The 57,503-nt window shown below is 41.5% G+C and overlaps 1 protein-coding gene across 3 annotated transcripts; it reads right to left on the bottom strand.

The window, feature by feature from the left end:
- Positions 1-20,044: 20,044 nt before the first annotated feature.
- Positions 20,045-50,759, bottom strand: LOC125376794 (deoxynucleoside triphosphate triphosphohydrolase SAMHD1-like). Of its 3 annotated transcripts, XM_048388745.1 has the most exons (19): positions 50,611-50,744; positions 39,267-39,365; positions 35,989-36,115; positions 35,160-35,178; positions 34,153-34,171; positions 32,336-32,496; positions 32,060-32,169; positions 31,834-31,904; positions 31,103-31,240; positions 30,538-30,597; positions 30,155-30,331; positions 28,483-28,574; positions 28,261-28,317; positions 27,182-27,303; positions 25,477-25,577; positions 25,119-25,199; positions 24,321-24,425; positions 21,238-21,360; positions 20,045-21,073 (listed from the first exon to the last, which is right to left on the bottom strand). In XM_048388745.1, exons 3-19 carry the CDS (start codon positions 36,101-36,103, stop codon positions 21,059-21,061), a joined length of 1,566 nt encoding a protein of 521 aa, XP_048244702.1. In that variant the 5' UTR covers positions 36,104-36,115; positions 39,267-39,365; positions 50,611-50,744; the 3' UTR covers positions 20,045-21,058. The 3 variants fall into 3 exon arrangements, with proteins under 3 accessions (XP_048244702.1, XP_048244701.1, XP_048244703.1); XM_048388744.1 differs by lacking the exon at positions 39,267-39,365 and having other exon boundaries at positions 50,611-50,759; XM_048388746.1 differs by lacking the exons at positions 39,267-39,365; positions 50,611-50,744 and adding an exon at positions 44,010-44,095.
- Between the last annotated feature and the right edge of the window lie 6,744 nt (positions 50,760-57,503).

The raw sequence follows: 57,503 nt of genomic DNA, 5'->3' as shown, positions 1-57,503 counted from the left end.
TTAAAAGAACGTCGTGCCTTGGCATTTGTAATTTTAACCCTATCCAAATTATGGACTGTAGGATGTCGGCGAAAATATTTTTCTGCTTTCTTCCTACACTTTCTGGCCTGTTTGCAGTCATTAGTAAACCATGGTTTACGAATATGGGGATTCGCAGAGGACCTAGGAATGGTTTGGTCAGCAATGTCATTCAGTAAATCCGAAAACAACTGTATCGGATCTGGAATATTCTGGAAAATATCATGTCTTATTTTGTCAGTACACAGTACCTCATATAAGGACCAATTAGCCTTGGTAAAGTTCCACCTGCATGATGGTGGTTCATCAGTAGGATTAACAGTTTTAAGTATAGTGGGAAAATGATCACTCCCGCAGAGGTCATCATGGACTGACCATGCAAATTCATTATACAAGTTTGAGTCTGTGAGTGACAGATCGAGGGCAGAATACGAACCAGTGTCTGGATGTAAATATGTGGCAGAATCATCATTAAATATACACAGGTTGTTGTCAGAAATAAATTCCTCAATTTTTCCTTTAGAACTTGTATTTGCACTTCCCCAAAGCGGGTTGTGTCCGTTAAGATCACCCATGATGATGCAGGGCTTTGGGAGCTGGTCATACAGACTTTGAAGATCAGACTGTCGAAGATCAGAAGAAGGAGGTATATACAAAGAGCACAGCGTAAAAGCAATGTGCAGAGTCAGACGAACAGCAACAGTTTGAAGATTGGTATTAAGAGGGACAGGACTATGTATTATCCCCTGTCGCACAAAGATAGTAGAGCCTCCCATTGCTTTATCTCCTGGAGGAGAAAATGAATGATAGTCATTGTACTGTCGTAAGGTGAACTGATCCGTAGTTTTCAGGTATGTTTCCTGAAGACACAATGCTGACGGTTGAAAATCCTGTATTAATAATTGTATCTCATTAAAATTATGCCTAAGTCCTCTGCAATTCCACTGTATTATATTGGACAATTGAGTCATGGTGGCTCAATTGGAGATCGCTTGCGTGAATGTGAGGAGGAACTACTTCTCCGCCTGTCCGGTGAGGACAGAGTAACCTCCATATCCAGAGGCCCAAATGAGTTCTGTAAATGAACCTCTGAAGGTGAAGGGACGATCGGTGCTTGTTTTCTATTCAATTTCTTTTTCCCTTTTTTCGACTGATTAACAGGTTCTTTCATAGACGTTTAAGAATGTTTCTCAGGCTGAATCTCAGTTTTAGATCCTGAACTAGAGTGAGTGGCAGGAATATGTTCAGTGAGTTGAATAGTAGCAACAGGTTTTTCTGGCACGAAATAGAGGATGTTGCTACAGAGCGAGAGACTGCAGCAGAGTAGGAAATGGTAGATGGAGTCGTGGTCTGATCTTTAAATAGTTTTTTGGCATCCAGGTAGGATTTGTTTCTTTCACATTTGAGTTTCATTATTTTAGATTCCATTTGCCACACAGGGCAAGATTTTGACGAACCAACATGTGGGCCAGAACAGTTTGCACACTTCAAATCATGATCACAGTCAGAGCTCTCATGGCTGTCACCACAGCGATGACATACCGCAGAGTTACGACAGGATTTGGAACCGTGACCGAAATGTTGGCACTTGTAGCAGCGGAGTGGATTGGGGATATACACATCCACTCCGATGTGGAAATAACCTGCTTTAATTGACTGTGGAAGGGATGTACGGGCAAACGTTATGAGATAAGTATTAGTGTTTGTGATGACACCGTCTTTCTTCATTATAAAACGTTTAACTTCAGTGACGGACTGGTCTCCCAACTCTGTAACGATTTCTTCTTCAGACATGTCGGACAGACAACGAGCCCTGTCACGAACAATGCCTCGACAAGAATTTAATGTTCTGTGCACAGACACAGCAACCTCAATATTGGCAAAGGTAGAGATAGATAAAAGATTGAGAGATTGCTGTCTCCGTGCACACTCCACCAGAAGCGAACCACTACGGAGACGGGTGACGTTCTTGACCTCACCGCAAATCCCAGACACAGCCTTAGATATGGCAAAAGGATTCAATTTGATGGGTAGTTTGTCAGCAGCCTACAATAACCAAGAATCGAGCCCAGGAATCAATATTTTGAGAAACATTTCCAGTTGTAATTTCAATTTCCTCTAGACGTCTCTTTTTTTCATTTCGAGAAGAACCAGATTGTTGTTGAGCCATGATGAAAAGAATATAATTCAGCACCCCTGTTCCCCACCCGCCATCGAGTGTCAACAAGGACAGTGTTATATTGCACTGGATATCCAGGATGCAAACACCAGGGATACAGGGATGTTATACTCCAGCAAATATGACTTGAATAGCTATATTTATCTACCAGATGTAGTGCCAGGCAGGTTCAGTCCATGACAAGAAACTGGAGACATACAGAATACAGAGGTCAACATCACCAGATTGGCCCATGAGCCACCGCCTTCTGGCGTAAGACTCTAGGCAATTTACTCAATCAAAAATTAAGTATTCACACAAGTTATGCACGGCCAAGACCAAAATAAACAGTAAAAGACAACACAGATGTGCATATACAATATTACGCACAGGGCCTGGCATGACCAGCCGATTGATAAGACCGGGCCCATCTTACCACCCGTCTAGGCGAAGTAAGGGTCGAAGTAGTGTGTTGGGCAAAGGAACACAGTTCCACGAACCAGTGCCCTCAACTACCAGACTCCCGTCCTCCGCCGACACAGGGACGCAACCCACGGCAAACGGGCTGCCCACTTTGGTCGCCTCTTACGACCAGCAATGGGGTGCTGTGGAAATATTCTGCCCCGGTTCCACAAGGGGGAAGAGCTATTAGCACTACCCAGCACTCACCACGAGGAGGTTGCTCTTCACGAGTGCCTCTCAAAGCTTGAAATACATTCTCTTTGCAGATTTCTGTCGTGTTATCTGCAAGAAAACATTGCCGCACATCCTTTGAATATCGTAGTAACCGCAACTACTGCAGCATAATTGTACATAATTATTCAGATATGCCTAGCGACAATGATTGTAAAAAAAGTACTACTCTACAAATATAACCCTGCTCGGTGATGCGGCCGTAAAATCGTCTGTTTCCATCACAGGGAGTTTATTGTGATTTAATACCTCTGATTGAAACCGAAAATCGAGTATTTTCACATGCCTGGTTTGTTTGTTTGTTTGTTTGTTGTTTAACGCCACACTCAGCAATATTCCCTGCTATATGACGGCGGTCTGTAAATAATCGAGTCTGGACCAGACAATACAGTGATTTACATCATGAACATCGATGCACGCAATTGGGATACTATGAAATGCATCAGCCAAGTCAGCGAACCTGACCCCCCGATCCCGTTAGTCGCCTCTTACTGCAAGCATAGTCGCCTGCTACGGCAAGAATGGGTTGCTAAGACCTATTCTCCCCCGGATCTTCACATGCCTGGTATAATTCCACTTTCATTTGTAATATTCGTTATGAAGATGTTAATATTTTTGTACTTGGTGAGGCGTGTCAAATGGCCTTATGTCTTAAATGCAGTGAAAATATTCAACTTACGAGTTAACCAGTTACGACTTGCATTCCATTATTGAATCATCTACCTCACTTTCTTTATGCATTGTTCCACACAAGTACATTGACATGAGACAAATTATAACTAGACGTTTACAATCTTTATTTCATGTCACTACGTGTTGATAGAATATCTTTGGCTGCTCTGTTTATATACTTTCGAGTAGCTGTCCATCTCTCAGAAATATTTTAGTTTTACCTTCGCAATTGCATCTCTTGGCAGTTCTTGTTTTAACCGAGCCCGGCCTGGGACATGGTCTTAACAAGTGACCAAAGGATTCCGGTTGATTGCAAGAATGGCATACCTTGTCATAGTGCTTCTTGTGACTGAGTCTGAGGTATGGAATACTACAAGGGACATTGTCGCCCTTGCAAAAACGAGCAAAAACTGTCAAAATTAACCAAATCATTCAGACAGACTGTCTTCGGTAATTTAGGCATCAAGGCCCATAGTACAATGCAGATTGGATATTAACATTTGTCACGTGATGTACATGATTAGATTTTAAATCTAGTTACACATTCCTCATTTTAAAGGCATGTTTTAAGTATACGGAAACAGCATGGATCATATCAGGATTTTCAGAGTTTAGCAGATTAATCATTAACTGCCGGTCTTTAAAAATACATTGCAACATGGGGAGAAAATAATACCTTAAATGGGAATACGTTTCACATATAAGTAAGACATGGTATTCATCTTCTACTTCTCCGGATGAACAGTTTGTACAAATAGAGCTCACAATATCACCGTATTTGGACCTGCGACATACATTTACATTAAAATTGTGCAATGAAATTATAAGTTTACAATAAGCTCTTATTCAACCTTTATCATTTAAACATGTTAAATATCTTTCAGTTTGTAACAATGATTTTACTGTGCTGTAATTGTTAAGATAAAGTTAAATACTTTGGTGCCACTGTTGACAAAATATATCCTTTAGTCTTTGCTTAAATGAATATAAAAATAACTGTGGATCTCCCACGTCTTGGGAAATCCATACATATGAAAAGCCACCAACAAATAATAGATTTCTCACAACTGAAACCCAATTATTTTTACCATTATCATCACGTACCTTTAACATTTTGTAACACTGATATGGGTATCTATCAAGCATCATTCTAAGTAACTTAATCCAATACTTAATTACCCTTAATTGGCTGGCTACAAAATATTACTACGGCCTGTTTCACCAAGGATTGCCTTGTTTGAGGCAAACTTACCAACACCGAGAAAACATTTGAAATATGATTTGGTTGGTTGGTTTGTTGTTTAACGCCGCACCCAGCTATATGACGGCGGTCTGTAAATAATCGAGTCTGGAGTTGCTGAAGACCTATTCTACCCTGGAATCTCCATGGGTCTTTGAAATATGAAGTGTGAACTTTTTTTCAATTGCAGCGTAATACTTAGCACCCCATATTTCAGAACCATACAAAAGAACAAAAAGACACACAACTATATTTCCTGAATATATCATAAAGAGGCATAATGGCTTTCGACGCCTGAACAGCTAATACCACCTTTTCTAAAAACTACAGTATTGGTTTATTCAGATTTACTTCAAGACTCCATTTTGAACAGTAACACATTTAACTATTTTTACACGCCATTTACAGAATAGGAAAAAATGACAACGTCATCAGCAAAGAGAAGGGGCATAATGTCCATTATTTCTTGTGTTACAAATATCCCATGTTGGCAACTATTTTGCAGCTCTATAGCAAGTTCATTTATGAAAAATATGAACAACGGACTTAAGACACAACCTTGTAGTACTACGGAGGATGTTTAAAGCAGTCCGTACGTTCAATATTGATCTATATACATGCCCTGACCTATGCATACATGTTTTTTAAAAGTACAGACATTTTACCATGACATCCTTTAGTAATAAGTAAGTACGTCAATGTTTTCCTATTAACAAAGTCAAAAGCTTTTTAAAATCAATAAATACACAATCAAAGCGACCTCTGGTTTTGCACAAATATTTATAACAAAGAGCCTGTAAAACAAACAAATTATCAACAGTAGAGTAGTTAGTTCGAACCCTGCTTGAGACTCGGACAGTAAATCATTTACTTCCATCCATATTCTCAATCGTTTTTCTATGATTGACGTGAAGATTTTTTTATTACTTGGTTCACAAACTGACCAAGATTTATATGATTATATAATCATACTTATATTCCAAGATTCTGGAAACACACCCATGACTAAAATATTATTGAACAATAACTTCAAGTGTGGTGCAAAGAGATCTGATGGTAGTTTAAAGAACTCAGGGGGTATCCAATCTTAACCCGCGGATTTGCCCGTACTCAAATTATTGATAGCGTCCGGGACCTCTCTTTCAGTGATCTCACCTGACAGGAGTTCATCTGTGGCAGGCTCAAGTCTTTATACATATGTACATGACTTTTAGTTCAGATTTATTGGTTAGTGGTCAGGTTATATGGCCTTGTTAGCATTTTAACTAAATAGTTTATTACGATATTTACATTATAAGAATATATTATTTGTTATAATATTAGTTATGTTTTATACCATTGTATTTTATACCTTAAACATTCATTCCATAGCTCTGCAACATTAAGTAAGCTTACTCTCAGCCTAACTTCCACTAATTGTCACACTGCATGCTTTTGACTTTCAGCACTCTTTGCCCCAGCGCCCCCCGGCCCAGTCAATTGTCTTGTTGATAGGCCAAGCTGTCCACAGCTACAGCGATGTTTAGATGTTGGATTTTACAAAATCAGTTGCTACTTTTATCTCACTGGAAAGATCATCCACTTGGCGAGATTCATTGCCCTATTGAGTCCGTTTCTCATCATGTGAGGATTTGCATATGTGAAGGCATTCATACTTAAGGTTAGTTGATAGTTATTTATTTTATGATGTTGTATGTATGGATGGTATCTAACTATTGCGATTAGAAATAATATATATTGTAGAATACATTGTTAATGTGATTTATTAGAAACATAATATATCTTGTATATATTTATAGTTCTTGGTGAATTCATAGTTCAATGAGTTATTATCATCTGTATAAGATAGTATTATAACTCAAAACCTAAATATGTATAAACAGTAATGAAAAGTAAATGTATGTCTGTATGATTGTTTGATATGTCTTGTTAAGTGCAGATGTATGAGTGTTGTGTGTCTGATATGAGTGGCTGTTGTACTATATATTTTTATGCATTATCTTACCATAGGATATCACTTGTATATAGTATTCTGCATATGCATTTCTTTATTATGCAGATTTGTCAGTGGCACCGTTCGCCGTGTAATCATTGTTGCCGGTATTACCAGTACAGGTTTCACCTATCTTGTATGTAATGTCATCTCAGATATTGTATAAATATTCTATATCCCATGATTATGTAATGTCATCTCATATATTGTATAAATATTCTATATTCCATGATTATGTAAAGTCATCTCAGATGTTGTATAAATATTCTATATTCTATGATTATGTAATGTCATCTCAGATATTGTATAAATATTCTTTATTCCATGATTATGTAATGTCATCTCAGATATTGTATAAATATTCTATATTCCATGATTATGTAATGTCATCTCAGATATTGTATAAATATTCGATATTCGTTGAGTATGTAATGCCATCTCAGATATTGTATAAATATTCTATATTTCATGATTTGTAATTCTTACCAAAGTTACATACAGTATGTTCATTATCGCTTTATTGTCATTTTAATATATGGTGTATCTGTCTATTGATGTATTGTACGGATACGTGTGATGTATTGTACAGTAACTATAACAGATTGTATATATTTATTAGATTCTATGTTGCATTTGACTATGTTGTACTTTCATTGTTTCAGGCTGAAGTAAGTACGTACGTCATGCGTACCTACCATATGATTAAACGTCATCAGCCTCACCCCCAAAAGCTGTTTGTGATTATTTGGACTAGTGGTACTCCACTACAGCCAACAAAAGCAAGGTTACAGTAAGTCATTACGGTGATCACATGTATGAGACAAAATCAAACTCAATATTATCAGTACCCTGTAAAAGATTAAGAAGATCTCTAAAGTAAATCAGCCAGGCACTTTGAGATATATAACTTCTCAGTGGACGTCTCTGTATGGCCTTTTTCACTGTCTTCCAAAGTTGTTTACAATCACTGTGTTTAGCAGCGATATTGATTTCTTCATTTAGATGTAAGTCGAAGTCAAGTTTCTTTTTGTTGCAAAATTTCTTAAAAACATCTTTGGCCGATATGTACTGCTTTAAGTTTGAATCACCCTTACGACTTCTAAATATATTCAAAAGTCTGTATTTCTTGGACTTTAAATACACGCACTCCTTATCAAACCACGGAGGCTGATATCTTTGTCTACCTGAAGATCCTATAGAAACATCACCAGCTGACTTTGCACAGTAGAGTATGATATATCTGAGCTTACATACTGCAGCATTTACATTTTGATCTACCAACAATAAATATTCTTCAAACATCACGTTACAAATATCTTCGCTGAGATACTTAACATAAGATGAAAACTGTTCTGGAGACAATTTATATTTGGGAACATAGGATAAATGAACAGAAGCAGTTCTTTCCTTGTAGACTCCACTAGTAACAATATCCTTGAAACTATATACTGCAGGTAACTGATCAGACTCTGTGCCTGGTGAAACTGACATATCTAATACATTTGGAAATAACTCAGTAGATACAATAAAATAATCTACAACACTGCAACCTGTGTGGGTATCAAAATCACAGAATAGTTTGTTTAAAACGGTCTTAGCATTAATACACATGGTTTCTAACAAACATAATATATCTACATTTTCACAGAATGACATAAAGTCAGCTGACTCTTCTTCTTTGGACTTAAGTCCACGAATGTACCTTCTTCCAGGAAGCGCTGCCTTGTCAAACCCACCCAGAACTATTCGGAGAATGTGAAGACTCCCCAACACTGCAGCCTTCTGCATTACCCAGATTGTCAGAAGGGCTGTATTCCTGGTAGCAATTTTGAGTCGGACAACTTCGTATTTGGAATGCAAGCGTGACATTTCGAAAGTGAGGTCTGCATATTTGCCATGTTTTTCCTCAATCTTGTCAATCACATTACTGTCAAAAAGGACAGAATATTCAATGACATAAATGATTTCATTGGATTTATAAAAAAGGACAAGATCAGATTTGTTGGCCTGGATATGTCTTAGGCTGTATACGGGGCTATTCCAAAGGATTTTGTATTTATCATTTTCCACGACGCCCTTTACATATTCCGGGTCGTACCATGGTTGGGCCTTTGTGTCAAAACCACAAGCATGGCGAAGACGGTAATAAAATGATCGAGCCACTCCATCATGTCGCTTAAGATACTGTGTCTGTGCCAAAGCTGGGCATCCTCTCACAATGTGTTAGACAGTCTTATTAAATTCATTACATAATCTACATTTCATATTATTATTATTATTATTATTATTATTATTATTATTATTCACAATATCCCTGTTATGAGTGTTTGGAAAAATTACACTGGGTGCTGTACATGACAAAGAAGTCATATCGTCTATTCCGGTGTGCGGATTCACTGGTAGAGGATTGTCACCTGCAGCAATGATGCTGATGGCACTGATGGCGTTGTTTACACTACCACTAGTAGTAAGTAAGGCATTTGGGCCTCTGCCACATCCCTACTTGGACTTATGTTGATAAGACGTACTGTCCCTCTGTTCAGATGTTCCAGCTGATTTAGAACTCAAGTTCCGACGTTTCCCAACCTGCTGTATATCTGAAGCCTCCTCATCCCACGTGTGCACAGTGCCGTCAATTATCAGTTTGTCATAGCTGAGATAAGATATATTGTTGTCCTCGCGTGCCTTTATCATCAAGGGAGGCAATCGACAAAGTGTCTTTCTCTCAGTGAAGTCTTCAGTGACACCAAAGTCTTTATAATAAAACCTTTCGGATATCTGCGCCCCATTGCCCTTGCCATATGGGGCCTCTGGAGACTTTGATTTTGATTTTGATCTCGGGAATAGGCTGCATCTTCGCCAGTGTGTCTGCTTTTTCATTTCTATGAATATCCATGTGAGACGGGATCCAACACAGCTCCACATGTAGGCCTTGGTCCAATAGTTTCGTACAGAATATTATAGACTGAGTTTGGTCTCGAGTTTGAGTTGATAAATGTGTATGGATCCCGTAACCAACAGTGGTGTTGACCAGATTCTTGTATCCATCCGTGTATAAATGGGTCGAGCGGTCCCGGGCAGTTTTTAATTTTAGGGATAGCTACTGATTGTAATAGGGTTGTTTTTAGTGACCGATGATGACTATTTTCCCACACAATTTATAGCTAATCCTAAATAAACATCATGTAAGTTGTATCGGCCCGATTTATCTTCTCCTTTCCAGAAATCATCTTTGATGTTTATAATCTCGTTATGCTAACAACAGCTCATTTGCGAGATGAACTGAATGTCAACTCATTGTGGATCAGGGATTAACATGGCAATATGTGTCGGGTGGGGATTACCACTTCTAATTGTCTGTTAATTACTCCATTGGGTGTTGACTGCTTAGTCAATAATGCGTTTACAACCACACCGACTACTATTCTACTTATCAAGTCAAATGTAAGATGCAAGGCCCAATGAAATGTATCTAAACAACAGGGTCGGACTGATCATTTATAAAATAATGATAATTATATACTGAATGTCCTGGGACAAAAGGAAAGAACATAAGACTTTTTTTTCCACTTAAAAGGTTTCTATTGAGCAAGAATTCAATGTAGTTATATACTCTAAAAAGGAAACGTATAGGTGGTATGGGGAGAGTCAATTTAAATCACTTTTCGGGAAATAGTGTTAGATTATGACATTTATTATATATTTACTTGAACCACTATGACTGCTATATTTATTTGAACTGGGTCAATGTTTTTGCTGGTGGGCCGAAGTCAGCGAGCTTCATCATAAGCTGCGTAGCTGAGTCAGCTAAAACAGAGACATTAAAACTGACACCACTGTGTTGCAAATAATACTCACAAGTTGCAGAATACCTGTACTTGTACACAACAGGTGTAATATTCAAACTTAACATATCGTTTTTAGTTTCAACAAAATCGGTAAATACTCTGGTCCATCTATCATCTGATTGTCTAGTGTGTTTCCAGGGCGTCTAGACATGGCAGGAGTATTGCTGTGCCGCGTCAGGCAATAAACACTTACTTTATAATGCAAATTGTGCGAGTGACGGGTGCTATCAGTAGGGCAGACTTTTAAGACGTAGCATTTTTGTCATTTTAATCTTAGGCTTAACTGGAAAACTATCGTCAGTGACTGAAGGGATGATATAAATCCTGCCGGGGTCCATACAGTAAGCAAAGGCACTGTAAGTCCCCATGGTCCCTAGTATGGTGATCTCCCTAGTTACTGATCATCTCTAGCCCATTTTTATATTGTGTTGTTCACTGATACTTATGGCTTTTATATATTCTCAACTAGTTATTGTACTGTCCATCGTTGACAGCTTTTTATATTGTCTAATTATATGTTTTATTAATGTACTTCTCGTCACCATATGGCTGAAATACTGCCGATGTAACGTTAAATCTTAACTCACTCACTCACTCACGGAGTCTCTGGACTGGCAGGAATAGCTCTGAAATTATTAAAAAAAAATTAGGGTGGAAAAGAAAGCATTAAAACATGACAGTATTCGTGACTCGCCAAAGTTAAGTAGCATTGAGGATCATAACTCAACAACCCTGTCTGATTGCAAGATATCCGAGGAGGAGTTTCGTTTAGTCTTGTCAGAACTCATCAAATACAATGCAATGAAGCAGGAGATTCGATCAAATTCTCATAAGACCAGTGGCATCAGTTAAGACGAGACAAAAGTTAATAGAACAAGGAGACAAAAAGCGTGCCAAGTATTCTGTGTCAAAACCAAAGAATTGGTTGGAGATTAAGCATAGATTGTTTCCTCGATATACATCTTGATCCATGACGATTGTTGAGTCGCATCGAGGTTTTTGCATAAAAATTTACCTCTGTGGTAGTAGTATTGGGGGATGAATCTGGTCTAGGTTGCAGTGGTCCAGAATCACCATTTACTATACAAAAAAATATATCATTTACAACATAGAAGCATTGACAGGGTTTGGGAGTGGCTCAGGTGGTGGTGGGCCAGAACCCTTTTCATTACAATCTAGCTTAGTTTCATGACGATTATTGAATCACAACGCGGGTTTTGGATTACAAATTACCTCTGTAGTAGTAGTTTTGGGGTATAAATCTGGCTCTCTTGGCAGTGGTTCAGAATCACAATTACCTATACTTTACTACCGTTAGATTGAAATGTTTCAACAAGATGATGCCAGGCCGTATACTGAACGTATCACTGTTTACTATCAACAGACATTATATATGAAGACATTATATAATCTCAAAAAACTGTTAGCCCTGTCGTGTTGAAGTGGGAAAGGTCTGAGATCATTTCTAGCCATGGCATGCTGTTGATGTTGTGCTGCTGTAGATGTGCATTGTTTGTTTGTTGTTTAACGCCGCACTAAGCAATATTCCACCTAAATGACGACGGTCTGGAAATAATCGAGTCTGGACCAGACAATTCAGTGATTGACATCAGGTGCATCATTTGGGATACAACGCATCAAACAAGTCAGGGAGCCTGACCACCCGATCCCGTTAGTCGCCTCTTACGACAAGCATAGTCGCCTTTTACAGCAAGCATAGGTTGCTGAAGACCTATTCCACCCCGGATCTTCCGGTTAGGAGAGCATTGACGATACGTACACGGGCGTTGTCAACTTGAAAGTCAAAATATTGATCCACGAGCCTTGCAAACGGGACAACAAAGTGTGTCGGTGTCACCACTGACGCCTCTTGGGGTCTCATCACTGTGCAGGCAACTATTGTTCTCGACCACTGGTGCAGCCAGGCATGTTTAATCCTACAGGGGTCGTCTCAACACATGGACACAGCTGCAGTGGAGAAAGTAGTTCATTGTGTATTTTCATAGGGCACATACAATGACATTTTACTTTGTGCATATTTTCTTATCAAATACAATATAAACAAGAATGTCTGCACCTGCAATGCAAACAACTACATTCACATAATCTAATGTGCATCTACAGAGTCCTATTAAGTGGAAAGTGGGAAATAACAAAACAGACACTACCGACTACCGACGGTGGTGCAAAAGAACACAATAAACATGTACACAGTCATAAAGTATTGATATGTGACAGTTTGTCATGCAAACATCTTTCCTGTTTTGTGTTTTTGTACTGCTTAACATATTTCAGAAGGAGAGATGCACAGTTCATATACACGATCTTCTTTCTTTACAGGGGCGGTCGGGTAGCATATTGGTTAAAGCGTTCGCTCGTCACGCCAAAGACCCGGGTTCGATTCCCGACATGGATACAATGTGTGAAGCCCATTTCTGGTGTCCCCAGCCGTGATATTTCTGGAATATTGCTAAAAGCGGCGTAAAACCAAACTCAATCACTGATCACTCACCCACTTTCCTTACATGATTCCAACGACTAGTTACAATCGGTAAATTATGGTAACATGTTCTGAATTATAAGATTGGAGATAGAATCTGCAGAGTTGACAAGTGACTGCAGCCAAGTTTCAAGCAATCTATTCTGTCGTTCACGTCACTGGTCTACTTGTCGTAGTTGTTTGCCTCCAGCCAGCAGTTGAATGGTTGTTGTAGTGTGGGCCTGCTCTCTCTTCAGCGTGTGTATAAACGTATATAACGTGGTGTGTGGTTTTTAGCCGATGTATTTCTTTTCTAAGAGAGGGGGCGGTCGGGTGGCCTAGTGGTTAAAGCGTTAGTTCGTCACGCCGAAGACCCGGGTTCGATTCCCGACATGGGCACAATGTGTGAAGCCCATTTCTGGTGTCCCCCGCCGTGATATTGCTGGAATATTGCTAAAAGCGGCGTAATACCATACTCACTCACTCACTTTTCTAAGAGAATATATTTTACTCATGTGCCTGTGCCTAAGTTGTTTTGATGATAGGATTCGATTGACTTCAGTAGTTGAATTGATTGTGGGGATCAACTGACCTCGATTGTTGATACGGTGATGATGCTGAATTAATTTATGCGTTTTATATTTGGTTTGTGACGGAGTTCTCCTTAAAGGTTGATAGGTGAAGAGATTCAATTTACCCGACAATATATATTCTTATTAGTTGATTACTGACAGGACTTAGTTGAACTTAACAGTGGATTGGATGATGAGACTGACTTGACCTTAAGTTTGTAATAGTGATTTGATGAGGAGATTCAGCTGACCTAAGCTAATTTCTGAATTGCAAATTATCTTAATTTTATAATCGCTACATATCAATTCAAGTTAACTGAACCTAACTGCACACTGTGTAATTGAGTACCAGTAGTCCCCAATCAGACTGTTGTAACTGACCCGGTCCTTACTCTTAGACCAAATAAGAACCAGATGTCGGTTCGTAAGAGAGTAATAACATACTATTTGAAATGGGTTGTATGTTTAGATCAGTGCTGTGTGTTTTTTTTCATATCTTCATGTAGGTAATATCACTTGGCATTGCTCAAAGCGATGTCGATCTTAGAGGCTTTACACCTTGGTGAATCCAAGTAGCACGCGTATGGCGCTGATGAACCAACCATCGACCAAAGGAGTTGTGTTAGCTAGCAAGCAAGGATACGGTGGTACCAATGCCGCCTGTACGTACCCTTGTGACCCTTACAAGGCAGACAACTGTAAACAGCCACATGGCAGATTGTCATTGTATTAGCCGGCGTGTAACAGGTGTGCACTGTTGTCCACGCACATATTGTACTTAAGACCCAAAAGTTCCCAATAATACCTGATGTTATTACATCCGTAACCGATAAATTTTAATATCACTTGGCAAATATTTACTTTAAATAAATCATATATATACCACTTATACATACCAATAAACATCATTACTTATGTAACAGTTGTTAGTCCTGACAAGAGTCCTTGATACACTGTCGTTGATACATCAGTTATCATGTCTTTGTTACTGCTTCACAATACCTTTGTGTCAGTGTAATGCATGGTGTTATTGCTTGGTTATACATTTGTGTCAGTGTAATGCATGGTGTTATTGCTTGGTTATACCTTTGTGTCAGTGTAATGCATGGTGTTATTGCTTGGTTATACCTTTGTGTCAGTGTAATGCATGGTGTTATTGCTTGGTTATACCTTTGTGTCAGTGTAATGCATGGTGTTATTGCTTGGTTATACCTTTGTGGCAATGCTGTATGTACATATATGTATATATGTATGTGTGTATGCATGCATGAATGCATGCATTATGTGATTATGTTAGTGAATATGTGTATATCTAATTGTATTTTAATATTTGTAATATCTTAAGGTGTCATTTCGGCCCTCTGAGACCTTGTGTTTATATTTTTAGTATGTGCTCAGTGTTGTATTACTTTCTAACACATGACACTGTAATAAACTATATTATTATTATTATTTTTATTATTATTATTATTTTTATTATTATTATTATCATCATTATTATCATCATCATCAGCAGCACATGGCCCTTCCCCTCTACACGCAGCCAAGACAGCAAATGGGACTTTTCCCAGGAAGCTCTGCCTAGGGACCAAACCTGAGGCACCGAGAACAATCGGGAGTCGGACAACTTGGTACTTGGGATACAAGCGTGACATTTCGAAAGTGAGATCTGCATATTTGTCATGTTTTTTCTCAATCTTGTCAATCACATTGGTGTCAAAAGGGACAGAAAATTCAAAGATATAAATGATTTCATTGGATTGATCAAAAAGGTCAAAATCACAAGCATGGCGAAGACGGTAATAAAATTATAGAGCCATTCCCTCGTGTTGCTTAAGGTACTGTTTTTGTGCCAAAAGGGGCATCCACTGACAATGTGTTGGACAGTCTCATTAAATTCATTACATAATCATTATTATTATGTCGTCATAGTCGTGCCGGAATTCTATGATCGTGGAGGGGCGGTGGCGCCAACCAAGTCCGATGGTCATCCCGTATATCCATACTCATACCTGAAAACATGCATCCTCAACCACTTTCACAATATTCTCACAATATCTACAGGGCGGTGTTGTAGCCTATTAGTTAAAGCGTCACGCTCGTCACGCCGAAGACCCGTGTTCGATTCCCCACATGGGTACAATGTGTGAAGCCCATTTCTGGTGTCCCCCGCCGTGACATTGTTGGAATATTGCTAAAAGCGGCGTAAAACCATACTCACTCACTTGCTCACTCACTCTCTCACTCACGATGATCGTGGGTCTGAATCTCACAGACACTCTGATGATGACTCTTGGCTTTTCAACACTAAACCGATGCTCGTTGTTTCCACCAAAGTGGTATTCTTGAAAGATCTGTATCGCTTTAGCTATTCCTCCAACATTAATCTGACATGCCGTAATATAACTAAAAACCATTCCAAGCTGTTCTAAACCCAATTCTATCACTCACTTTGACAATTTTTCAAATATATATTCTTCAAAAACAGAAATGCATAGAAAAGTTTATGCATGTACCGAATACATAAGCACATATGTATCTACCCTATATTAAGCATGATTACGATGCCATCTGGTACCCAAATAATCATGTGTGTGTTGTGGTAGGGGATGGGGGTCTTTGTTGCCAAAGCGTTGTCTATTAGAAACTATTCCACGACTACCTGTAGCACAACGAAAAACGCAGTGGGACGGCTGGAACATGAGAAACGCAGTTGGCTTTAGCCAGGGTATTCCTCTAATCTCAGAACCCTATTTTCCGTCTGGGGCGGATGGGGTAGCTCGTCACGCGGAAGAACCGGGTTCGATTCCAAATATGGGTACAATGTGTGAAACCCATTTCTGAGATGTTAAATTGACCTTGTTGATTTTAACTCTAAAACAATGGTGATACAAAGATTTAACCTTTGATACTGTCATATTTCGTTATCGTTCATAAATGAACGCCTCGGTATTGCAGAAAGCTCAAGGTTTAGTTCTTTCAGTCAGTCAAATGCTACAGGGAGTAGCATTTGACTGACATTTCATGGTCAAATGAAAGAGGTCGTAACTTTACAGGTCGTGGATTTTCTCAGTCATCATTTTGAGGCCCTGACAATAACCAGGTGTCAGGTGTGGCAAGTAATTTTCCTCAGGGGTACAATGTATCCATGTCGGCAGGAATGATGATTTCAGGACCAGTTTGTTCATATTGTAAGAAAAAGGGAATTTGATAAGTGCATGTTGGAAAGTGAAAAACTAAGATCAGAATGAGCAGGGGCCACATGCTCTGGCTTCGGTGATATCACAGCAAATGCCTGGCTGAAGATGTGCAAGTAAATAATTTTTAATACCGAAAAGGGTTATTCACCTCTTATGTCTAGAGGAATGGTATCCTTAGTGGAAGATAGCTCTGTCTCAAGACCTATAGATATCCTCAGAGATACTGGAGCCCTCCAGACTCTTATGCTAGAAGATGATCTACCATTTTCTGAGAAAACTTACACTGGAACCAGCGTACTCATGGGAGGAATAGGTTGTTACATTAAGGTACCTCTTCATGTAGTCCATTTAAAGTCAGATTTGGTGATAGGATGTATAGAACGGGAATCATGTCAACTTTACCAGTGCCAAGTGTATCGCTTATCACGGGCAATGATATTTGAGAAGATATTGTATCTGATCTTCCTAAAGCAAGTGAGATACGTACCATGCGATATGCAGGAAGACATAGAAAATGTATATACACATCCTGTCAGACCTCATTTCTATTGGCCAGGAGTTCCGACTGATTTTAGAAAAAATCTGTAGAACATGTCGAACATGTCACACTTGTCAGATGGTCGGTAAACCAAATCAGAAGATCGCAAGATATCCTTGACATAAGAGTATAGCCCCAACATCTAAGTTGCATCTGCCCTTAATACCATATTTCCTTGAAAACTTAGTGGAGAGGGGTGTGTGTGTGTGTGTGTGGGGGGGGGGGGGGGGGTATAGGGTATTTTATGATATCTTAAATAGAGTATCCAACAATATCATATTCCAAAATACATTCAAAGAACTAGATCTTGGCCTTAACATGACGGAAAAAGATTGGCAAACGATTAATCGTAGTCCCCACAGATATAATGTGTCCTCAAAACAAAAATGGTTCCAATACAGTATTATTCATAGAATTATACCAACAAACGATTTACTGTACAAAATGGGATATAAAGAATCAATTTTTGTAAACGAGAAAAACAAACCTAAGTGCACATGAGACTGCCGGAATTAAATTGCTTTAAATTGTTGTGTGATCCCTCCTTGTTGTGAATTGAAACTGTTTATTGGATCCACTCGTAACACCAGTGATTGTACAAGGCCACCTTTAGCAGCATTCCATCAAGATCACGGCGGGGGACTCCAAATGGGCCTCACATGTGATGGTCAAATCCGGGTCGTGAAGACAAAACGCCTTGACAATTTGGTTACTCCCAATGAACCCAGTGGAAACACCTTGATGACAGCTGTTCATTGTTACAACAGAGATTGTAATCTACGCAAGAATATACGAACATGTTCTAATTTAAACAGAACGCATCGGTGATCTTTGGAATAATGCTCACATCAAGTGGATTCCTTCACTTATATGTAGCTCGAATGGGGCATATATACAAAACATCCAAGCCAGAGAATAGCCAGTCTCGATTGCCTTGGTCAGATAGTCCATCATCAAACAAATTATCTTCCCTCGAAATCTCTCTGTCAGTATCTTCAAGTAGCATTTATAACATGAAGCATTAATGACGACAGTGTTGATATCGATTTCAAATTGTTTTATTATATCTTGGCAAAGTGTAGATACAAGAGCGTGTATCACGCAATCAACAAATAGAAAGGACAGGATGAAACAGCTAGGGTAACACAAAGATAAGCAAAACAACAAACAGAAAAAAACCATGATATTAATGAGATTAATTCTTAATCTTAGTCTTTAGGCCTCAACCATATGTTCCCGTGTGTTTTTATCATGTGCATAATTGACTTGCCTCTGGATGTGTTTGTGACGGGTGCTACCTGTGAGACAGGATACGCTCAACTTTTCGGGAACACCTGGTATCATCTTTATTTGATGCTGATTCATAAACACATGCATATGCACATGATATAGTCGGAATCGTACAATCGAGATTTCTAATGAATATGGAAAGGGTTTTGTGTCTTTTACTTAATTTGAAAATCACTAAATTAAAAACAATTGTAGCAAACGTATTTTACCTATCAATTGCGCTTTCATTCTCATTTGTTTAGCAATACGTCCAGACATGGGCTTCACACATTGTATAAATGAGCCAACAACCTATCTAGATATATCCCTTTCGATATCAATTTTACTAGAGGTCGCATGTTGCAAATATATTACAAAGAAACAATAACAATATATAATGGTGATGAGTAAATTAATTTTAACTAATTCACCAAGACCTGCAGTTTTTCCTGGTTTGCTATGATTTCGCGAGTGCAAGTTTTTGGTTCACAAAACACTCTCCACAAAACTGATTGACAAGAGGGATGACTTCAGCTTTCCAATAGTTAACTTTCCCTTCAATATTCAAGGAGCTCAAACCTTTGGTGTTTACATTTCACAACTTTTGAGATACAATCGAGCATGCTCCTTCTACCAAGATTTCAAATAGCGTTATACGACTCTTTCTCAGAAGTTGTTCGATCAAGGTTACAACATTCAAGGCCTCAGTAAAGCTTTCAAGAAGTGTTATGGTAGACATGTGGAGGACATTTCCAAATGTGACACATCAGTGACACAAATTATGTCCAATGTAATTCCCTATTTTGACTTGTGCCATGTGTTCCCCTGTTTGTTTCAGGTGAACAATTTACTGGCCTTTGCGTGTGTTTGTGATAGTGCCACCGGTGGGGCAGGATACGCTCACCTTTTCGCGAGCCCCTTGTATCTTTACTATTTGATAGTGATTCATAAACACATGCTCGTGGTAAAGTCGGAATCGTACAATCGACTCTGCTTCAGGCAGCGATTTGTGTTGGGTATGGAAAGGGCTGTGTCACTTTATTGCAGTGTCCTATATCCTGACAGAGCTTTAGTCTCTGATGTATAAATGTCAACTTGCTGTATTTTTTTAATGGACCTGGTGTTTACATTTAAGGCATGCACTTCTGCATTAAACATACAACATTGATCATCCGACATTAAACATATTATATTGAAAGGTACATTGACAAAATACGCGTGTGCATGTATGGGATTGCCAGGTCACTGCATATATTTGTGCTGTGTCTAAATGCATATGCTGCTGTGAAACCACAGCGCATTGTAGTCAAATACTTTGAGTTCTCGTATAAGGTAGTTGTTTGTATTGCTTTTTACCTTAACCATAGCAGACAGTATATGTTTGTAAAGCAGCTTGGTAATATAATCAGAATGTTACAAAGGACTCATCAGAGCATCAACATGGGAGAACAAATAATATAAAGTTGTGGTTTGACTGGATATACGAGATATGAAGTAACGAAAGCATATGTGTGTTTGTGTGTATCATCAAATAATTAAAGTGGCAGAACTATTTTCATTTTATCGTTTCTTTTAGAAAGATCGAATATACATTTATAGCAGAATATAGCATACATGTAGCAAAGCGATAAATCGCAAAGAACAATAAAGAACGAAGTGTATTTAATTTTACGATGAAACATTCTTCAACGATGACATCATTTCTGGAGATACCAACATGTGCTCGCAAATTGATGACGTCTTATGTTGGACCACGCCATCACTATTAAAATACAGGTAAATATTTTTTAAGTTTGTACATTTTATCGTCATCCTTAAATATGCTGTACATGATGTTTATATCTCATATAAGAAATATATGGGGGTTGTTTAACGTACAATAAAACACTGGGGGGAGAATAATTAAAGCTTCAACTACATGAAACTATCTGCTTCATTTAATATGTTACTTGGAACGTTGACAAAAATGCGTAAGTAAGCAAGGACAAAAAATTTCTTAAAAAATGTACATGTATTTACCAAGAAAGATGTGAATCCAAGTTTAGGCACAAAAAGAAAGATGTAAAGAACACGTTTGAATCTAATTAGTCGTGCTGTCAAACGCATCATGAAACTGATCCGTTTCCTTCAGTGAAATGTGGTCAGTCGCAGAGACTTAATCAGCATGCAGATGTCAACCAACTATTTCATATCTATCACCATTAAGACACCAGCCATGAATAAAATCTATTATGATAAGATATGAAGATTGAATGTTACACATTAAATAGCACTAAGCCTTTGAAGGCCTTCGGTTATCACCGTCACACGGCTTCTGTATTGTGAGGGCATTTCCATTTCACTGGTTCCAGGCTTCTGGCATCTGTGTCATGTCTTCCTTAATCTTCCGGGAACTGCTCAAACAAAAGATTACATAGATAAAGTGGACATATTCACCATTCTATATTACATAGCCAAAACTTAAAATATAAGACATGTTCACAGTATCCATGGATATAGCACATTGGTTCTAAATATGTAAACATATGAATAATATAGAATGCTCAGCCAAATTTACCTCTTCTTTTCGTGCATTAGACCAGAGCCTGAAACTTTCGGCAATATCTTCCTCGAACTTCTTGTTTTTGGAATAGATAGCAATTCCACGCTCTTGAAATCTTTTTGGAAGCATCCGTGATTTCTCGTAAAATAAATATAAAAATTCCATCAACAATGTGGTATGCCTATTTGATAGTTTACTATAAATAATTGTTTGAATAATTAAATCGCTGATCGCATATCATCAGATATTATCATAATTGGAAACACAGACATCCCCCAAACACAGGGTTGAACATTTAAGAATTTATTTGGAACTTAAATGTATTAAATAGCAAACACATCTATTATTCTTGTAAACAATTTACCCCTTGTAGTTCTTTTTTACTTGATTCTAAAGTGCACATACTGTAAGTGTTCCGTTCTGGTTAAAGCTACACTACAAATAATGGCATTTTAGGATTTTTTTTTTTTTTTAAAATAATACATACATACATTCCATCTGAACACAACATATAATCACAATGACATTTTACATTATGCATGAACAGCACGTGATGCACACAGAAGCCAAAGTGTGTGCACCTATCTTAAGCTTGGAACTCCCAAAGAGTAATGCAATTGAGCTAAAGGGGGGGGGGGGGGGGGGGGGGGGGGGGGACTGATTTAATGACCGTGAAAAGACTTGTGGCTGTCCATGTTGATGAAAAGTTGCGTCCTGTCGTTAAAGTCACTGGAATCAACGGCACAAATTTTGCAAGACAACAATGACAGACCACATCGTCACCGATTATCTCCTACGAGACAGCATACGGACAATGGATTACCCTGCTAAGTCCCTTGACATATTCCCAATAGAGCATCTGTGGGATGTTCTTGGGCGGAGAATGTAGCGGAGACCCAGCACCCGTCAACGTTTCCGAGCTTCAAGTAGCTCTTCAGGCGGTGTGGCGGGTAATGCAGCGGAGACCCAGCACCCGTCAACGTTTCCCAGCTTCAAGCAGCTCTTCGGGCGGTGGGCGGGTAATGCAGCGGAGACCAAGCACCCGTCAACGTTTCCCAGCTTCAAGTAGCTCTTCGGGCGGTGGGCGGGTAATGCAGCGGAGACCAAGCACCCGTCAAAGTTTCCCAGCTTCAAGTAGCTCTTCGGGCGGTGGGCGGGTAATGTAGCGGAGACCAAGCACCCGTCAACGTTTCCCAGCTTCAAGCAGCTCTTCAGGTGGTGGGCGGGTAATGCAGCGGAGACCAAGCACCCGTCAACGTTTCCCAGCTTCAAGTAGCTCTTCAGGCGGTGTGGCGGGTAATGCAGCGGAGACCCAGCACCCGTCAACGTTTCCCAGCTTCAAGCAGCTCTTCAGGCGGTGGGCGGGTAATGCAGCGGAGACCAAGCACCCGTCAACGTTTCCCAGCTTCAAGCAGCTCTTCAGGCGGTGGGCGGGTAATGCAGCGGAGACCAAGCACCCGTCAACGTTTCCCAGCTTCAAGCAGCTCTTCAGGCGGTGGGCGGGTAATGTAGCGGAGACCCAGCACCCGTCAACGTTTCCCAGCTTCAAGCAGCTCTTCGGGCGGTGGGCGGGTAATGCAGCGGAGACCAAGCACCCGTCAACGTTTCCCAGCTTCAAGCAGCTCTTCAGGCGGTGGGCGGGTAATGCAGCGGAGACCAAGCACCCGTCAACGTTTCCGAGCTTCAAGCAGCTCTTCGGGCGGTGGGCGGGTAATGCAGCGGAGACCAAGCACCCGTCAACGTTTCCCAGCTTCAAGTAGCTCTTCAGGCGGTGGGCGGGTAATGTAGCGGAGACCCAGCACCCGTCAACGTTTCCGAGCTTCAAGCAGCTCTTCGGGCGGTGGGCGGGTAATGCAGCGGAGACCAAGCACCCGTCAACGTTTCCGAGCTTCAAGCAGCTCTTCAGGCGGTGGGCGGGTAATGTAGCGGAGACCCAGCACCCGTCAACGTTTCCAAGCTTCAAGCAGCTCTTCAGGCGGTGGGCGGGTAATGTAGCGGAGACCCAGCACCCGTCAACGTTTCCCAGCTTCAAGCAGCTCTTCGGGCGGTGGGCGGGTAATGCAGCGGAGACCAAGCACCCGTCAACGTTTCCCAGCTTCAAGCAGCTCTTCAGGCGGTGGGCGGGTAATGCAGCGGAGACCAAGCACCCGTCGACGTTTCCGAGCTTCAAGCAGCTCTTCAGGCGGTGGGCGGGTAATGTAGCGGAGACCCAGCACCCGTCAACGTTTCCCAGCTTCAAGCAGCTCTTCAGGCCGTGGGCGGAGAATGTAGCGGAGACCCAGAACCCGTCAACGTTTCCAAGCTTCAAGCAGCTCTTCAGGCGGTGGGCGGGTAATGTAGCGGAGACCCAGCACCCGTCAACGTTTCCCAGCTTCAAGCAGCTCTTCAGGCGTTGGGCGGGTAATGTAGCGGAGACCAAGCACCCGTCAACGTTTCCAAGCTTCAAGCAGCTCTTCAGGCGGTGGGCGGAGAATGTAGCGGAGACCAAGCACCCGTCAACGTTTCCAAGCTTCAAGCAGCTCTTCAGGCGGTGGGCGGAGAATGTAGCGGAGACCCAGCACCCGTCAACGTTTCCCAGCTTCAAGCAGCTCTTCAGGCGGTGGGCGGGTAATGTAGCGGAGACCCAGCACCCGTCAACGTTTCCGAGCTTCAAGCAACTCTTCGGGCGGTGGGCGGGTAATGTAGCGGAGACCAAGCACCCGTCAACGTTTCCGAGCTTCAAGCAGCTCTTCAGGCGGTGGGCGGGTAATGTAGCGGAGACCCAGCACCCGTCAACGTTTCCGAGCTTCAAGCAGCTCTTCAGGCGGTGGGCGGGTAATGTAGCGGAGACCCAGCACCCGTCAACGTTTCACAGCTTCAAGCAGCTCTTAAGGCGGTGGGCGGGTAATGCCAAAGGCAACCATGTGCACTTTAATCAACAGTTTGCCATCAAGGTGTCGTGCATGTAAAGTCCAACATGGTTGACACACCAGGTATTGATCTACACGCCCGAAATGTACTTTGCAGACATTTATGGTAAAACACACTCACTATCATTTCGTCACTATCATTTCATCAGTTCCTATTCATTGATGGATTCATGGGTTACATTAGCATACCTGTTCTTCTGGCTGGGTGAAAGCCTTTTCAGGGTTTGATTTGTTATAAAACCAAACTTTTGTTATTGGATCATCTTTTTTCTGTCCATAATCGAAAGACTTCAGCTACAAAATAAACCAAATTGGAACCGTATATAATATGGGATGCATCTGTTTCTTGATGTGCCAAAATCTGCAAGAATGGTCACTTTATATTACGTGTTCCTCATGCCAATTCAACTTACCCATTGTCCCCAAACATATGATGTGATTATGAAAACAAAGAAACAACGAATGACTGAATACAAAATGCTGGATTCTTGATAATCCAAACCGTAACAAAAAAGTCAAAAGAACATACTTGTACTTAAAGCAAATGGCTGAAACATGTGTAAGCTATCTGCGAATGCCAGAAAGTATGTCAAATGTCAGTGACTTAACTAAGTGAAAGCTTCAGGGAAACAAGAACCAGTACAGACATTAACAATATTCGAGAGACTTGGCAGAGACAGCAAAAACATGTTAGTTAATACGCAACATTATATCATTATTTTCTGCACCATACACAAACACCATGTTTGGCCATCTTATCTCGGCAGATATCAACAAAAATCAAGTGGAGACAACATCAAGACTTCACAGATACCAAAAAGTGCTTCCTTTTTATTTAAGAAATTAAAACTGGAAAACAGTTTGACAAAAACTGGCATACACCCAGAAAGCGAAAATACAAAAACAAAACAAACAAAAACAAAGACATGACCGTAACAGACAGACTATTTCAACTATTTCGAACTTGGTAAAGTAAGTTGTACCTACAATGATGTCAAACTGTTCTCCATCAAAGGTTGTTTCTTTTTCAGCATGAAGAATTTGTTCTTTAATATCCGGAATGTCATCCTGAAAGTAAAATATTGTGTTGTACCAGTTCACTCAAATTACACCAAAGTACATGAACAAGTAAATGTGCTTCAATGAATTGCTACAAATGGGGAATGAACGTTATAAATCTTCACTGGATTTTCGTCACACAAAACTAATGCTCGCTCATTTGAGGTCGCAATAAGTTTACAATGATTTGATATTTCGCTGTGAAGTGAACCACTCTGTAAAAGCAATGGCCTTTGCTCATCCATTAAATTTGTGAGATAACTACGATACAAAACTATCATCATACTTGTGTAAAAGTGTCCGCAGCAGACAGATTGTATTGGCCAACACACTTATACAAATCTCTTTTCCAGATTCTTCCGATGATTTCTCTTGCTTCAAGTGTGCCTGGAAATGATCCATAGCGTTCGCTCGTTAGATACGTTTTGAAACAACTTGTTGTAAGATAAATGGTATCTGACAGACATTCGTGTAGTATCTCTATAACACGATATGCTCAATTATATCACAATATGCTCAATTATAACACTATATACTCAATCATGACACGATATACTCAATTATAACACAATATGCTCAATTATAACACTATATACTCAATTATAACACTATATACTCAATTATAACACGATATACTCAATTATAACACGATATGCTCAATTATATCACGGATGTGGGCCATAACGTGCGACGGAAGCGTCCACTTGAGCTTCAGGCACGGCATCTTAAGGACGATCAGACCTTACTCTTACTCTACAGCTCATTTCTGAACAGTTAAATATTAAGGGCAGCCATCTCCATATGTTCATTTCATGTTTGATCATTTTGTGACATGCCCTTTATATAAGTGTACCTTTCTATGTATATTTCACCCCTGGCAACTGTTTAGATGCCTTCTCTAAAACAGATGCAGTTATCAGTGTGTAACTGGTTTTATCTCTTCCTATTAATAATACTTTCCATCCACGTGTTGAAATCTTACATTACACAAAGCAATGGCAAGAGGCCACGAAATGTTTATACGTCAATGTCAATATTTTAATAAATATATAATACTTAACAAGTTCTCACGAATACCAATTTATTTAACAAGTGTATAGTTCTCGTATTTGACTAGCAGAACTATTCACGAGTTTCATACAACTGGTATTATACGAGAGCGAGTCTAGTGTTTTACTTATTACTTGCGAATTTTCCGTTTATAACTTTTTTAAATGGTATGGTCGTGAGTATATATGCAGACATCTAGCAATAATCTAGCTTATTTCATTTGAGCATGAGAAAATAAATTAAACAAATTAGAAGTTGACACATTAATTTAATATTATATTATACTTTAGAATTCAGGGTCCCATTCCACAAAGCTATCGTATCGCTAAGGTTATCGTAACTCCCATATTTTAACACAGACCTTCGGCTGTCGTTGTGCTAAGATCACTTTGTGGAACAGGGCCCTGCACCAAACAGTTAACAAACACGTCACAATACACCATCATAATTTGTTGTAAGATACACCACCAAAACAAGGCCATGGGTCGTCAGCCTAGCAACGGTTTCTGTGGTCAATGTGTTTGCATAAGCTCCTCTTGGTGATGAATAATCTCGACGCGCAATGCCGTTGAATAAGCCCAGGGATGTTAAGTGTTTTCAATATTTGTCAATGAAAACAGTTCCAAATTGTTTGATAGGCATTACTTAGAAGTTGACGGGTGACAAGGTAGACACAATTGTATGGATAACAACTTTTTTATTTTACAGTATTAAGGAAAATAGTTCCCAATGTAAAAAAGCACGCGCTTTGGTATTAAACAGTATGTAATAAGTCTTATTGTTATTAAGCAGTAGTAATTCCTCTAACGGGCGAGTAATAATATAACATTATCAATCTGTGATTTGATACTCCATGATGATTTTGTGTTGTGTGTACATGTGACAAAGGAAAGATTTGACGTTCATTTAATCTAGTAACGACACTGAAACATGATATTCACCAGAGTCAGTTTCTTGGGGACTCATCCCCAGTGTTATGGGAAGCTCCACCAGTTGTAGGATGCTGTCATTTAGCTTGGAGTAGGCCTCCATGTCCTCGATACATTCAGATATTTTTCGGTAACTGAAACAAAACTAGAAAATTACAAAGCATTTGTATCGTTGTATATTTAATAATTTATAAGTTGAATTATATCCAAATTAGAGTTAGTAAGCTCATGCGCATTCACTAATCATGCAGAGTCAAATAACGGGATCCGGTGGAGAGGCTCGCTGACTTGGTTGATGCATGTCATCGTATCCCAATTGCGTGGATCGATGATCATGATGTCAATCACTGGATTGTCTGGCCAGACTCGATTATTTACAGACCGCCGTCCTATAGGTGGAATATCGTTGAGTGTTGCGTTAAACAACAAACAAACATTTCTTATTAACAGTGATTCTTCCATATAATTTCCCCCGCTATATAGCCTCTTACGCCCAATGGAATGAATCTGTTCTGGTGGAAAAATCGAGACTGGATCGTCTCTTGTGTTGGCGGCTTATTTTTACTCTGCATGTGGGTAAAAGATTTTTTCAACCCAAGGGAGATAACTCGTGCATTCAATTGACAGTGTCGGAATAGAAATAAATCTAAACAATCTTTACCGAATCCAAGAAACCACATTTCATTTCTTCTTTACGCGAGACCGCTTCCGTGGTCTAGTTGTAGAGCGTCCACCCGGAGAGCGGACGGTCCGGGGTTCGATGCCCGGCCGCGTCATTCCAAAAGACAAAAAATGGTACTTGTTGTTGCCCTGTCTTGCGCTCGGCATTAAGGGGATAAACAAGCAGTCGGCTCGTCAGTCAGTGTCTGAGTTGGGTATTAATGTTATACTGCGGCACGGTATCTCGATGGGCTAGCACTATAAAATCGCCATCAGTCCTGACTAGTACAGGCAGCCACACACCCACACACACACCCACACGTGCATGCACGTCACCATATTAGTTCAATAATCTTGGACTCAGAGATTAAACTAATTTCACCTCACCTTATTGTAATGTTTCAAAAAATTCAATATGAAACTCCATTTACCCATCCCGTCCTGATATCCACACTGTTGCGTTAGCTTTTACGAGCGCATCAACAATCCTGAAAATATACATGCAACATGTTCAAAGTATGGGTGCCATTTAAAATGTAAAGTTTGCCCGTTTAATGAGGAACGAGGTACATGTACAAACGATAGTTATTGGAGTGCATGCATTGTTTTTTCACATGTTTTGTCAATATGTGAAGATGTGTGACTATACATACATGAGTTCCACTCCACGGGTAACTTGGTGCTGGTATGCTCTTCGGTGTAACGTCATCCGGGTGTGAAACATCTCGTACAGGTTGGCGACCTCCTGCAGTCAACACAAACTGAACTTGAATCTGGTCACACAGTTAGTTCTCCTGCACAGCCTAAGCGTCCCGATATTTTCTTCTGTAGAACCTCATCCCAAAACTCAGTCACGATTGTCACAGCTGCCATCAGGGACGAACACGTTTACGGTATCCCCAAGTGGCATATAGTAGCTGTAGTATCAGTGTACTGGGTGTCAAGCACTGACTTGATAAATTTACTGCCATCCTATCTGAGACGTCGCATTGCAAGAAGAAAGAAGCTGGAGTCCGTAAATGAACATGTATGATGCCCCATTAACGGGCGTGTTGGTCACACTTCCTGCACCAACTTCGGTCAACATATGCATAGCATTCACTAAATCATACCAAATAACTACACCCTGATTCATCAGTGTTGTGTTAACATTCTTTTAAACGTGTACAGTGAGTGAGTGAGTTGGGTTTAACGCCGCTTTTAACAGTATTCCAGTTATATCACGGCGTGTCAGCTTAATGTGGGAGGAAAGCCCGAAGTGATGCAGGACTCAGACGTTTACCACTTCGGTGAAACCCACGAGCACGGGTATGGTGCTGACAAACCTAGAAACATAATCGGGGCGAACCGGGATTCGAACCCACAATCATAGGTTTCTGGCGTGCCCAAGGGACGCGACTCTGCACAGCGAATCGCGGCGCCTTAGACGACTGGGCCACCCGTGCCCCTTTAAACGTGTACAGTATCAATATAGCAAACAATGGATAGTAAACATATCCCGTTCTAAAGCAGCATGACAGATGTTTTGTATCCATCACTTGTACATATCCCGTTCTAAAGCGTCATGACAGATGTGTTGTATCCATCACTTGTACATATCCCGTTCTAAAGCGTCATGACAGATGTTTTGTATCCATCACTTAAACATATCCCGTTCTAAAGCGTCATGACAGATGTTTTGTATCCATCACTTGTACATATCCCGTTCTAAAGCGTCATGACAGATGTGTTGTATCCATCACTTGTACATATCCCGTTCTAAAGCGTCATGACAGATGTTTTGTATCCATTACTTGTACATATCCCGTTCTAAAGCGTCATGACAGATGTGTTGTATCCATCACTTGTACATATCCCGTTCTAAAGCGTCATGACAGATGTTTTGTATCCATCACTTGTACATATCCCGTTCTAAAGCGTCATGACAGAGGTGTTGTATCCATTACTTGTACATATCCCGTTCTAAAGCGTCATGACAGATGTGTTGTATCCATTACTTGTACATATCCCGTTCTAAAGCGTCATGACAGATGTTTTGTATCCATCACTTGTACAGTCTCGAAATCTGCAAAGCTGCGGTGAGCCCATTCATGGGGACAGATGCACCAAGGGGAGACTTGTTTATGAATATGTTAATAGTCACAAAGCCGAGAGGTTAACCATTCTAATATGATGTTAATAGTCACAAAGCCGAGAGGTTAACCATTCTAATATGATGTAACTATTGTAGTCGGCGATAATATGACGATGTACACTGGTGTAAGGTGTAACCTGTTATGAGTCCCTCAACACTAAGGCTGTAGTCAATGCAGATTGATGGATTACCTTGTCTCTTGCACAGATCCGGGGCACTTTGCCGCCTTCTTCTTCGACGAGGATTATACGCGCCAGCTTCATGTACCTGTCGTGGTCGAAGTTATTTTTTATGCCCATCATGTGACAGTCGCGAGCAAAGTAGTCCCACTTGTCTACGTCAATTCCCGTTTGGGCGTTGTTGACAATCTGGTGATAAAACATATGTATTATACACCATATGTTTATATCTTAGATTTCCAACACAGAGAGATTTGACAAGATGGTAACAATGTCGGAAAATGTGCTTATGTCCTAGTAACTTCATATTTTAGTATTTATTTATTTATTTAATTATCAACAAACCAATTCTGCTTATATTTCCCTAAATATTGACGGTTGTATGAAATACTTACTTCATAAAGAAAAGGCCTTGTTTTCCTCTTTTCGAGCACACGTTCATCTTTCACATGATCCTGTAACATATAACATTGTAAAATATGCTCACAAGTGACAAACACATGGTGCACTTTTATACATCAGTATATTTAGGATGCGGTGAGATTTGACGTCGGGATCGGTGATATTGCTCTAACATGGTGACATACTGTGCGTGTTTGTGGGGGATGCTTATAGTCCAGACTAATGCTGATTGTATAGTGGCCCACTGAGATACCATGGCGCACTTTAACATGAAGCGCCAGGCAGGGTAACAACAAATACCATTTTTTAGCGTCTTTTGACAGCGTGGGCTGGGGCCCAACTTCCACTCACCGGGCAGATGCTCTATCCGATGGACCACAGAGGCTGTCCATTTTACTCACCTCTATGGTTTGCTTTATGTTTGCTTTCTATCTTACTATATCACTATTCCTGCATTTGTCTGACAGTCAGGTATCTAGTCCCATGGGAAGCTACAAAGTGTAACAAAAATAGAAACATAGTTTGTGCGAGCTCGCCATGGAATATAAAAATACTTAACTCTCCTTTCCCGCCTTTGATGAGATCCTTAATGAGCTCGAGACGAGTCCCATCTTTATCAAACTTCTTAAAGGCTTTCTTCACTTCGATATTTTCTCCAAGTAAATATTCCAGCATCATCACTGATGCATCCTCATGCTGAAACCATTAAAGTAAACGTAATCAATTTCTTTATTTTTTCCCCCCAAACCCATTGTCTGTGATGTGTGTGTCCATACACACTGTAACCATAACTGCCGTACTTAATCATCAGTCTATTCTGTTGCAAATCCATCTGTTTCATATTGTTAACAGTTTAAATGTCGGTTTTAACGTGTTTTCATTGCACAAATATGTTTCCACTCTTCTCACCATATGAGAACTTGTGTTTTGTTTAATGCCACTTTGTTTATTTAATTAATATCCTACGAAAAGTGGCTCACACAATACATGTCACAATCAATGCGAATCTGATCAAATGACTGAAACATATATTGTACTATGAGAATGTGTAAAATTTTAAACTTATATTAAAATGAATGCTTTGGTGTCGAGTATCATCACATCCCAAACTGTCATTTACTCGTCATGTTGTACTTAAGCGTGCTGATCTTTTGAATTTCATAATTTATCAAATATTATAAGGATTTTTTTACAACGCCTGCTGTTAACGTTTACTGTTTGGTGCAGAAATTATTACATTTCATCTCGTGACAGAAATGGCATCCCCTATGGACATAAAGTGTATATACCTTCCACTTGCTGCCTGGCACCACACGAGGTATAAAGAAGTTGTCAAAGACGTGTGAGAATGGGCCGTGTCCTTAAAGAACAAAAGCGTACATCTAGTGCACATATTCGTGTTGTGTCAGTATCTTTCTGTCGATAGAAATGTTTTTTTAACTTTCTTTCCTCTTTGAAATAGCCAGTATCGAGATCAAAATGTATTGTGATTTTGAAAAAAAGTCTACTAATTACCGAGATCGTGGCACAGTCCTGCTATTTCAATGCACTTGATTTCATCGTCCTCCAGTTCTGGATATTCCTGTTGCAGAATCCGAGCAAATGTTCCAGCCAAATAGTAGGTTCTGTGTTACAAACAAAGTTTGCATCTGTACGCGCATTAAGAATTACAGAAAAAAAAATACAACTTATAACAAGCTATGTTCGGCAAGTTATTCATGTCCTCAGAATATGCTCAAGGAAGGGTTTTATGGGCACTACTTTTGACATCGCCATTGCGATATAACTTACCCGATGCTGTGCTCAAACCTATTGTGTGCTCCGCCCGGGTATACAAAGTAACCTCCTCCAAGTTGCTTCAAATACCTCAACCTCTGAAACTGCGGGGTGTCTATTATCTTCACACACAAACCCGTCACCGTTATAGTTCCATGAACAGGGTCTTTGAAGATCTAAGAATAAAATAAGGTTGAATCAGGTGTTTCCTTGGGTTTAACAATATATTGCATATGTCCTTAAAATGTTCGTTGAACGTTTTATACTTTGCCAATATCAGCAAATGGTTATAAAAACACACGAATGCAATCTCCAAATATCATTGCATATGTCTATTACGCCTCCACCTGAATATATATCTATATATAATAGCTATACACATGCATATTCGATGACATACGCTCTTCAAAAAAAAAGAAACGCACAGGTAGTATGTCGTTCACTGAACCTGACTACACAATAAATCCGGTATATAAATTGGATATATGTTTTGCAATGTCTTAAACGGCATTGTTTTAAACTTCAAACTTCAAAAACTTCAAAAATGTCATGGAGGAAAACAGTAAAGCAAAATGCACGTGCAAGTTATGGCATTCGTAACTCGTGGTAGTGGCTATAAAAAGGAAAGCATAATTTGTCATTCAGTGAACATTTTTCAAGTTCGAAAGTGCCGAGACAAAGCGCTCCCAATCGGGACATAGCCATAGGACGTATCCAAACAGGGGAATCGCAGAATCAACGTCCACCACAGCACCATTTGCCGCCTTTGGAACCGATAAACACAGTTCAATTCTACTGTAAGCCGCCCGAGAACTGGCCAACCAAGAGTTACCACCCCTGCACAGGATCGCTACATTCGACTGTTCCACCTACGTCATCGCAGCTACGGAGACTGTAGGCCGCACCATCGGTTTGAGGAGGATATCGGACAAGACTGTAGGGAACCATCTTCGCGAGGCTGGAATCCGACCCAGTAGACCAGTTATCGTCCATGTTGGTGCTATACCTAACAGGCTTGTAATTTGGGAAACTGGAGACGAGTGTGGCGATAAATCACGATTTCTTCTTCACCAGCGAGATGGAAGACAACGTGTTTATCGACGTCGAAATGATCGTTTTGCCCTACATTGTGTACGTGAATTCGACAAGTTCGGTGGCGGTAGTGTCATGTTGTGTGTGTGTGGGGGGGGGGGGGGGGGGGGGGGGACTTGGGTGTGGTTCGGGGAAATTTAACAGCAAATCGCTACATGAAAATTCTTGAACCTCACCTTCTTCCAATCATTTACCATCAGAGGGGGCTCTTTAAACAGGACAAGGCTCCACCGCACACAGTTCGTGTAGACTACCTTCATAATGCAAACATCAACGCCTTTCCCTGGCCGTTGAGATCTCCAGATCTCGCAGACATTCACACAACTGGCCAACACGTTACAAGCAGAATGGCGCAGAATTCCGCAGGACAGAATTCGTAAACTTATCCAGTTAGTGCCGAGGAGATGCAGAGCCGTGATTGCTGCCCTGGGCGGTCACACGAGAAACTGAGTTCAACACAAACTTGTGGCCTTATGTGACATGACAATGAACAGTTTTCAATGCCTTTGTGAAACGGCAACATGTGACTATCGAGCTCCAAAATTTCATATTTGTATCTGTGCTATTAAATATATCGACTTGTATAGGTACAATAATTTACTAAAAATCTACCTTTGCGTTTCTTTTTTTGAAGAGTGTAAATTAAGCGACAAAACCCTTTCCATAGCCGATAGAAATCTCTACATAAAGCAGAGTCGATAGTACGATTGGGGTACTCTGCCTGAGGTAACAATGCCTACCTTTGAACTTGAATCTTTTCTGCAGAAAGAAAACATTCACATATGTATGATATATATCTGTGCATTTACTGACGAAGAGAATTTATGGATGTCAACTTCTTTATTATTAGGAAAACAACATTTCGGAGTATATGCTTACTCCAACAACAATAACTGGCGACAAAGAAAACTACAAGAAGCCATTGGCATCAGGAGACACCAGCCAGCCATGAACTGTGAGTAGGGAAACTATCTGCCTCGTGCTGGGGGCTTATTGCTTTGGTCTTTCTTTATCTGTGGTTATTATCTAGCTGGCATCCATTTGCCCATATCGCTTTCTATTGTTTTACCTCTAAGTGCCAATTACCCCCGGCCTCCCGTTTGCCCATTGCCAATTACTAATCAGTGATAATTTAAGTCCTGGCTTCCATCAGCGCTAATTACTATAAAGTGTTGACTTCCATTGTCTATTGCTAATCATCTATAAGCGCCACCGCCAATTATCTGTTGGCTTCCCCTGCTAAGTTCCCATGTTTTGTGACCGTATTACTGTTGTTGTCCTTACATGTACATTAAAGATATATATATTTGCCTATTTATATAATAGTTTCCCTAGTCACATTATTTGGATATATATATATACACTCTGCCTCATAGCATTCATTCACCTGATGAAAGAGTGAGCATATGATCCGAAACGTTGTTTTCCTAATGATACAGGAGTTGACATCCATAAATTCTCTTCCTTATGTGTATCACTTCTAAATGCCTTTCAAAAACGTGTGCATTTACTATTACTTACTCATTTAATCCCCAATGCATGACCGTACGACTTCGAATGAAAATTTATAAGGTCTCTTCGTACATACTTTGACAGTATACAACAGATAAGTGTCACAGAAAATGAATGCATAATGTTTGTACAAAAGCGCTGTGCATTATTGTAAATAAGGCACTTTGGTTAAATGTTACATTGAACTAATTTTCATCACTAAACACATTAGCAAAGACATGCATGAAATACTCACACTGGGCCACTTGAGGTACCTGAAAGTAATAATAGCAAAATATATCGATCCCTCTCAGTAGATGTAATCAAATGTCGTTCCTATCACACAGCAGTTTATTTTATCAACATCAAACTTGAACGCTCTTGAGCTTAACTGAAATTGCAAATATCTATTTTGCAGGACGACGACAGTTTTAGCCTTGTAACCTTCACCATGTCTATAAGTCAACTTAAATTACATACTTACACGGACAGATCCTTCTTACTGCAGAACTATTTTCCCACAGAGAGAATGAACATTAAACAGCAGTATTCTAGCTACATCACAGCAATGTGTAAACAATCGTTTTCGCACAAGACAAACCATTGATCAATAGCAGAAGCAACGACCCATGCCGTAGGACCTGGGTGACTCCCATGAGAGCGTGTGGTAGAGGGAGATTATTCTGAACTTGTACCATTCATGGTCAAAACAAAAAAGAACTTATCTCTGGTTGGCAATATCTGTCAGAAATTATTTAAAAAAAAATAGGGACAAAATCCTTTCCAAGATCACACGAAATAATACGATTCACAATCCATTGTACTATTTTGACTATATCCTATGCATGAACCAGGTGTTCGCGAAAAGGTGAGTGTCTCCTGCCACACCGGTGGTGCCCGTCACAAGGACATGGAACAAACAAGAGAAATACATTTTTGACAGCTTTTCTAAGGCCTTGAAGGCCTTGAATGTTGCAACTTTAAGAAAGCACATACATTCGATTATTCTCATTTGAAGGGAACAATGTTGTAATAGTTCACATTCAAACTTAGAACTTTTGGTTCAGTTTAAATATACGACTTACCAGACTGAACAACATTCTTGAGCCGACTTTGCTTTGTGGAGGAAGCCTCTGGGTCACCTCCTTCTACAATTCCTGCCTTCCGTTTATCTCCTGCCTCAGGTTGATTCGTAGACATGTTTGCAAATATCTGAAATGACATTGCAACAATGTACAGATGGTATGGTACATTGTATTGTGAACATTTATTCTGTATATTGTATTATGTTTAGTGTGTGATAAAAGGTGGTTTGAGGACATTCTGGTTGGTAAAGTGTACATTTTATTGTGAATTATGTAAAGTGTTCTGTTACAATGTTAACCTAAAATCGGTTTGCACAGTACAAAGTTGTGAAATCAGAAAATGACCCACAATGTTCCTGATTAAACATTACATTTTATTTAAACACACGGTTTTAAGTTTACAGTCAAATGGGTAATACAATGGGTCAAATAAGCGCCAGAAGGAATAAGTTAGAGGCCCTAGAATTAATGTAAATTAACTTACGATTGTTCAGAGTTGATGCAGAAGAAAATATCCACTTATGATTAGACTTATTTGGTTCGAGTGTTCTGATTGACCAATGTCGATCGCCTTGGGGACGACGTCACGCTAAAAATGGCTCCCTAGTGACAGATGTATATCTCAAACAGTATTGCAGTACATGGAAAAAAACCGAGCTAGAAATAAAACCACTGGTGCAGCCATCCGAAGTACAATAGCCCAGGCTCTATTAAGATTAGAGCTATATCTTGAGTTCACCCTGGCTAAAGAATGGAAAGAGGTATGTGTCTGCGGTTTGCAACAGTCAGCATATGTTGTAGAGTCGTTCTCACTTTGTCACGAGGTATTGAACTGTGTTTTAGCGGTTGATGATTTCGAGTCTACTAATGTTGGGACTGATCAGCAGATGCTTTCTTGTCAGCAAGTGGACGCTGATCTTTGCAGAGAAGGTCCTCAAATCATGCAGTTTGATGACCTTCTCTGCAAAGATCAGCGTCCTTCAAAGGAGTATCTAAGTCATTGGATCGTAACACAGCTTCAATCCTCGGGCAGTGGGATGCTCTCTCCATCACTAACAATCACCTTTATAGGAAACAGACTACAGAGGGTGATCATCCCTACTTTCAGCTCATTGTTCCACAGCAGCAACAAGAATCCTTCATTTCTCCTCATCATGACGTCTTCTTGAGACGAGTTTTTATTGGCCAGGAATGACGGGGGATGTCGAGAACCACATTCGCAGCTGCCAGAGGTGCATTCTTCGGAAAGCTGCTAATCAGACTGAGCGCTCACCATTGGTCAACATTCAGACCACTCAACCCATGGAAATGGTGTGTGACTATCTCAGTCTGGAACCTTCATCTGGTGGTTACTCAAATGTTCTGGTCGTTACTTACCACTTCACCAAGTATGCTCTTGCGATTCCAACTCGTAACCAAACAGCATGAACAACAGCGAAGGCCTTGTTTGAGCACTTCATCGTACACTATGGTCTCCCTGAAAGGTTACATTCATATCAGGGACGGAATTTCGAAAGTGACGTAATCCAACAACTGTGCAGCATACTTGGGATGCAGGACAACTCCCTATCACCCCATGGGAACGGGTTATGTGAACGGTTAAACTGAACACTTCTTGGGATGCTCGGGACTCAGAATAAGGAAAAGGCCCGTTGGAAGGACCATATTGCTCATGTGGTCCATGCCTATAACTGTACCTTGCATGAGTCTTCTGGGTTCACGCCCTATTTTCTCATGTTTGGCAGACTTCCTGGACTGCGTGTTGATGTTACCTGTGGCACGTCTCTCGCCACCACTTCATGGCCATCTTATACACAGTTTAATGCTGATTTGAAACGCAAGTTGACAACTGCGTATGAGCTCGCTTCTCAAAATCTGGACCCGGCCCGCGCCAAACAGGGGAAGACTTCAAATATGAAAGCCTGTAGTGCTACTGTTAAGGTAGGTGATGTCGTGTTAGTCCGCAACGTCAACATTCGTGGGAAACAAAAGCTTGCCGACCGAAGGGAGGAAGATTTCTGTGTGGTGGAGTCACAGCTGACTTCCAATGTTCCCGTGTTTCAAGTCGGCAAGGGAGGCACCAGGGAGCATTGTGTACTTCACCGCAATTTACTTCTTCCAATTGGTTTGGCCGTCCCTTTCCAAAACCCCGGAGCCCCCTTTACCTTGTGATACCTCTAACACCACTTTGGAGATTTCTACAACCGACCTGGATGTGGAAATTTCTTTATCTGCAGTGCCTGGGGTTCTCCATGTTGGTCAGCCGGTTGAAACTCCTTCGTTTCCAAGGTCACCACCAGCTCAATTATCTGGTGTTCCATCTTCGACGATGCCATCATCTTCGATGTCGCCGTTGCTTGAGTTGCCTGGAGGAATTTCAACTTCCCCAGTGCCTTCCAGCCCTTCTACTTCTGCACCTGTGGGTCCAGATTCATTTTCGGTCACCCCATGCCAGAAACTAATTAAAGTGGATGACTGATGGTCAATGGGTGGTGGAACCAAACATGGTTTGGGTATAGATCTCTATTTAGTCCATTGTATATATGTTTTGAGCACATTGTATTGCTTTCTCAGGTTCAACTTTCGGCAACCATTCATTATCCTGCTCCTTTCCTTGGCCGGTCGTCTGTTTTCAGCTGTGTATGGAGAGCTGAAAACGGGGCCCTGCATGTAGCAGGGTAGTTTGTTACCTTTCTTATGTTATTGCTATCTACATCATTATTTATACATCATCATCATAATCGACCCGTGAAGATTCCGGGTTAGAATAGGTCTTCAGCAACCCATTCTTGCCGTAAAAGGCGACTATGCTTGTCGTAAAATGCGACTAACTGGATCGGGTGGTCAGGCTCGCTGATTTGGTTGATACATGTCATCGATCCCAATTGCGTGGATCGATGTTCATGATGCCAGTCACTCGATTGTCTGGTCCAGACTCGATTATTTTACAGACCGCTGTCATATAGCTGGAATATTGCTGAGTGCGGCGTTAAACAACAAACAAACAAACAAACATCATCATAATCATCTATATGTTCATTGTTTGTCTTGTCTACAGTTGCATGTAAGTAAATAACTCTTTTAAGTATTTGCCACTTGTATTTTCAATCTCTTCAACCTTCAACCTTCAACCTTCTGTCTATCTTTCGACATTTTTTCACACCTGTAGGGTTTCCCTCATCTATTCATATCTTGCATTAAGCGCTTCCTTTGATGCTTAATGCAATCTATCTTCTAATTGGCCACCCTGGTCCACTACAGGTAGCTTCCTTCCATACCTGACTTCCTCCTCACTTCATGTGTCTGCTGTTGTGGATAAAGGCTGTTCTGTTCTTCAGGTATGGAATGGCCACTGTTCAATTTGTTTTCATCTGCCTCTGTCAGAAATTATTATCTATATTAGGGTGCTGAATTAAATTGAATAACATATATAATATCATTTAAAGTAATATTAAATTACTAAATCAATATTATAAAACTAATTTGTAAAATAATTAACTGCATGGTCCATTTTATTCCATGTGCTTTTTCAAGTATTATATAATTTTAATGTTAAATGACTACTAGTTTTATTATGATTACAACATGGGTTTGTACTTCTATATTTAATAATAATACCTGTTATTCTCCAAATATCTGACTTCATGTGCTGCTGTTAAGGAGGAAGGATATGTTCTTTTCTTCAGGTTATTTCCTCAACAGCACCCACCCCCATCATTTAATAAAAGCATAATTATTATCTGCCTGTGTCTGTGTTCTCCAACAGCCTGAGCCGAATCAAATACACCACCCCCGGCTTCAAATATGGCGCCCAATGTGGGACTGATCACGTTCATATAACATTTGAGCAAAACAAGCCTCAGTACCCTACTATGCGGCCAGGGACGTGCCTTCTGTTGGGTGTATGTAGCAGGGCGTGTAGTCATCTTCCAGATGACATCCTTACCTTGTCAGCTTGCTAGCGGGGTTTAACCTCTTTGGTCATGTGGACAAGGCGTCCGACCTCAGATCAGAAGGTCCGTGGTTCGAATCCCATCCGGGCCTCAGAAATTTGATGGCCGCTCCACATGCTTTGTACATGTAACCATCATGCAATTTGGCAACTTGAATTTTAATTCTGGGCAGTCACTGAAGAAACGTTGACCAGGTTGGACCGTGTGTCTGGACTGTGTGTCTTGGTTAGACCCTGCGGTTTGTGTGATGTCCCTAGCTTTGGTGGCGTGAGTGTTATACCTTTATTGATTATACTGACTGTACGCATTATGTCAGCCTACCGTATGTAAGTTGCTCCATTATGTATGTTAACCTATTCATGGTTGTAACATGAATGGTATCAGACACTGTAAGTAATGTGTAAATAGTTGTGTCGTGTCCGGGACTCGTAGCGTGGACCGGCACGGGACTCGTGGCAAGACGTATGAGCGACGTGAGGGCGTAACTCGCGGTCAAGATGCAAGGGGTGCTTGCCATCAGAAAGAGCCGGCTGTGTGACAGTATAATATGTAGCATCTGGAGGCGAACTGTGGTTCAAGACAAATGAACTTGTGTATATACTTGAACTATAAATGTGTTAAAATAATTGCTACAGCTACAAGCGAACTTGTTCAGTTGCGTAGCAACATTGATTAGATGTATATCATTTCATTGATATAATTATATTGTGATCAAATGTGTCCTGTTATGTTTATTTTGTATACCTAGGTAATCGATCATATATGGGGAAGTAAGAGTACAATAGTGGAGGAGCGAGATGGTTGAGAAATATGGAAGCCGTTTGAGAGAGATGACGAGAGTGTGAGCAAGCTGTACAGGCAGTGTGGGATTAACGAGTGCATCAGCGTGGAATTTTTCAGGAAATTTTATTTTAAGTATATGTATGTATATAAATCTTTAAAATTCCCTTTTGAGTTTTGACGTCATTTTATATGTGACAGTCACTGACAAATGTTAACGACCTGGGCACGATGTTGTCTGTCATTGTTATCTTGCAGTTAAAACTTTCTGCCCATAATTCTAGCAAAAGGAGCAACGACAGGATGCAACATTTTGTCAACATATAGATGACCAGTCAAATGTCCATTCACAATTAACAGATCACAATGTTCACAGGACGCCTTACTTTCATGCCGGCAGCATAGTGCCGAACAATATCCGACTTCCTGTTATAGTACATTGGACTCGAGTGCATAGTGTTATCTATTAGGTGTATTCCCGGTTTCCCAACGTTGGAAAACTTAGAACAACACAGGGATTAATGGATTAACACCTGTGGGTATATCCCACAGTCGTTTTAGAGTTGACCGACGCTCTACAGACACACTATGATTTCAATGAATAGGAGTATGAACAAACATGCAGTCATGGATTTTTTTATTTATATCATATTTGATTTCACATGATTTCCATATCACAGCACATGCACATGATTGAATTTTACAATTAATATTCCAATATCACGACAGTTTATGATGTCTCAACATCAAATTTAAACTACAACTCGACAATTTATAATAAACCAACATGACATGACATTTCATGATAATCACAAACGTTCAAAATGGGCCACATCTTCAAATTCAGTTGCTGATTTTCTTCCCTCACGTAAGTGTCTCTTTTCTGCATCAAGTCTGGTCTCAAGATGTCGATACTTAGATCTCCTGGGTCTAAGCATACCCCCACCTACAAGCTGCAGGATATGGGCACCGGTGTAGGCTTGTTCTGTCTTTAAAAAGTCAATAATTCTGTAGATGTTGGGGTGGGGACTGCCCATGATGGAGGTCAGCTTGAAGTGCCAGCCCTCTACGTGGTTGGTCGTTCTTGGGCCGACGGTGTCGTGGTGATTCCAGGTGCTTCGTCCATGATCGCCCTCCACCCAAACTTCAGTCATATAGTCAGTAAATCGGAGAACTCTGGCATCATGGAGAGGGGCGGCGTTGAGTGCGTTGAGCCAAACATCAACTATGTTGGCGAGAGGAACCAATGGCAAGGCAGCAGCTCTTCTGATCAATAGTTTAACACTTTCGCTACGGCAATACTCAGTCTGCAGTCTAAACCTCTGAGCATTTCACCAAATACATTTGCGAAAATTAAAAAAAACATTATTATAAGAGCCTGGCATAAGTGCAAATTGCTGAACACGGTTCAATCTGGCACGTGGGTGAACTTGACTCACCCACCAGCACCCCTACCAATGCCTGTTATGCTTAGACTTACCTTCGTGATATATTTTACCACTTATATATTCTACTTGTATTTATTTTTATGTGACCTCGTTTCTCATAACTCATATTGAGGGGTTCCGCACTTTTATCTATGTTCTATGTATATATGTATGTAGTATGTTGTACAGAAGTACGTTGTACGTTGTACGTTTATAAACAATTGTCTGTCTGTCTACCTGGCCAATAGTGCACCCAAACTAATCCCTCTATTGTTCTACGCCTGTCTGGGTTTGTTGTTTTAAGAAATTGTTTGATAGGCATTCCTTAGAAGTTGACGGATGACAAGATAGACACAATTGTATGGATAACAACTTCTTTAATACTGTAAAAAGGGACGTTTCGGTATAGATCCTTATACCGTTGTCGAGCAACTATATGAACTATACCGAAACGTCGCTTTTCACAGTATTAAAGAAGTTGTTATCCATACAATTGTGTCTATCTTGTTTTAAGAAATGTTGGGAAACCGGGGGCAACCCATCTATTACCTGTTGCTGTTTATGTTAATCTGCTGCTTGTCACAACATATCATGCATTCCTTCTCCAGTTTGACATCTAAACTGAACCGTCGCTTAATGCAATTAATTTTATGTAGTGTAGACTGCATATTGAAAGCTGTAGAGATAACAGGTTGGGTATGTACTATTTATAGTTTGTATTTGTATAGACTGAGTAGGCTGACGGTGTAGACTGGGAGGGTTGGAGGGTGTATTTGTATAGTGCAAAAGGTTTGCTGGATATGTGGGTCTCATAACCCAGATCTGATAACAGGTAAAGTTTGTGTGTTCAGGGGTGTTCACGTATTCAGGGGAATATTTTCGTGCTGGCCCACTGAGATATCACTCCGCAGTTTAACATGAATACCTCACTCAGACTCCGAGCCGACTAGTCCTTGTTTAGCCAGGCAGGGTAACAACAAGTAAAATCTTAAGGGAACCCTCGACCTTCCACTCTCCGGTCGGACGCTCTTCCATCAGACCAGGGAGGCGGTCTTAAGTGAAGTGGGGTTTAACGTCACGTTGAAGATTATTTCACTTACATAGCGACGTGCATGCACGCACGTGTGTGTGTCGGAGATTTGCTGCTTGTATTGGAATGTTAATACAGTTTACATTAAAAACCTAGATTGTCTATTACTAATCAACATATTCATTAATTGTATCTGACCCAGTGTCGCAAGGATTTGAGTTTAGCAGAGATTTCTCATGAATAAGGAAAGGGTTTTGTCTTTTTTATTTGTTGACTTCGCTGATTTATCTCACCATGTGACCGTTATATTAATGAGCTCAGGGCACTGATTCGCTGTGGAGAGTTGCGTCCCTTGGGCACGCTAGAAACCTATGATTGTGGGTTCGAATCCCGGTTCGCCCCGATTATGTTTCTAAGTTTGTCAGCACCATACCCGTGCTCGTGGGTTTCACCGAAGTGGTAAACGTCAGAGACCTGCATCACTTCGGGCTTTCCTCCCACATTAAGCTGACACGCCGTGATATAACTGAAATACTGTTAAAAGCAGCGTTAAACCCAACTCACTCACTCACTCACTCACTCACTCACTCGAGGCACTGAATGATGTAAGGTGTACATATTTTCCGATACCCGTGTCTATACGTAGATTAACCACCCCGCTCTAAATTCACTTCAGCTGTTCACCGGTTATATATTTATATTTAACATTTACGTAGGTCCACATAACAGTATTGTTCACTCCTGAGAGAATGTAAATGTAAATATGTTCTCGCTGAGACATATGTACGCATAACAATGCCAATAGCCACACATGTGTCATAACTGTCTTACCTGAAACAAGCATTCGCATGGAGAAATGCAGCCCGTATAACTTTGTGTACACCAATTGAAACATAAACCTGACAAATAATAGATTAAACGCCCACTGTTGTGAGCAACTGATCAAATCAAGTAACTGTGCAGTGTAGATACATAGATAAGTGTAACCAGGTCAGTGCACCGATAAGAGCACTTTATATTATAAAAAAATAAACATAACTACCTATAAACAAACACAGAAAGTACGTAACCATTCGCTCGACTCATTCTAAAATGAAGGCAATTTACAGGGATAAGATATATAGTGTTGGAATTACCATGTGACGTAAACGATTTATTTACAAACTTAGTAGACTGAGAGGGTTGGAGGGTGTAGACTGAGAGGGTTGGAGGGTGTAGACTGAGAGGGTTGGAGGGTGTAGACAGAGAGGTTTGGAGGGTGTAGACTGCGAGGGTTGGAGGGTGTAGATTGAGATTGCTAAAGGGTGTAGACTGAGAGGGTTGGAGGGTGTAGACTGAGAGGGTTGGAGGGTGTAGACTGAGATTGCTGGAGGGTATAGACAGAGAGGGTTGGAGGGTGTAGACTGAGAGGGTTGGAGGGTGTAGACTGAGAGGGTTGGAGGGTGTAGACAGAGAGAGTTGGAGGGTAGACTGAGATTGCTAAAGGGTGTAGTCTGAGAGGGTTGGAGGGTGTAGACTGAGAGGGTTGGTGGGTGTAGACAGAGAGGGTTGGTGGGTGTAGACAGAGAGGGTTGGATGGTGTAGACTGAGAGGCTTGGAGGGTGTAGACTGAGCGGGTTGGAGGGTGTAGACAGAGAGGGTTGGAGGGTGTAGACTGAGAGGCTTGGAGGGTGTAGACTGATCAGGTTGGAGGGTGTAGACTGAGATTGCCGGAGGGTGGAGACAGAGAGAGTTGGAGGGTGTAGACTGAGAGGCTTGGAGGGTGTCGACTGAGATTGCTCAGGTGTGGCCTGAGAGGGTTGGACGGTGTACACTGAGAGGGTTGGAGGGTGTAGACTAAAAGGCTTGGGGTGTGTGGCCTGAGAGGCTTAGTGGGTGTAGACAGAGAGAGTTGGAGGGTGTAGACTGAGAGGCGTGGAGGGTGTAGACTGAGAGGGTTGGAGGGGGTAGACTGAGAGGCTTAGTGGGTGTAGACAGAGAGGGTTGGAGGGTGTAGACAGAGAGGGTTGGAGGGTAGACTGAGATTGCTAAAGGGTGTAGTCTGAGAGGGTTGGAGGGTGTAGACTGAGAGGGTTGGAGGGTGTAGACAGAGAGGGTTGGAGGGTAGACTGAGATTGCTTAAGGGTGTAGTCTGAGAGGGTTGGAGGGTGTAGACTGAGAGGGTTGGAGGACGTAGACTGAGATTGCTAAAGGGTGTAGACTGAGAGATTTGGAGGGTGTAGACTGAGAGGGTTGAAGGGTGAAGACTGAGAGGCTTGGAGGGTATAGACTGAGAGGGTTGGAGGGTGTAGACTGGGATGGTTTGAGGGTGTAGACTGAAAGGCTTGGGGTGTGTGGCCTGAGAGGCTTGGTGGGTGTAGACTGAGAGGGTTGGAGGATGTAGGCTGAGAGGGTTGGAGGGTGTAGACTGAGAGGGTTGGAGGGTGTAGACTGAGAGGTTGGAGGATGTAGGCTGATATGGTTGGAGGGTGTAGACTGAGAGGGTTGGAGGGTGTAGACTGCGAGGGTTGGAGGGTGTAGATTGAGATTGCTAAAGGGTGTAGACTGAGAGGGTTGGAGGGTGTAGACTGAGAGGGTTGGAGGGTGTAGACTGAGATTGCTGGAGGGTATAGACAGAGAGGGTTGGAGGGTGTAGACTGAGAGGGTTGGAGGGTGTAGACTGAGAGGGTTGGAGGGTGTAGACAGAGAGAGTTGGAGGGTAGACTGAGATTGCTAAAGGGTGTAGTCTGAGAGGGTTGGAGGGTGTAGACTGAGAGGGTTGGTGGGTGTAGACAGAGAGGGTTGGTGGGTGTAGACAGAGAGGGTTGGAGGGTGTAGACTGAGAGGCTTGGAGGGTGTAGACTGAGCGGGTTGGAGGGTGTAGACAGAGAGGGTTGGAGGGTGTAGACTGAGAGGCTTGGAGGGTGTAGACTGATCAGGTTGGAGGGTGTAGACTGAGATTGCCGGAGGGTGGAGACAGAGAGAGTTGGAGGGTGTAGACTGAGAGGCTTGGAGGGTGTCGACTGAGATTGCTCAGGTGTGGCCTGAGAGGGTTGGACGGTGTACACTGAGAGGGTTGGAGGGTGTAGACTAAAAGGCTTGGGGTGTGTGGCCTGAGAGGCTTAGTGGGTGTAGACAGAGAGAGTTGGAGGGTGTAGACTGAGAGGCGTGGAGGGTGTAGACTGAGAGGGTTGGAGGGGGTAGACTGAGAGGCTTAGTGGGTGTAGACAGAGAGGGTTGGAGGGTGTAGACAGAGAGGGTTGGAGGGTAGACTGAGATTGCTAAAGGGTGTAGTCTGAGAGGGTTGGAGGGTGTAGACTGAGAGGGTTGGAGGGTGTAGACAGAGAGGGTTGGAGGGTAGACTGAGATTGCTTAAGAGTGTAGTCTGAGAGGGTTGGAGGGTGTAGACTGAGAGGGTTGGAGGACGTAGACTGAGATTGCTAAAGGGTGTAGACTGAGAGATTTGGAGGGTGTAGACTGAGAGGGTTGAAGGGTGAAGACTGAGAGGCTTGGAGGGTATAGACTGAGAGGGTTGGAGGGTGTAGACTGGGATGGTTTGAGGGTGTAGACTGAAAGGCTTGGGGTGTGTGGCCTGAGGGGCTTGGTGGGTGTAGACTGAGAGGGTTGGAGGATGTAGGCTGAGAGGGTTGGAGGGTGTAGACTGAGAGGGTTGGAGGGTGTAGACTGAGAGGTTGGAGGATGTAGGCTGATATGGTTGGAGGGTGTAGACTGAGAGGGTTGGAGGGTGTAGACTGCGAGGGTTGGAGGGTGTAGATTGAGATTGCTAAAGGGTGTAGACTGAGAGGGTTGGAGGGTGTAGACTGAGAGGGTTGGAGGGTGTAGACTGAGATTGCTGGAGGGTATAGACAGAGAGGGTTGGAGGGTGTAGACTGAGAGGGTTGGAGGGTGTAGACTGAGAGGGTTGGAGGGTGTAGACAGAGAGAGTTGGAGGGTAGACTGAGATTGCTAAAGGGTGTAGTCTGAGAGGGTTGGAGGGTGTAGACTGAGAGGGTTGGTGGGTGTAGACAGAGAGGGTTGGTGGGTGTAGACAGAGAGGGTTGGAGGGTGTAGACTGAGAGGCTTGGAGGGTGTAGACTGAGCGGGTTGGAGGGTGTAGACAGAGAGGGTTGGAGGGTGTAGACTGAGAGGCTTGGAGGGTGTAGACTGATCAGGTTGGAGGGTGTAGACTGAGATTGCCGGAGGGTGGAGACAGAGAGAGTTGGAGGGTGTAGACTGAGAGGCTTGGAGGGTGTCGACTGAGATTGCTCAGGTGTGGCCTGAGAGGGTTGGACGGTGTACACTGAGAGGGTTGGAGGGTGTAGACTAAAAGGCTTGGGGTGTGTGGCCTGAGAGGCTTAGTGGGTGTAGACAGAGAGAGTTGGAGGGTGTAGACTGAGAGGCGTGGAGGGTGTAGACTGAGAGGGTTGGAGGGGGTAGACTGAGAGGCTTAGTGGGTGTAGACAGAGAGGGTTGGAGGGTGTAGACAGAGAGGGTTGGAGGGTAGACTGAGATTGCTAAAGGGTGTAGTCTGAGAGGGTTGGAGGGTGTAGACTGAGAGGGTTGGAGGGTGTAGACAGAGAGGGTTGGAGGGTAGACTGAGATTGCTTAAGGGTGTAGTCTGAGAGGGTTGGAGGGTGTAGACTGAGAGGGTTGGAGGACGTAGACTGAGATTGCTAAAGGGTGTAGACTGAGAGATTTGGAGGGTGTAGACTGAGAGGGTTGAAGGGTGAAGACTGAGAGGCTTGGAGGGTATAGACTGAGAGGGTTGGAGGGTGTAGACTGGGATGGTTTGAGGGTGTAGACTGAAAGGCTTGGGGTGTGTGGCCTGAGAGGCTTGGTGGGTGTAGACTGAGAGGGTTGGAGGATGTAGGCTGAGAGGGTTGGAGGGTGTAGACTGAGAGGGTTGGAGGGTGTAGACTGAGAGGTTGGAGGATGTAGGCTGATATGGTTGGAGGGTGTAGACTGAGAGGGTTGGAGGGTGTAGACTGAGAGGTTGGAGGATGTAGACAGAGAGGCTAGGGGGGGGGGGGGGGGGGGCGGGGGGGGGGGGGGGTGGTGGCCTGAGAGGCTTGGTGGGTGTAGACTGGGTGGGTTGGAGGGTGTACTGAGTATGCTGGAAGGTGTAGACTGAAAGGTTTGGAGGATGTGGCCTGAGAGGGTTGGAGGGTGTCGACTGAGATTGCTAAAGGGTGTAGTCTGAGAGGGTTGGAGTGTGTAGACTTAGAGGGTTGGAGGGTGTAGACTGAGAGGATTGGAGGGTGTCGACTGAGAGGATTGGAGGGGGTAGACTGAGAGGCTTAGAGGGTGTAAACTGAGAGGGTTGGAGGGTGAAGACTGAGAGGATTGGAGGGTGTCGACTGAGAGGGTTAAAGGGGGTAGACTGAGAGGCTTAGAGGGTGTAGACTGAGAGGGTTGGAGGGTGTAAACTGAGAAGGTTGGAGGGTAGACTGAGAGGCTTAGAGGGTGTAGACTGAGAGGGTTGGAGGGTGTAGACTGAGAGGCTTGGAGGGTGTTGCCTGAGAGGGTCGGATGATGAAACTGAGAGGGATGATGGGTGTCGAACGGCGTCTGACTGAGAGTGTTGTAGGTTTATGGATGCTCGATTGTACCTCAAAAGTTGTGGTGTGTGAGTACCCAAGGGTGGTGCTGTTGCAATGCTGCTCGACATAAATGATGTAATCCCTCTTGTCATACATTTTTGTGCAGGGTTTTTGTCATTCAAATTCTGTATGCACAGATCTAAATATGACACAACAGACTCGTCCCTGTTTGTGTTTTCAATAGATGTAATCGGTGGACCAGGATACGCCCACCTTTTCGCTAACACAATGTACAATCACTATTAGACAGTGATTCATGATGTAGTATGAATCGTACCATGGACTCTGCTTTCAGTGGAGATTTCTTAAGACTATGGAAATTGTTTTCATTCATCCTACTTTTATAATGTTCAACATCATTTCCAAACCGTACCCAAGACGGCTATCACAATTATTTATTCAATGAGTGAGTGAGTGAGTATGGTTTTACGCCGCTTTTAGCAATATTCCAGCAATATCACGGCGGGAGACACCAGAAATGGGCTTCACACATTGTACCCATGTCGGGGATCGAACCCGGGTCTTCGGCGTGACGAGCGAACGCTTTAACCACTAGGCTTCCCCACCGCCCCTATTATTTATTCAGAAAACATATGCCATGTTTGAGTATTTTGTTGAAAAACATTACTTGAAAACATGCCATGGCTGAAGGCGAATATTATGTCGTCACACTGATGGCTTGTATAGCATAGCATCCACAGAAAGTCGATAGTGTCAGTATCACACAGCTTGTCATCATCGTGAGGACACGTTAGTGCAAAGTGATAAGATGCATTAGATATAGCGTACATTGAAGTGTAGCTCTAACAGCGAGTTGTCACCGGTCATCGAGCATGCGCATGGCTTCATGAAAAAAAACTGACTGGTATTTTCTAACAAAGTATGGATGTGTTATCGTCACTTATTACCCACGTGGTGACGTGTGGTATTATAATACTAAATCCGTATGTCACACGTGGCCTACAAAGTTAAACTCAGTTTTATTCGTTTTGATTGGATAACCGTGACTTCTGTCACACCCGAACTGCTGTTTTCATTTTTTTTAAAACCTGCGAGGCAGAACTGAAGGAATCTCACAAAAGTGAGAGACATTTACACACACTTTATTTAAGCAAACCAATTCGAGCTGCTGCAGACATTATATAATCGAGCTATATCCATATGCAATGTCTACCGATGGAATGAGCGTGAAGCACCCGACCACTTTTGCGACTTTGAAATTGATTTAACGTAGAAGGTTAAGCATGGTGAAATGAAGTCAGTTTAAACTATCTGGACAGATATCCAGACTTACGTTTGATGTTTTGGTTGTGCCATCAGTGTCGCCATTCGATGTTGTGACATTGCTTCTGAAGGTAATACCCGGGCTTAAGTGTGAGTGCGGTATTAAAAAAGTGGGACATTTTAGCGGCTACCTATATATTGCCTTCTCCTGCCTACATCCCAAGTCCACAGGGGACACGGGTGGCCCCAGTCGTCTCAGGCGCCGCGATTCGCTGTGGAGACTTGCGTCCCTTGGGCACGCTAGAAACCTATGATTGTGGGTTCGAATCCCGATTCGCCCCGATTATGTTTCTAGGTTTGTCAGCACCATACCCGTGCTCGTGGGTTTCACCGAAGTGGTAAACGTCTGAGTCCTGCATCACTTCGGGCTTTCCTCCCACATTAAGCTGACATGCCGTGATATAAATGGAACACTGTTAAAAGCGGCGTTAAACCCAACTCACTCACTCACTCCTAAGTCCAGACGAAACGGGTCAAAGAACCGTATCTTGATATTTCTTACACAAACATTCATGTACACTCGCACACCAGTATAGATTTTAACTTACTGGACAGTAAAGGCTCCTTACCTAATGGACAACTGGACGCGACCGAGCCTCGAGACGAACTCTTGACCACAAACCCTGCACTGCTCGCCTAACTACGGGAAAGTCTTTTTGAGGCGTTCGAGTCTGTCTTGCCTCTCATGTGATTGGTTGAAAGCATAGCAGATCATGATGACACGTTGTTAACTCATGATCAGATGTGTGTAAAGTCCACGTTGTACACTATCAGTGAGGGCACGTCTCATAATCCTGATCAGATATAAGGTAGGACTCAAATGGGTGTGTATTCAAGTGCATGAGCGTGTTCAGTGAGAAACGCGTAACCACACCGCAGTGCATGCACTGAAAAAAACAGGGACATGGCACTCGATTTTACGTATATACTGAGACTCTGGACAAGTGATGGGAGAGGAAAAAAGGTTGATCTCGAGTAGGAAGGTACCACGTGTACGGGACCCGTGAAGATTCCGGGGTAGAATAGGTCTTCAGCAACCCATGCTTGCCGTAAAAGGTGACTATGCTTGTCGTAAAAGGCGACTAACGGGATCGGGTGGTCAGGCTCGCTGACTTGGTTGATGCATGTCATCGATCCCAATTGTGTGGATCGATGCTCATGATATTAATCACTGGATTGTCTTGTCCAGACTAGATTATTTACAGACCGCCGTCATATAGCTGGAATAAAGCTGAGTGCGGCGTTAAACAAAAAACCATAACCACGTGTACAGAACACCACAAAGCTACAGGCGCTGTTACACATCTGCTCAAATCGATTTATGGTCAGTGTAGATAAGTGTAACAAGGATAGTGCGCCGATAAGACGCAGGTCGTAGTGTACTGATGTGTTATTTGCGACGGAAGTCAGAACACATATCTTGAAACATATAGCACCTACTTCATAATAAATATACACGTTCATTGATATCACACATGTATTCATTTACACCGTCACACGAATTCATAGAAATGTGATAGAAGTGAGTGAGTGAGTTTATGCTTTACGTCACATCGGCAATTTTTTCAGCCATATCGTGACGAGAAGTTATACATTATCTATCCATATACGAGTGGCGATTTATAAGTTGTGAGCCTACCTCTGAAGGAGTGTGGTACGGATGAATTCCTTTGTGGTGGTGATAGACTGATCAAGTACAGTGACATACACAGGAGGGTTGTTGTACTGGACACATTATTTAGTTTAGTATAAGCTGTTGACTGAAAGGGGTGTTATGAGATGACTTAAAATGGAGAAACAGGAAAAGCGAGCTGTTATCAAATACCTTTACAAGAAAGGCTTAACACCCAATACCATATGTGAGGATATGTTATCCACACTGTGGGAAGATGCCCCGTCATATGCAACAGTGAAAAGATGGGTGGCAGAGTTTAAACGGGGGCGATCGAGCACTGATGATGAACCCCGTCCTGGTCCACCTGTTGTGTCTTCAAGACCTGAAATGGTACAGCGAATCCTGGACATAGTCATGGACGACCGACGAGTGACACAGCGACAGATAGCCAACTTAGTGGACATCTCTCAGGAGCGAGTGCATTTCATTCTGACAGATATTCTAGGAATGCACAATGTTTCTGCTCGATGGGTCCCCAAACTGTTGACAGCTGATCAGAAACGTCAAAGAGAGAATCTCTCAAGGGAGAACCTCAAGCTTTTTGAAGTGATCCAGATAACGTTCTCAAACGATTTGTTACAATGGACGAAACATTGGTTCACCACTTTTAACCTGAATCAAAACAACAGTCTAAACAGTGGAAACATGTCACATCTCCTTCTCCAAAGAAGGCAAAGTCTGTGCCTTCAGCTGGGAAAGTCATGGCATCCGTGTTTTGGGATTCTGAAGGTGGGATCGTGGTGGACTGGCTTCCTAAAGGCCGTACTGTTACAGGGGCTTACTATGTGGAACTTCTGAGACAGTTAAGAGAGAAAATTAAAGTTACGCGACGAAAGTTGACGAAAGGTGTGCTCACTGATAGCAATGGCCAAAATCCATGAGTGTGGCTTTGAACTTCTCCAACATCCACCTTATTCACCTGATTTGGCTCCGTCGGACTATCATCTGTTCCCACAGTTGAAAAGGCATTTAGCTGGAACTCATTTCCAGTGAGATGATGGCGTTATTAAAGCGGTCAACAATTTTTGAGTGACCAAGAAGTTGACTTCTACAGAAGTGGCATAATGGCATTGCAACATCGCTGGCAGAAGTGTGTTGACCTTAAAGGGGACCATGTCGAAAAATAGAAGGCTTTGGTATCAAACTGACTTTATTTTCTTTGTTAGGCTTAGAACTTATCAATCGTCCCTCGTATTTAAACCAAACAAGAACCTATCAGCGATGGACAGTAAAATTACTAGAATATCACAGATTTAATGTATAAAACTAGCGTACAACAATAAAAAGATATCACTAAATAGTCATGAAACATTACAATATAAAAAAGGGCTATAGATCGCCAGCATCTGAAGGTAGATCACCATGCTGGGGTCCATTGGGACTAACGGTACTTTTGCTACCTGCATGGACCCCAGCCGGATTTACATCATCCCCTCAGCTGTTGGCGATTATTGACCAATTTAGCCACAATTTAAAGGAACATATATACTGCGATTAAAACGTGGCTGAAATAAATATACTTTGAAAGACGTGGTCTTACATATCCTCTCAAGGAGACAATAATTTTACGCTACTTTAACCCACTTCGAGGATATAGCCACTAACAATCACAGATATTTATTTATTCAAGCGATTATAAAATGAGTTTATATATTTACAAAACATAACAATCAAAATTTATGAATTGAGTCAATTTCTTTTAAAAAAGCAAGAATTAAATGAAACCTTAACAGATGATAAAAGATCCTTGGGCGATGAAGCTTTGAAATAATTATTCCTTGTGATGGAAAAATCAATGCAGTCAAGCAGGACATGCTTGACCGTGATTCTTTCATCACAAGGGATACAAAATGGAGGATTCTCACATTTTAACAAATGTTCATGAGTGTAACGAGAATGACCAATACGACATCGTCTTAATACAACCTCTTCCAATCTGGACTGACAACCCAAGTAGGTATAACCGATATTTCCTTTTATTGCATGTAATTTATTTATACCCACATGGGTGTCCCACTTCTTCTGCATTAGATCTCTGATGTAAGATTTAATGACATGTTTATAATCACTGTATGGTATAAGAAGTGGTGTCACAGATTTGTCGAGTGCTGCTTTTGCAGCAGTATTGGCCATTGTATTACCAACAATTCAAACATGGCTGGGAAGCCAACAAAAGACGATGTCGTATTGGCCAGTAGCAAGTTTGTTATGTAGTTCTATGATGCCGAGTAAAATTGGATGCTGACATGAAGTGTTTTTAATAGCCTGAAGACAGGAGAGAGAGCCTGAAAATATTATGAATTCTTTATGTTTAGTCTGTTTATTAATATATTCTAAAGCAGTTAAAATAGCCTTTGATTCAGCTGCGAAAATAATTGATGTTATCAGGTAATCGAGTTGATAAAGTTCTGGATCCAATGATAGTGGCGCTGGCAACAGCATCACCATCCTTTGATCTAGCAGTAAAATTAGATTTATAAGTATCATATTCACTTCTTAACTGATCATATTCTTGTTGATATTGTAGTTGATTTTTTAAAGTTTAGATAAGGTAAGATCCACCCGTGGCTATACCAACTGCCAAGGAGTAGAAGTAGGCAGGCGAAAAGGAGCTATATTTTCCAGATCAATATTTGCGGTAGTGATAAAAGGAGTGGCAGAATAAGAGATGACTTCTTACTGTACAGATCCTCATAAAGAGGATTAAATACACAATTGTATGCAGGGTTTGATGGATTAGAATAACATTTTGTGATATACTGCAAAGATAGTTTAATACGGCGTAGTTTAATTGGCGGCTCATCGGTCTCAACATATAGGTAATGTTGAGAAGCTGCTCATATTTACTCTTCCACCGATCAAGGACAACAGGGAGCGACTTTGAAATAGACCCGTCTCCAGTGACCACTTCCATGGGTATCCGTCGTCGTCGCTGATTACCCACTCCAACCTTTCCTATAGTCCTCCAGAATCGTTGATCTGGCTTATCAACTAGACTTGCTATTTCTTCTTGAATCTTCCTAACGTGTCTACGTTTAGCTCGCTGAACACAGCAATCAAAGTCTTTCCTCTTAGCTTTGAAAACAATCCTCTGTTGTGCTTTGTCTTTACCTTCATGTTTTATCCAATTCTTCACGTGTCTACAGAGTTCTTTCCATTTAAGTGTTAACTCCTCTGTCCACCACTCTTTCTTAATTCTACGTCGCTTGTTGCTATTGGAAACAGATATTACCATATTTCTGTGATTTAGCTGATTCTTCATTTCACCCCTTACTACGTTACAAAATTCTTGGTATGAGTGAGTGAGTGAGTGAGTGAGTACGGTTTTACGCCGCTTTTAGCAATATTCCAGCAATATCACGGCGGGGCACACCAGAAATGGGCTTCACACATTGTACCCATGTCGGGAATCGAACCCGGGTCTATGGCGTGACGAGCTAATCTTGGTATGAAGAATCCACAGATAATTGTGATTCACAGGCCGCTTCAAGTTTGTCTATGTTCTCTCTGATTAACTGCATAGTCTCTGGGTCAGAGAGAAAATGTTGTGGTACATCAGACAGCTCGAACTTGAGATATTACGTTACTAGCCTCTTTTTCGTACAGATGTTCATTCACATTAAATGACCAGGTTAGCAGCGAGTGATCAGGGACCAAGTGAGAGTCGACTCTGTGATCCACACACTCTGTTGACGAGCTCACTTGCATGCTCCACATTAAAGTTGTTGTAACATCCGAGATCTTCATTGGGTAATATGCAATAGTCCACCACGGCTTACCCACGTGTTGAGACAGAAGTAAAATCACTAATATCACAATTTCTACCATTCAAATACACATACTGCTTTTAATAAGAAAATATCACCATACCTATTTTTTACAAAATCAATGACATTTCACTCACATATATAATCAATACCTTCAATATAATCATTCATGTTTCCCATTCTACTGTTAAAATCTCCACAGTGACACTACAATTCTTCTGATATTCATAAATATCAAACAAAAGCGAGTCAAGAAAATCATATATATCAACATTTCTTGTAGAGTGTTCGGGTGGTAGGTAGCACACTGCAAAGGAATGTATCTGATCTGAAAGTTAATCTTCGACAGCAATCCACAATATACCTTCATGAGACCTGTCTAAGACAGAGAGGTTGTATATGTCAAAAAGATTGTCCCTCAGTAGGAAACCGACTCCCCCGGATCCAGTTTTGGCACGATTGTGTATAATGCGTCTGTTATGCCGCACCCAGACATACCGAGGTACACATATGACATTATCACCTCGGAGATGAGTTTCAGCCTGCCCGACAATGTCAAGGTCACAATGCTGGATACATGATGATCTAAGAACATGGTTTTCTGACTCACAGTTTGTACACCATCCGTTTTCGTTCCAAAACCCGGATTTTATCTATCTTCGGCGACCCTCACTCTGACGTCGGTCGCGTCTTCTGTCCCAGTCGTTGTTTGATGATCTTGAGTCGTCACGTTGGTGGCGTTGACCTCGATCACTGCTGCTCCCTCGTTGTACACAATCCGGCGACCTTTCACCTGCAGTCTGCTGTCACCCACAGCATGTACGATAGTACGGAGGTTGTGAATTTCACGCTGCTCACATGGTGTATTGTAAGGCACTATGTACACATCACTAAACTGTCTGGACGACTTGAGGTTTTTCTTCTTCAGAATAGCCTGTCTCTGTTCTCTCGTCTCACATGTCTTTTATTGGACCCTAATTACTTTATGATGGTTGGGTCTCTTTTTCTCAGCTCCATAGCCGTGACGCTGGAAAAGAGCAGCATTTAATTAATGAGAGTAGGTTATATCATGGAAGATACACTTGAGGGTTCTACTAATTACCGTACCACAGGAAGAGACCTGTAGACGTGAGCGCGGGGTTGTGTATAAGATGGCCGTTGCATAATGGCCGGCAGGAGAGATAAACATTGAGCTAAAGCACTTTTGTTTTCACGGGCTTGTTGAACAGTTTCCCAGCGCTACTGTCAATATATCTTTTACTTGATCCTTGATACATCATTTTGGTATTAACAATATATTATTTACAACGTACATTATTAGTTTACTAGTCATTTGTTTTTGAGTATTGGTCAATTGTGTTTAACTAACAAGCAATACTGGTAATATATGATGACATGCAAATATAAAACGTCGCACGTAAAACGTAGTAAGTACAATAGTAAATGTATATATTCAAATCGCAAAAAATACAATTATAACAAGATACATATGTAATTCTAAAACCTGCGTTCCACATTTAGAGCCAGGCGGAGAACTGATTAAATAAAGGGAAGAAGCTTGCCCTTACACATATGTAGATACATCGACTGAATATGACTATATATGTAAATGTTAACAGACTGTACCTATCTACACACCGCCGTCATATAGCTGGAAAATTGCTGAGTGCGGCGTTAAACAACAAACCAACCAACCAACCTATCTACACGAACTGTAAAAAATGGGCATAAGGTCACGGAGACGAAGGCTATAGATATAATTCCTTATTTGATTTTTTAGATGATAAAGTACATTATTTGAAAAATTCTGTTTTTGATATCTAAAAATCGATTTGCGGTATCAATAAACATTTCATGGTATAATAAAATCATAATTGTGATATAAATCCATTCTTTGGTACCAATAAATGAATTATTTATATAAAATATTGAATAAATAGTAAAAAGGCGCCCTATATATTGTTCTTTGTGGATTGTATTGAGTAACGCGATTGCATCACGGTTATAGTGTTAACTGCTA

Source organism: Haliotis rufescens, unplaced genomic scaffold (genome assembly GCF_023055435.1).
Source record: "Haliotis rufescens isolate VD_foot unplaced genomic scaffold, xgHalRufe1.0.p SCAF_78, whole genome shotgun sequence".
Taxonomy (NCBI): Eukaryota; Metazoa; Mollusca; class Gastropoda; order Lepetellida; family Haliotidae; genus Haliotis; species Haliotis rufescens.
This window is presented reverse-complemented; position numbering and strand designations above follow the sequence as displayed.

Excerpts from the sequence above, each read along its gene's own strand:
- LOC125376794 (XM_048388744.1), bottom strand. The coding sequence starts at position 36,103 with ATGTCTACGAATCAACCTGAGGCAGGAGATAAACGGAAGGCAGGAATT. Across the intron at positions 31,241-31,833 it reads TGCCAGGCAGCAAGTGGAAG|CATGAGGATGCATCAGTGAT; the intron begins GTATATACACTT and ends TAATGGTTTCAG. Across the intron at positions 25,200-25,476 it reads CTGCGGACACTTTTACACAA|GATGACATTCCGGATATTAA; the intron begins GTATGATGATAG and ends TTTTACTTTCAG.